We start from the raw sequence: 64,642 nt of genomic DNA, 5'->3' as shown, positions 1-64,642 counted from the left end.
CAGCTTGGGAAATTCATTGGGAAATGCTGTCTTAAGAAAATTGTAACCTTTTTGCCTAAAAAGGAGCCCTGTGGTGCACAGTGGTAAGCTGCAGTACTGCAGTCAAAGCTCTGCAGAGACGTTTCCCCATAGTCTCCCCCGCTGACTGCTTCGGGGCTTCCTTTTGATTATGCATGCCTTTTCTGAATGTTAGAGGTCGCCTTGCTCTCCCCGCACATTTTGCATGCATTTTCCAGATTCTGGCTAAAACAGCATCCAGAAAACATGGGCAAAACAAGTGGGGAGAGAGAGCCGACCTCTGACTTTCGGAAAAGGCATGCATAATCAAAAGGAAGCCCCGTGGGGAAACGTCCCTGCATAAAAGGCCATTGACTCAGCCTTCCATCCTTCCGAGGTCGGTATAATGGGGAAGGCACTGGCAAACCACCCCATAAACATAGTCTGCCTAGTAAACATCGAGATGTGATGTCGCCCCATGGGTCAGTAATGACCTGGTGCTTGTACAGGGGACTACCTTTACCTTTTTAACCCTTTTGCCTATTTTGAAGGTCAGATTGCAAGTACAACTATTACCCAGGAAAGCCAGTTTCAAATTTGTGGGGGCATTTGCCAGTTACTGCAATGGGAAACATTTCTTGCTCCTGCTGTGGTGGCCTCCTGCGTCCTGGATCTTATCTTTGGAGAACAGACCAAGTGTGAACCTTGTCGTTTTTCATACTGTCTTGGGATAGATAAAGGTTGATTTTTCCCCCCAACCAAATGTTGAAATATTTTCTTTCATGTTTTGAATATCATGTGATTCTGATCTCCTAACAATAAACTTTTTTTACTACATTCCTGAGAAAGTATCGAAACCTTTACTCCATGGATTGCACAAGAAAGCATAGAGCAGGGGTCCCCAACCTTTTTGAGCCTGCGGGCACAACTGGAATTCTGACACGGCGCGGGGGGCGCAACAACCAAATGGCTGCCACAAAATGGCGGAGCCAGCCACAAGATGATTGCCACAGCTTAACTTCGGTAACACCGATCCTTGTGCTACAGCGGCAGCTTGTGCTACAGCGGCAGCTGCTGTCAAATCAAAGATCTAAAATATCTGCAAAGCCAATAAAATCTCCAGTAGTCAAGCAGAAGCTTTGCAGAAGTTCCAACTGCCCTGCCCCCACTTTCTAAAAACACTTGGTGGACACCAGAAAAGGTGTTGGTGGGCACCATGGCACCCATAGGCACGACATTGGGGACCCCTGGCATAGTGGCATCCTACTCATGAAAGGTGCATTGTGGGGGTGGGAATCGTGTTTCATGTCACTGTTCTTTTTGTAGGTCCTCTTCCGGCTTTCTCATTAAAACAGCGACGGTCAGAAGACAGGTTGCTGGCCAGGTTCTGAAGGATCACCAAGCGATGGTTGGATTGGGCCAGAGAATGCTTAGGGTTGCCGGGTCCCTCTTCGCTACTGGCGGGAGGTTTTTGGGGCAGAGCCTGAGGAGGGCGAGGTTTGGGGAGGGGCTTCAATGCCATAGAGTCCAATTGTTAAAGCAGCCATTTTCTCCAGGGGAACTGATCTCTGTCGGCTGGAGATCAGTTGTAATAGCAGGAGCTCTCCAGCTTGTACCTGGAGGTTAGCAACCTTATCTCCAGGGGAAGTCACCACTTTAGTCTGAGGTTGTAATTCTGGGAGCTCTCCAGGCCCCACCTGGAGGTTGGAAAGATATGCAGCAACTAGAAGCCAACACTATATATGAAAATGCGTGTATTACACAAATGCAATGTGGTAGACAATCAAAAGATGGACTCATACATAAGGCAAAACATGAAGACATATAAAGCCCAATAATTCAAAATATTTCTACTCAAAGTATACCCTCTCAGTGTATGTATCAAAAAGGTCTCATTCCTTAAGACAAATAAGAAATTAAAGTCCAAGCACTCGGTCTTCGAAGGTAAAGTGCCCAATTGTGTAAAGTTACTATTCCTTATATCTTCAATGAGAAATCCCAGGTATCAAAACTAGAATTAGACTCCAATTGTCCTGTGAGCAAAGTAAGCCCTGGGACCAAGTCACGTGAGCCGAACTTTGGATACGAGCAGCCCTCCGACAGAGCGGCTACAGGGATCCGGATGTCTACCACATTGTATTTGTTTAATACACATATTTTCATATATAGTGTTGGCTTCTAGTCGCTGCACATCTTTCCAAACACACGTCGCAGGAACTTAATTGTTTTGACCCACCTGGAGGTTGGCAACCCTACCTGGTGTCATCATGCTGGCGCAGAGTTTTTAATTTCTTGACGTTAATTCGTTTCGGTGAAACGTAACCATCTTCCGTCATTCGAAACAAGTTTGTGGGGTTTTTTTGTTCGTTTTAATTTCGCCATGGTACGAATGAATCAATCTGGCGAGATCAGGCTAGCCTGGGCCATCGCCAAAAGTCGGCTGCGACTTGACGGCACTTTACACACACACACACGTGAATCAATACAGACAGCTGTGGGGGAGGGAGAGAAATGAACCAGTTGTGCAATTACAAGTTTTAAAAGGTGACTTAATGGAGGCGGGAGGGGAAATACTGCAGATGCTGCTTTGCGGGGCTGCAGGCCACCCGTCTCTCGCTGCGGCAGGAGTGGTAAAACACATGATTTCCTCTCAGAGGCTCCCAGTGCTCAATTCCTTTTAAGGCAACCGGCTTAAGTTTCACTTTCACATTTGGGCAGCACTCACGGTGCGGGCTGGTTGTCCCGTGGAGGGCTGCAGCCTGCCTAGCCATGGGTTAGCCGTCGGGAGGAACGGTGGGCTCTCGCCGCCCCCAGAGGGGTGTGGGGCTTCTTCCATCACCCTAGGCAGGTAAGGCAAGGAAAAGGAGAAAGAAGCGCCGTTGCCAAGCTGGCCACTAGAGGGCTCGCTTGTCTGCTTTCGCCTTGGAAGAGCTGAGCGCTGTCCGGGCGCAAACGCCTGGTCGCTTGAGCCTCCTGTATCCCCTGTTTCAGCCAGGATTCAGCCAGGATCGGACGCATGCGTTTCGCCGAACGTGAGTTCGATCCTGGCTGAATCCTGGCTGAAACAGTTTAAGCTGTAAAGGGAAAAAACAGGTGGAATATATTGCTGAATGGGTTATAATAAGCAAATATTAATTTTATTGTAAACATTTTTTTTTCTGATTCGTGTTTTATAGAAAGATATATTGCTATATTTTATCTTGTTAATCCTTTTGTCTATCTGCTTTGCTGGTCGATGACCATAATAAATTGACAGGGTTTAGGGGGCTAAATTTGAGTGAGCTCTGACGGAGCCCATCCTGCCTCGGAAACAGGTGTGTTAATCTGGTGGAATATTTCTCCATTGGAAAAATATTTTACATAGAAATTTAATTGGGGTGTGTGTCTGGGTAGCCTGCTTCCTGATATATTATGTGTCTTCATGCAAGGGTTTGTTTGTTTTTATTGGCGTGGAGAATTGGCGTGGAGAATTGGCCATGTAAGTGCTCCCCCATCTACAATCTTTCATTGAAAGCGGTGCAAACATTTGCCTGTGGCCCCAGTTGCATTTTTTTTCTGAACAGAAACCTCCTGAAGAGGTTTCTTTTCAGTCACTGCTACTATATGGAAATAAGTCCCCCCCCCAGTCCCGAATGTCAGCCACAGATATCTGAGTTCTACCTTTCCCCCTTACCACCCCTACCCCCATATTGAGCTGCAGGTTTCGTTGTGTAATTCAGCATATTCTGCATAAATGTTATGGATCGATTTAGCTGAAGAATTGTAATCAACATACAGTCTGCTGGCCAGTGCCTAGAAATCCTGCCTCCGTTTGTGTAATGTAAATGTTTGTTTAATGCTGGGGCATCACTCCCACTTGAAAGCCTTCATCCCCCAAATGCCAATGTGTGAGAGTTGTAGGGTTGCCTACTGGCTGGAGAACGACTCCTTAATGGAGGCTTGCCGGGCTGTTATTTCCCAGGTGATGGTATTTATCTCCGTGTCCTAACCCACAGGTTACAGTAGGAATGGCTAAGTTTTGTGCAGCGGCCTGTAGAATCCGCCAGACGCTGCTGAGAACACCGGTGTGTCAATCATTTTAGTGGGTAGTTTATATAGTTTGCAAAGAGTCCAAACAACTTTTTTTTTTTTACTATTTGTATTAACCTGTGGGTAGAGCGTAACACTAAGGGTTTTAACGGTAAACTGTGAAGAGCTGTTTTAAAGAAAGATTGATTGATTGATCTCCATGTCCTGAACAGCTTCCATTTTCCTTTCCCTTACATTAAGCCTCTGTGAAAAGGACAGGACATTTTTCTCTGGGCCTCTTAGCGACCCTAGTTGGGCAGTGATCATTTCTTGGTTCTTCACATGCTCAAAGGCTGGGCCTTTTGTTATTGCTCCATAGGTCTCTGAGCAGAGTGCTATTGTTGAAGTCAGGACTTAGGGCACTACCTATTTCCAACTAGACAAAGATCCATCCAACGACTGAAAATACTTTCATTTAGGAACAATGAGATAACTTATAAAGTCACCAAATATGCAAGGTTATGTATTAAGCATAGAGGTACTTGGTCTAATTCTGATAAGGGAAGTGGAATATATTGCTGAATGGGTTATAATAAGCAGATATTAATTTTATTGCAAACATTTTTTTCTGATTAGTGTTTTATAGATAGATGTGTGTGTGTGTAGTGCCATCAAGTCGCAGCCGACTTATGGCAACCCCTTTTGGGGTTTTCATGGCAAGAGACTAACAGAGGTGGTTTGCCAGTGCCTTCCTCTGCACAGCAACCCTGGTCTTCCTTGGTGGTCTCCCATCCAAATACTAACCAAGGCTGACCCTGCTTAGCTTCTGAGATCTGACGAGATCAGGCTAGCCTGGGCCATCCAGGTCAGGGCTATAGAAAGATATATTGCTATATTTTATCTTGTTAATCCTTTTGTCTATCTGCTTTGCTGGTCAATGACCATAATAAATTGACAGGGTTTAGGGGGCTAAATTGGAGTGAGCTCTGATGGAGCCCATCCTGCCTCGGAAACAGGTGTGTTAATTTGGTGGAATATTTCTCCATTGGAAAAATATTTTACATAGAAATTTAATCGGGGTGTGTGTCTGGGTAGCCTGCTTCCTGATATATTATGTGTCTTCATGCAAGGGTTTGTTTGTTTTTATTGGTATGGAGAAGCTTTCGGACATGTAAGTGCTCCCCCATCTACAATCTTTCATTGAAAGTGGTGCAAACATTTGCCTGTTGTCCCAGTTGCATTTTTTTCTGAACAGAAACCTCCTGAAGAGGTTTCTTTTCAGTCACTGCTACTATATGGAAATAAGTCCCCCCCACCAGTCCCGAATGTCGGCCACAGATATCTGAGTTCTACCTATCCCCCTTACCCCCCCCCCATATTGAGCTGCAGGTTTCGTTGTGTAATTCAGCATATTCTGCATAAATGTTATGGATCGATTTAGTTGAAGAATTGTAATCAACATACAGTCTGCTGGCCAGTTGATCAAGCATTGAAACTGAAGCAAATTTACAGATAGCAAGATCTCCAAGTTGGGGTGGGGGCACCAAAATGAAAGTGACAGTTTTATTTAATAATGAAGCCTCTTTAATGGACGAAACCGGCATGCTTCTAGGAGAGACCAGACTTAATATTGCATTTATTGAGGAATCCTGCTTGTTACGCTGACTTGGTGGTGTTGGAAAGTACAGTCAAGTGGTAGCCAATCTATGGCTACCTGGTAGAGTTTTCAAGGGAAGGGACTAACAGAGGTGGTTTGGCCATTGCCTTCCTCTGCATAACGACCCTGAACTTCCTTGGTGGTCTCTCATCCAAGCTCCAATTTTCTGGCACAAGACGTCTGGCACAACAGCCAGCCTGGTGTAGTGGTTAAGAGTGATGGTTTGGAGCAGTGGACTGTAATCTGGAGAACTGGGTTGGTTTCCACACTCCTACATATGAAGCCAGCTGGGTGACCTTGGGCTAGTCACAGCTTTCTTACAGCTCTTTCATCCCCACTTACCTCACAGGGTGTCTGTTGTCGGGAAGGGAAGGTTATTGTAAGCCGGTTTTAATTCTTCCTTAAGCGGTAGAGAAAGTCAGTAGATAAAAACCAACTCTTCTTCTATCACATCAGCCAAAGTAGCAAAAGGTGTGCATTTGGTAGAAAATGATTATCCCAAAACAGGGCAGCAGTACACTGTCCACAGTTCTACAAAAATCTCTACATGGACTGGAATCAGGATATTTGAAGGATTGTCAGCTCCCACATGAGTATGCCTCAATCCAGGGATCGTACTCTGAGAGGCCATTTCACCTTTTCTCACCTCCTGCTTTCAGAGATGAAGCAGGTGGCTATGAGGGAAAGGGCCTTTCCTTGCTTATGAACTTCCCCTCCTCTGGTACTCCATCTGGCACCTCCTTTTGTAATCTTCCAGTGCCCAAACTTTTAAATTCACCCATGCCTTTGGGACAAAGAGTTAATTCTGCCACTTCTTGGCCTTCTTAAATCTCTTTATGCTCTTGGGTGTTGTTGTTTTTTAGACTTGTGAAGTGGCTGCTTGTGGGTGAGTTGGATGGTTTTCATTGAAAAGGAGTCTGTGTTGTGGTTTTATTCATGTAGGGGGAAAACCCAACTTCCCAGGGCAGATAACCTGTGTGGAAATAGCCCACATCTCTGCTGGAAGGTTTTAAGGGAAGGGATGTCATTGTTTAGTATACTCATGGCTGTAGTCGTAGAGTAGATGATGCGACCCAACTAGATGATGCGACCCAACTGGAATGTATTTAAAATTTGCTAGATTTGGAAGGTGTGCAGTAAAATGGCCAATTTCCATGGGGCAAAGTTTTCTTCGGAGTCTGACGAGCATGTTCGACAGTTTTGCCCTTGTAGCTGGGGAATTCCGGCCACTTTTACTTTCGTTTTAAGAACTTTGCACCCAGACCAGTTGCACAAAGAGACAGAGAAGACTGAGCCAGGGTAAAGTGTTAGCAGTCACCAACATACACAGAAATCGAAGAGGCTTCGGTGTGAATCGACAAACAGATGTCCTTATTTAATTTGTTCTTTTTAAAGTATTATCTTTTGATGCCTACACATTTGTGGTCGGTAAGTGAAAAATCCTTCAAGGTGGGAGCTATTAAAACACCACCGGCTAGATTTTCTCTATGGTTGCCAACTTTTGAGTTGGGAAATTCCCGGAGATTTGGGAGTAGAGCCTGGGAGGGCACAGTTTGGGGAGGAGAGAGACCTCAGCAGGGTACAATGCCACGGAGTCCACCCTCCAAAGCAGCCATTTTTTCCAGGGGAACTGGTCTCGGTCATCTGGAATTGTAATTCCCAGAGACCTCCAGGCCCCACCTGGAGGTTGGCAACCCTAATTTTCACAGAGGGCTTTTGCTAATTTGCCTCCCAGAGCAGTGTGAATACTCTGATGTGGAAACTTCAATTTCTTATTCAGAAGCCATTCCGCAAAGACAGATTCGCAGTATTGTGTATGCCATGGTTCTGGGCAGTTCACTGCCCAGATATACTTCTGGGTAAAAATGGTTAGGACCAGGCTAATCCATGAAATATCTTACGTAGTGTTGATTGATTCCCCTTTTAACTACATGATAGGAGCAAAAAGATGCAGAATGGTGAAAAGAAAGGGAAGATTGGAAGCAAAAATACCTGCTTTTGTGGGTGAGCTGAGCTGACCTTTGTTTGAAAGGAAAGAGATCGTAGGGAATTTCCTAGCCATCTGTGGGAGTTAGCAGAGGCTTGTCAGCTGGCTGAATAATCTTGGGGTTTGCTTTTAGCAAGTGATGTTTTTAAGGGATGTTTATTGAGTAACTGACAATCTGCTCATTTCTTTCTGTTCAATAGTGCATGTTTCATATATACAGCTGTATCCTTATTTTCACCTGTGCAATATTGGAAGGTGTACGATGCCAATGTTGATAAGTGTTTAGTGGCACCATTAATAAAAGGGTTTCTTATTTTCTGGTCCCTGTGCTTGTAAAAATGTAAAACAAGATTCCAAGTCCCCCAACACATTGAGAATAAGAACTACACACACTGGGAATTCAGAGCATGATGTATATGATTCTCTTGCAACTGAGTACTCTTTGAAGGACTGGATTGAGAAGACTTCCTTGAGGGGGCAATGGAAGAGAAGCAAAGGATGTGTTAAAGGAAGCCTTTAAAATGCTTTTAGGCCCATAGAAAGGACGGCACATCTGGAATTTGGTAGATGTGCTCAGATGTAACCCCACAGGATTCCCTAATGATCAGTAAGGGAATTCCTTATCTCTCCCATTTCCCAAATTACCAGTAACCATGGTTAGTATCACTGGTGTACTAATTTTAACGTTAACCATGGTTAGCAGCAAACCGCAGTTTGCAAACCTGGTTCTATAACTGTGAGTTTCATTTTGCAGTTAACCATGTTTAGTGGTGGCGATGGGCTACGTTCAGGTTGGTTGATCATGAGAGGGAGAGGGAGAGAGGGGGGAAGGAGAGGTGATTGTGATTGTCTTTGGTGAGATAATCTGCTCCTCTTCAGCAGCTGCATAAAGCTGAGCCGTTAAAACTATGATAGCCTATAATTGCGCAGGAAACACTTAAGAGTTGTTGCAGACACACATTATGTTAATTACCATCTAGGCAACACACAGCAAGTGAAACGGACAAATAAATGTTAGGAAAGTGTTAAGTCCAACAACCTAGAGGCTTTCCACCTCCAAATGGGTTTTGGTAGGCCAAGTATGCATGTAAACAAAGCTAAGCACAATGGGTGACTTTGAGCAATACAATTCAAAATAATGCACTTCCAGCGATGGCCAAAATGCGATATAGTGGTTATAGAGTGTCAGATGAGGATCTGGGAGACCCAGGTTTGAATCCCCACTGCCAGGGCAGCTTACTGGATGAAATTGGGCCAGTCACACACACGCACACACACACGCACATGCACACCCTAACCTGTCTCTGGTTAAAATAGAGGATAAAATGGAGGACAGGAGAATGATGTAAGCCACTTGGGTCTCCACTGGGGAGAAAGGCAGGGTATAAAATAAGTAAATAAATGTGTGCCCCAAATTGTGCCTTCAGAGGTTGTAAAATGTACTTCTAAAGCCACTCTGAGATGTCTGCATTTGGACAAATATCCCAACTGTTCCTCTAAATGGCCGTGGATCCCAAATGAGCCCAAGCATTTTTTCCACCACATGATGCGACTGGCACCTCCCAGAATCCCTTGCAGTGTCATATGGGATGCTGGAGCACCTCTTTCATGCAGTATGCTGCTTCAGTGGTATATTATGTATTTGATCCAGTCTGCTTGGGAACTGTAGAGTGTATGTATGTATAGAGAGAAGGAGAAAGTATATTTTCTTGGTCACCATATGATGTTCCTGTTATGGTAGGAAGAGGAGGGATGATGAAGAAGAAGAACTGGTTTTTATATGCTGACTTTCTGTACCAAGACTCAAACCGGCTTACAATCACCTTCCCTGCCCCTCCCCACAACAGACACCCTGTGAGTTGGGTGGGGCTGAGAGAGTGTGACTAGCCCGAGGTCACCCAGCTGGCTTCATGTGGAGGAGTGGGGAAACTAACCTGGTTCACCTGATTAGAATCTGCCGCTCATGTGGAGAAGTGGGGAATCAAACCCGTTCTCCCGCTCAGAGTCAACCACTCCAAACCACTGCTCTTAACCACTACGCCACGCTGACTGGGATAGTGTCTTTCTTTGCTGGGAAACTCCCTTAGAGCAAGGGTTCTTCGAAAGACATCCTGGTAACCAGCTGACACCACTTAATACATGCTGAGAACATCTAGACTGATCTGCTGTGAAGGCAGTCTTCAAGTGCAGTACTAGAGTAATAACAAAGTGACAGGGTAGAAGCCCTAAAAATGCCTTATAACCAGGTATGTAGCTCCTGTGCAGGAGTGGGGGAGAGACTGAGAGAAATATTGCTGAGAAATAAATTGTACTAAGTGAATAAAAATGTCTTTATTAAAAGATTTATTATAAAAGAGAGAAAGAGAGAGAAAAGGGTGGTTGGATTCAAAAAAGTGGTGGGAAAAGGGCAAAAACAACATACCGGGAAAGGCTCAGAGCTCACGGCATAGAAATGTTCAAATGAAAGGCAATACAGTTGAACTAGCTAATCTAAATACACATTACCTAGGCTGTAGGAGGTTCCTCAGAGCACGTGCAGAGTTCCTTACAGTGACAAGGAGTTGGAGGAGTCCTTAACCCCTACCCAACTTCCTGCAGACTGCAGTTTCTGCTGAAAACGGAAGACAAGAGAAAGTCCCAAAGGCATATTTGTGGTCAAGAGAGCCTCCAAGAAAGACAAGCTTCTTTAGCAAATGACACACAAAGCCCCATCTCTGATGTCAGAGTAGGGTTGCCAGATCCCTCTTTGCCACCAGCGAGAGGTTTTTGGGGCAGAGCCTGAGGAGGGCGAGCTTTGGGGAGGGGAGGGACTTCAGTGCTATAGAGTCCAATTGCCAAAGTGGCCATTTTCTCCAGGGAAACTGATCTCTATTGGCTGGAGATCAGTTGAAATAGCAGAAGATTTCCAGCTAGTACCTGGAGGTTGGCAACCTTATGTTAGAGGCTACTATTACCAATAAAAGACTTACAAAATATATTCCATCAAGCACCTGGTAATGGCTCTGAACTTCCATGACAAATAGTCGGTCTGTTCCAAACCAGATTGTCTTTTGTCCAAAAGGGATTAACTCTGTCAGGATGGTCCATTGTGGAATGTAACTGAATGGGTCGTTCTAACGTAAACCCCCCCAGGGGTCCAAGGTCCCAGGCACTCTAGATGGCGCTTTTGCCCTAGTATGGTTTTAGGGTTTCTGTCACAGTTCCCATTTGAGCCTGCTTTGTTCTCTCTCAAAAGCTCACATTTTTATGATGCCTGCCCGGCCCTTAGGTACAAAACTGGCCCATCTTGATTGCCCCAGTTGTGTCTAACAGGAATCAGGCACTTGTTCTGTAAACAACATACCCATCTTGCAAGGTTCAGATCCATTTCTGCATGAAACGGACCCACATGGCAATTGCTTCTTTGAGTCTTAACATTCACTGTTTGGATTTTGAGTGGAAATTTTTGAATTTGTTTGAATTTTGAGTGGTTTTTGAGGAGCCAGAGAGCTCACCTTGAGCATTGCAAGCTGAGTAAAGTAGGGGAGAGGCTGTGGCTCAGTGGTGGAGCATCTGCTTGGCATGCAGAAGGTCCCAGGTTCAATCCCCGGCCTCTCCAGTTAAAGGGATTAGGCGGGTAGCTGATGTGAAAGACCCCTGCCTGAGACCCTGGAGAGCCACTGCCGTCTGAGTAGACAATACTGACTTTGATGGACCAAGGGTCTGATTCGGTATGAGGCAGCTTCATGTGTTCATATATGGAGCCTGTTATTTTCAAAGGTCAGTTGCATTTCTAGGGAGTACTGTGCACACCGATGAAGAGTTCCCGAGTGTTACGGTTACAGCTACTCTCCTTATGCCTGTTCTTAGATTTCTGTTTGGTTCATTGGTTTGATAAGGATGCATCATTCCTTTTTCCCTAGATGAGCGAATTCATCCCCTTCCCTCTGCCATGAAGATTATCACACTGTTAGTGTGATCCTTTGCATTGAAGAAGAAAGATGATCTTTGTGATCAGATGTATGCATGGATCAACCAGCTAATGCTGGAAATTATCGATGTGGGAGGGGTGGTAAACTCACACTTTCACTGACTAAAAGTGTGTGCTGCCCTGATGCATGTGTATTGGAGCCACATCCCCCGAAAAAATTCGGCCCCTGCGTCGGAAGGTAAGACTCAGTCAGATTCTCTGTTCATTTGCGAGTCAGCTAATGCCTTTGGTTTCTATTATGAGAACTTTGCAATCAGCTGACTTTTGTTGGATTGCATCTTTGTAGCCAAAGTTGACTGATTGAAAGGTTCTCATAGTAGAAACCAATGGGGATTTTTTTGCGAAGCTCCTGTGGGGGCATTTTTGGGGGTAGAGGTCCCAAATGTTCAGGGTAGCTTTCAGGGACTCTCCTTGCACAAACCCCAAAGTGAAGATTGGGTCAGGGAATCCAGAGTTATGGGCTCTGGAGAGGTCGCCCCTCCCCTCTCCATTGACAATCATTAGCCGACTTGTGAAGGAACAGAGAATCTGACTGACTCTTATCTTCCAATGCATGTCTGTGGAGGCGGGAGGGGGCGACCTCTTCCAGACCCCATAACTTCGGACCCCCAACCCAATCTTCACCAAACTTGGGGGTTCTTGCAAGGAGAGTCCCTGCAAGCTACCCTGCAAGTTTGGGGGCTCTACCTAAAAAAAGCCCCCCCCCCAGGAGCTTTGCAAAATCACCCAGTTTTTTAAGGGAATGGCAGTTTGGCTTTGGCTTTCCCCCCAGGTTTTGGAATCCGGTAAACCTGAAATTTACTGAAACGGCTTTTTTCCTGTCTTTTTCCGGTTTGGGTTTTACCAAATGCACAGCCCTATGCCTCTCTCTCTTTCGGTGGCTAATTTTTTCTAGGGGTTGGGCTTGGGAGGATAAGAAATAGGGACAATTAGCAGCTTAGGAAAGATCAGCAGAGGCAAGCAACAGGTGGAAAGAGACAGCTCTATCTTCCCTCTTTCCACCTATGCCTGTTTCAGGAGGTTTTTGGCTCCTGGCTTTCACACGGCTACGTTTCATGTCCTGAATGTAACATGAGCTAGATTCAAGTCCAGCAGCACCTTAGAGACCAACAAGATTTTTGGGAATAAGCTTTCATGAGTGAAAAACTCCTTCCATCAGATAGTAACATGCTCATTTTATATTCACAAAGTTCTTTTGGCCAGGCAGGGCCTTTTCAACCATTGTTTACATTTTTGTTCCTTTTCCTCTCTCTTTCTAGGGGCTGCGAACCCACACCTCTGGCTTACCCTTGGAAGTCTAAATGAATCAGCAGCTGAAGAGAGTTAGGGGGGAGGAGGGTTGTTGTCCCAGGATGACATTACGTAGATGAGCACAAATGCATGCCAAATTTCTAAATCTCAGATTAGAGAATCTGATAGAACAGTTGTTCTGAGACTGAGACCTTGTGTTTGCCTTAAGTGTGAACGGGGCAAGCGGACAAATATTCATCCCAGTACTGATCTGCAGAACTTGCAGCAATTGAGCCTCTTCTCTAGTCCCGCACATCCTTTCCAGCCCCCAACCGAAATGGATGACAAATCCCTCCGGAAGGCAGTCCACAATGCTTGGCCGCAGTTGGTGGATTTCCTCAGTCACACTCCTGAGTGGGTGCTGCAGAAAGCCAAGCAGCTTCTCCCACAGGCGGACTTGAGTCAGGTTGAGGGGGTTGCTGACTGCAGAAAGAAGTTCTCCTTAGTCCTGGACATGTTTCTGAGGAGTGAGGATGCCGATTCTTCCGTCTTCAAACACTTTATGCAGAGCGTTTGCATGGAATGCAACCTGCCCATGGAACTTGAGATCATCTGCATGAGTGCATCAGGAGAAGGTAAGGACAAGGAACACCGAGTGATATCCACATTTTCATGCAGCAGCTGTTGGCAGCTACCAACGACAAAATCAGGAGTTTTCAGAACTTTGCCAATCCCTGAAAGGCACAAATCTAGAAAGGGGAAAGCCCCTCCCAGGGACGGAGGCCAGGTACTGAGGAACAGGACCAGCCCACTCAAGGGTATGTGTCCAGAGACAGAGCTGAGGGGTCAAAGGGAAGAGTGAGGGAGTCAAGGGGCAGAAATGACAGAAAATAATAATTAATTTAACACTCTGACTCCTTTCTCTCTATGGCTGAAGAGACGTCAGTAAGGAAAGGGAAACCGAAAATGTAGCCACAGACAGCTGCAGTGTTTAGAGCAGGGGTCCCCAATAGGGTTGCCAACCTCCAGGTAGTGGAGGAGAAAATAGACACCACTGTACAATTATCCAAGGATTTAGAATCTAGTACAGGAGTGAAACACTACATAAACAAAGTGCAAATAGATTTATAAATAGCTACGTGCAATTACATACATTATGAGACATTATATACACAAAAAGACCTACAAGAAGTCATTCATAAATATTCATATTTTTAAATGTCCAAACAAGGTACATCTTCCACAAGCTAATCTCATGTAGTCCAATGGATGCCAATAGTAATGGAGGATATGGCCGTTTCAAATTCTTGGCAATTTAACAATTCTTCTTCAGTCCTTCAGAAGGCATCTTGCATCGGTTAGCTATTTAGCAACTAGTAAATGAAAGCTTGGTACAAAATTTTGCAAGATGCCTTCTGAAGGACTGAAGAAGAATGGTTAAATTGCCAAGAATTTGAAATGGCAGTATCCTCCATTACTATTGGCATCCATTGGACTACATGAGATTAGCTTGTGGAAGAAGAATGTGTACCTTGCTTGGACATTTAAAAATATGAATATTTATGAATGACTTCTTGTAGGTCTTTTTGTGTATATAATGTCTCATAATGTATGTAATTGCACGTAGCTATTTATAAATCTATTTGCACTTTGTTTATGTAATGTTTTGCTCCTGTACTAACCTCCAGGTAGTAGCTGGAGATCTCCTGCTGTTACAACTGATCTCCAGCCGATAGAGATCAGTTCACCTGGTGAAAATGGCCAATCTGGCAATTGGACTCTATGGCATTGAAGTCCCTCCCCTCCCCAAGCCCTGCCCTCCTCAGGCTCCACCCCAAAAATCTCCCGCCGGTGGCAAAGAGGGACCTGGCAACCTAGGTCCCCAACATGGTGCTTGTTGGGTATCTTTTCTGGCCTCCACCAAGTGTTTTTAGAAAGTGGGTGGAGCCAGGTAGGGCTTTTGCCCAGCAAGGCTTCTGATTGGCTGCTGGAGATTGTTTAAAATGCGGCTTTGGCAGTGTGTTACTGAAGTTAAGCTGTGGCGATCCTTTTGTCTGGCTCCACCTCCTGAGGCAGCCATTTTGGTGCTGTGCCCACTATACAGTGTCAGAATTCGAACTGTGCCCACAGGCTAAAAAGGGTGGGGACCCCTAATTTCAAGAACCTGCTTCTCACGTACAGAAAAGCTTTCACTGAAAATGAAAGTTAAAATTGACTGCAAACCTTTTGAAGGCACAGGCACAGCAAATTCTGCTGACGTAAAAAGCACCGAACAATTAAAAAGTGGCCTATTTTCTCAGTTACATAAAAACACCCCCAGTTACATGAAATTTCTCCACGGGCCATTTACCCAATTAAAATTCCTACCAGAAGTTTTTTCCCCTCTTTATATAGGGGGAAAGTTACAGATCCACCTTTTTCCCAAACAAGGAGAAAACAGCTGAGAGGGAAGGAAGTGATTTTCATCAGGAAAATGTTTTTCATGGAAACGTTTAAACCTCCAGACAAATTCAGAGTTGGTTTACAGGGAAAGGTTTAAGATATACCAATATCTGCCTTCTAGAGAATGACTGGAAACTTAGGGGGGGGGGGGGATCTTACTTAGAAGATAGAGTTATTTTAGTATGTTGTGATTTCATTTGTGATGTAACTTGCCTAGGCATGGTATGTAACTCAGATCCTTGTGCATACAAGTCCCCCTGCCCAGGTGTACAATGTACTGTGAATACATTTAAAGCGACAAAGACCGACATGCTTATTAATCCTTCTAGGTCAGGTAACTCCAGCACAAGAAAATCTTGAAGAAACAGCCACCCAGTTGCCATCAACATCCACAAGTGAGTGGTGTTATGTGAAATGAAACTGATGCTTTGGGGCAGGTAACTTTCCATATGCAGGGTTAAATCAGCCACAGCGTGGGATAACATCAAATCCACCCACCTCATTTCGCTGCTAATTTAGGATTCCCATCAAGGAAGCCATTGCTTTCATGCAAGCACGACCCTATAGTGTAGACTGAATTAGTTCCATAAGAACATAAGAAAGGCCCTGCTGGATCAGACCAAGGCCCATCAAGTCCAGCAGTCTGTTCACACAGTGGCCAACCAGGCGCCTCTAGGAAGCCCACAAACAAGACAACTGCAGCAGCATTATCCTGCCTGTGTTCCACCTCACCCAAAATAATAGGCTCCTCTGATACTAGAGAGAATAGGTATGCAGCATGACTAGTATCCATTCTAACTAATAGCCATGAATACCCCTCTCCTCCATGAATATGTCCACTCCCCTCTTAAAGCCCTCCAAGCTGGCAGCCATCACCATATCCTGGGGCAGGGAGTTCCACAATTTAACTATGCGTTGTGTGAAAAAATACTTCCTTTTATCTGTTTTGAATCTCTTGCCCTCCAGCTTTAGCAGGTCAAGCAATAATTACACAATGGACATCATGGCACATCAGTGTTGTTTGTGCAAATTTAATGTATTTTTATGTAAATGTATTCAATTTTAAATACAGTGAGTGGAAAACTTTGCCATCATGTGTTTAGATGTAACCATAAGAACAAAGTGTTATTGAGATTCTGCAAGCTTTTGAAGTCTGGAACTTTTATTATTCCTATCTCACATTTATATAGCATACTTTTAAGTATTTCACACACATGATCTTAGTAATTCTTACTAAACCTCTTAAGATATAGTCAAGTATTATTATCTCTATTTTGCAAATGGTGTTAATGACAGAGGGTCAAACCAGAGGAGAGACTGCAGCTCCCCAGAGCATTTCAGGTTGTGAAAAAGGCATCGGGGAAAAGGCTTAAGCTTCCATTCCTGGTATGCTATGGTCCCAATCCAAATTAGGGCCCTGCACACTTGGGAACTAAGTTCTGAACGTAGAATTCCCAGAAGATGGCTGTCAACAGGACCTGTGGGGGACATGAGGACTTTGTAACATGAGAATTGTCCCTCAGTTTCGGTTGAAAACAGTCAACTTGAACTGGCTCATCCTTCAGTCAATACGTACCTTTATAAGTACCATCAAGTTGCAACTGACTTATGACAACCCCAGCAAGGGGATTTCAAGGCAAGTGAGAAGCAGAGGTAGTTAGTCATGGCCTTCCTCTGCAGAGCCTTTCTTGGTGGCCTCCCATCCAAGTACTGACCCTGCTTAGCTTCTGAGATCTGACGAAATTGGGCTATACCATGCCACCTTCCCTCCCTCCTTCAGTCCTACACATGTGCAAAGGATCAATGGCCTGTTTTTTTTCCTCTGGAGTTCTTGGTAGCCTTCCTTGGAAGAGATGTCTGTGTATGTTTGGTACCTCCCTTCCCCAGAGACTTTATATTGCTACATAATTTCTCTGCAGCATTTCCTGTGCCTGTTACAGTTGTGGGCTATGGCCAGCACAGATGAAGAAATATATGGTTTGCTGGTCCTTTCCCAATAGTTCCCCTGTCATCCAGCCAGCCAACTAACAGGAGAGCCAGCATGGTGTAGTGGTTAAGAGAGGCATTCTTATCTGGAAAACCAGGTTTGATTCCCCACTCCTCCACATGAAGCCTGCTGGGTGACCTTGGGCGAGTCACAGTTCTCTCAGAACTATCTCAGCCTCACCTACCTCACAAGGTGCCTGTTTTGGGGGGTGGGTGGGAAGGCTATTGTAAGCTGATTTGAGACTCTTTATAGTAGAGAAAAGTGGGGTGTAAAAACCAACTCTTCTTCAAGCAGTAATATGGCCATGTTCTCAAAAACTAGGTTGAATTCTGGGCACAATGTTCATAAGAAGGATCTAGAAGGCACATATTCTGAAGACAGGTTGAAGGAACCAGTTATGTTTAGCCACACCCCCCCCAAGAGATTTAATAGGCAGGGTTGGGAAATACATGGGTTTTCACATGTTTAGAAGGCTCTCTGAAGCAGAGGGCAGCAATTCTTCACCCTTTTGACTTGTGACCAGGAGGAGAAATTCTGGCTTCCAGTGGCAGAAAGCAGACTTAGTCCAGCTTGGTCGGGCTCACAGCTGATTTAGGAAAACTAGATTAGCTATTTGGATGTCTGATCATTAATTCTTTCTCTCTCTCTTTTGTTGTTGTTGTTGTTGCCTGGATTAATTGTAAATTGGGAACATGAAAGGGGTCTAGAGACTCCTTTTGCCCCTTCCAGCATGGACAGGATATTCCCAAAGGCCCAGAGATTTTCCAAGACAACTGAGTGCCTGAGAAAAGCCAAATGCCTGTCTCTCCCCAGTGGTAAAAATATAATAAACCACTTAATTGACCGTTCACTGCCGTTTTATGATACTCCAAAATTTGCTTCCTGAAATAGGCTGCCTCACTCTGCCATGCCCCCAATTGTTTTGCTTACTAGAGGCATGGGGAAGGAGAAGAGAGGTGGGTAGCATTTTATGAAGTGAGGTAGTTAGGAAAGGAAGATATTAGTGTTAGGATCAGAAAAGATTAGGTTTGTTGTTGTGTATTTTGAATTGTTTTCCCCTTTGACTGCTCTGCATTTTTAATTATTGCGCTGGAGCGAGGTGATTGAATATTCTAATCTCCGTAAGTATCTTACATTTTTTTTTAATTCATTTTATTTCCCAACCATTGTGCCCCGCATGGTTCTTCTGTGTCCTTACAGGTTCTGCTTCCACCTAAGATTAATGGTTTCAGGACTAATGCTCACGTTAATCAGCATTAGCCACCAAATGAAGGTTTAAGTGATTGCACTTTAGTGAGGAAAGCGACACAGGCTGTGGGCAGAACGTCCTGGCAGCACATCTTCTGAATGAACATCCTGTATTAACTGCTGCGTTGCTTCTTCACTCTCCAGGACTTGAACGACGTCGTCCATGGAGGAGTCTTTCCACCACCAACAATGGCAAGCAGTCCAAACAGCAAAGGCTAGGCATGTCATTCCTTTAACTCCATCTCCCTGCCCCCAATACATTGGCCTGCAAGGTGCTCAGAGGTGGAAATGAAGTTTCTTTGAGTGGCTTCACAGAGGAATGCATTCAGGGCATAGATCTTGAACTTCTGCATCAGTTTACAAAGCAGGTCCAGAAATTCTGAATTGCCTGCTGTGTCCCATGCTGAATGAGGTGGGGTTATTGCTCAGTGGTTAGGGTTGCCAGGTCCCTCTTTGCCACTGGCAGGAAATTTTGGGGGTGGAGCCTGAGGAGGGTGGGGTTTTTGGAGGGGAGGGACTTCAATGACATAGAGTCCAATTGCCAAAGCGGCCATTTTCTCCAGGTGAACTGATCTCTATTGGCTGGAGATCAGTTGTAATAGAAGAAGATCTTCAGCTAGTACCTGGAGGTTGGCAACCCTATCAATGGTAGAGCATTGGCTTGGACTGCAGAAGGTCCTGGATACAATCCCCAGTGTCTCCAGTTAAAGGGATCAGATAGCAGATGATGGAAAAGACCTGTACCTGAGATCCTGGAGAGCCGCTACCAATCAGAGTAGACAATACTGACCTTGGCTGACAAATGTAAGGCAGTTTTATGGTTCATATAGGTATCTCCTTTTTGGTTTTGCCTCTCACTGCCACATTCAACACTCCTGGTTGTCAATATATATGTATATTTGATATCCACAAGTTAGGCAGTTATTTATCATGTGGTGATAAAGAAACGTATTGACTCTTCTACATAGACACAACACCTCTGTCCCTCTTTGCATCAAATTATTGTAGAAGGGAGGGCAAATTTATATTATAAAAATGTAAAAGTGGAACACTGAGGTTTAATATGGGGAACAGGACTGATAATGTTGAGACTGCCAATCTCAAGAATTGTCAGCATTATTCCTCAGAAAACTACAGTTCCCAAGATCCTTTGGGAGAAGACATAGTAGTCAAATGGGCTTCATCTTGATTGAACTATGTAGAGTACAGGGATTCTTATTCTCTCTCTCCCCCCCCACCTTTGTTCAGATTCTGCTGAAAGATACCAGCAACGTATCATCACAGCAATGCTGCAAAGATATGGGGCAAACAGATCAGTGGAGGCAGCAGAAAGTGAAATTCGGTTGTCATCTTTTAGCCAGGCTTTTGTCAACCTGGTGATTCGTCAGAGTAAAGCTTGGAAAATAAAGAGTAAAGCCAAAGAAGAGGAGCATGATGCAGAGGAGCACAGTGACGCCACCATGAGATTGTCTGATCTTTTCGAAAGCATGCCTTCTGGTGCCACCAAGGTCATTCTTCTGTTGGGCAAACCAGGCATGGGGAAAACGAGACTCGTGAACAAAATCTGCCAGCAATGGGCCGAGGGAACCCTGCAGCAGTACAAACTGATATTCCTCTTTGAGTTTAGGCAGCTGAATTTGATCAGCAGAAGGCTTTCTCTGCAAGAACTCTTATTCGACTTCTTCCTTCGTCCAGAAGATTGTCCCGATGCAGTATTTGAGCATCTCCTAGAAGATGCCCAGCACACCCTGATTATCTTTGATGGGCTGGATGAGTTTGTGGGGGACATCAAACTGCCATCCTCTCCTAACCCATTGGACCCTGATCCTCTCAAGCCTCTTTCTGTCTCGGAACTCTTTGTGAGTCTTTGCCATGGAAATCTCTTGCGTGGCTGCACCGTGCTGGTTACAACCCGGCCTAAGATGCTGCCTAACACTTTGCTGAAAACCATCACCCTCCTGGCAGAAATCTGGGGGTTTGACCATGAGAAGGTTGAGGAGTATGCCAGTTGTTTTTTCCAAAGAAACTCACTGAAGGATCGAGCCATCGCTTGCCTGAAAAGCAACGGCAAGCTTCTAAGCATGTGTTACATCCCTGCCTTGTGCAACATTGTCTGCATCTGCCTGGAACATTTGCTCCTGCAAGATCCCGGAAGTGTCCAGCTGCCCCAAACCATGACTCAGTTTTACATCAAAATGGTGCTCATCTTCATAGGCAAGTTGCAGAAGTTGAGTGGCGCGAGTGAGAAAGTTGATCTGAGTCAACATCAAGCGACACTTGCGAGCCTGTGTGAGCTAGCCTTCAAGGGCCTGGAAGAGAAAAAGATGCTGTTTTACGCTGGTGAAATCCCAGAGCACGTGAGGGATTTTGCTTCTTCATGTGGCTTGCTTTTGGCCTTTGAGGTAAAGGCAAGCAATGGCAGTTCACAAGCTGGATACACTTTTGTCCACTTCAGTTTTCAAGAGTTCTTTGCGGCGCTTTTCCTGTTGACAAGCAAAACTGTAGATGGCCACTGTCTGAGGGAGAAGTTCTTCTTGAGGTCAAAGTGGATTTTGAAGAAGGAAGCTAAGATGGCATTCTCTGAGAACTGCCACATCTTCCTGTCAGGCCTTTCATCCCAAGGATGTCGACCATTTCTTAGCTCCTTAGCCCGGCAAAATGAAAGTTGGATACAAGAGCGGCAAGCCGTAATCACACAAACGCTGAAGAAACTAGCGCGAGCCGGTTTGACTGGGCCTAAGGTTGTTGAGCTGGGCCACTGTGTGTATGAGACGCAAGACCCTGACTTAGCGCAGCATGTCGGGACACTGTTAAATTTCAAGTATCAGTTTAGAAATTTCAGGCTGATGCCGCTGGATATGACAAGTCTGGCTTTTGTCATCAGCTGCAGCCGTAATTTGGTGAGCTTAGGTTTTGTCGGCTGTCCAATGGAACTCGAATATTTGGACATCTTAGCCAATTGTGACAATATAAAGAACCTGAGGTAAGAAACAGAGGTCACATTATATTGTCGAAGGCTTTCACGGTCAGAGTTCATTGGTTCTTGTAGGTTATCCGGGCTGTGTAACCGTGGTCTTGGTATTTTCTTTCCTGACGTTTCGCCAGCAAGTGTAGGAAGAGTAATATATAGTCAGAAAGGGGTTGGGTTTGAGCTGAATCATTGTCCTGCTTTTTGCAGGACAATGACTCAGCTCAAACCCAACCCCTTTCTGACTATATATTACTCTTCCTACACACTTGACACTGAGAGACACTGTCCTTCAGTGTTACTCCTCTGAAGATGCCTGCCACAGCTGCTGGTGAAACGTCAGGACAGAAAATACCAAGACCACGGTTACACAGCCCGGATAACCTACAAGAACCAGAGGTCACATTATTTCTAAAGGTCAAACTAGACATGATGGCATCCTTGTGTCCTCCATGAAGATGCAGCCGCCATTTCAAAGTCGTTTCAAAAATGCCATGAGGATTGGGCCCACAGTGTGGGGCTCTTGTGTCCCCGTCCCCCCCAATGCCTTTTCAAAGGCCAAAACAGCCATAGGTGTTTAAGTGTGTGGCTGTTTCGGCACTTGATCAGTCATGGGAGGAGGGAATAAGAGGGCATCAGCCCGCCGTGACGGGCCCTTGAAGCATTCTTAAATGGCTTTAAGATGGCAGCCGTGTCCTCATTGCGGCCACAAGGATGCCATCATGTCTAGTTTTGCCCTTAAGCTTATCAGGGGACTATTTTTGTTTATTTATTTATTTATTTGATTTGTATTCCGCTCCTCCCGACCAATTTGCAAGATCTGAGCAAGGCTGTCAAAGATTGGACATTTTGGAGGACTTTCATTCATGGGGTCGCCATGGGTAGGAAGCGACTTGACGGCACTTAACACGCACACACACCTCCCGACCAAGTCTGAAAAAGTTTAAGCTAGTACAGAATTATCAGGACAAAAGATGTCAGAATCATAACCTTCATAAACCATCATACAGGGCTATTTTTGAGCTTGGGGTGAGCAAAAACCCTCTCTTAACAGTTAGGACCGCCGGATCCCACAGACAGGCACTTTTCATTTCCTCTTCCTATCCCTCAATAACTGTGGTAATTCCATTCCTCCGGAGAGTTGACAGAGCCTCAGACCCAGCATATATCCAGTATGGTGGTCGCTTTCCCATTGTTGTTCCCATATTGCTCCAAATAGGGTATATTGTGTTCCTCCTACATGATTAAGATATAGGGTGTGCTGAACACTCTCTTCCTGCAGTGATTTCAGGATGTGTACAATGGAAATGTTCTGGAAAACCTTTGATAGGGCTAATATTCAAATATTTCTGACTCTCCTCAATGTCTTTTTTTTCTTAATCTGGTACTGGCTTTTGTACTGTTTCTCCTCTTCTGGATACTGTTGCTTTTTCTTGGAGTAGTCATACAATTGATGCCAGCCAATCAGGGTCGCTGCAGTGTTCTGGAACTATTCAGATTTGGTTACGTGATGACATTGATGGAATGTGAAAGCAGTGCATTCTGGGATCAATTCCATTAGTGGTCCCAGCCTATCAGGGATCACGCCATGCCTGAGATGTCACTACACTAGTTAGCGAATTACATTTGACTATTTGATGACATCCTTCAGAGTAAATGGAGCCAATTGAGGTTGAGAGAGTTAGCACCAGAGAAGCTGATGTAAATGAAGACGTGTGCCATTCTTGGAGGTGCTGATTGGTAAGATTGTTGATTGAGGGAAGTACTTTTCAAAGTATTTGAGGAAAGCTCTGAGTAATTTTGGCTGTGCCTTATGTACCCTTAATGGGAAAGACCCACATAATTTGCATTTGCCCACATAGGTGCGTTGCTGAAATGATCCCCCAGCCGTCTTAGGAATTGCTGTTAGAGAAGCAGCTCCCATGTGGCCAGCAAAAGCTCTTTAGGAAAGGTTACATTACAATGTGCCCCCTAAAGGCACCGCCAGCATGGAACTCAATGATGCGATCCAGCCTAAATAGGTGCTTAGGAGAGTGAGCCAGATCCTGATGAGTGTTCCAGTGACTGCGCATGACTGAGGCATCAGGGAGGGAAGGAGAAAGTTCTAGAACTGCCCAGGATCCTTTCTTTCAGTTGCTCAGCTCTTTGAACATTAAAAGTCACAGTTTACAACATTGGGTATTAAAATCTGGTGCAAAGAGACTTCAGTGGACTTAGGAAGGTGCAACTCTGGATATAATTATATTGTTAGACTAAGTAGCTTTGAGGATCGGGCTCGTGTTTAAAAACCAATCTGGCTTAACTGTTTTTCTTTTATTCACAGCTTTCAGGGCAGGAGGTATGGAAACGAATTTGCTGCAGCCATTTCCAAAAGTCTGCCGAAGATAAAATCCCTGACAACTTTCCAGTAAGGATTGTTCTAGTGCCATGTGTGATATTTTGGGACGGGTGCCATTTTGAATTCTAAGCATGGCACCTCCTTACTGTAACACAGATTTTATCAAAAGATGTAGGGACTCTCCAAGGGCCACTCATATGTAACCTCCCACATCCACACCCCAAAACTGCCCATGTGCAGACAGATTTCCAGTGTGAGGTTGGTTGTTTCCTAAAGGTAAAGGTCCCCTGTGCAAGCACCAAGTCATTCCTGACCCATGGGGTGATGTCACATCCCGACATTTACTAGGCAGACTTTGTTTACGGGGTGGTTTGCTACTGCCTTCTCCAGCCATCTTCCCTTTACCCCCAGCAAGCTGGGTACTCATTTTACCAACCTCGGAAGGATGGAAGGCTGAGTCAACCTTGAGCCGGCTACCTGAAACCAACTTCCGTCGGGATTGAACTCAGGTCGTGAGCAGAGCTTGGACTGCAGTACTGCAGCTTACCACTCTGCACCATGGGGCTCTGTGGTTGTTTCCTAGAGCTTTAAAAAAACAATTAAAAGCTGTGTAAGCCATGGGAAAGTGTGAGAATACAGAGAATGTGTTGCAGTACAATGGAATTTGCATTGCTACTTAGGAAACAAAGTTCACACAGAGCCTTTTTATCTTCGTATACTAATATGACTCCTTTATTATTACAAGAAAATCCTTTCTTGACGTGATAGAGTATTTCAATTAAGCATGCTCAGTTCTTACAAGATATTCCTTTCTTGATGGGATAGAGAGAGTATTTCAATTATGCATGCTCAGTTCCAAGTCTACCCTTTGACTTCATAATGCCATTTTGGATTTTCAGGTTGGCAGGTGGAACTGTCACAGTCTCTGGACTTGAAGATCTTCTACGAGCCTTTGCAAACTGCCATCAACTTGAAGATATAAAGTAATTCAGGAAAATGATGGGGTGGGAATGTTGCCTGTGCATGTGGGTGGGAAGCCTACTTAATTATTTTGATGGGGAAGTTAATCGGTCACTCAATTCTAGCTTGCAGGACAACAGGATGAAGGAACAGGAAATGGTCAAGGTTATAGAAATGTTTTCCACGGTGGAAAAGCTAAAGAAAATAGAGTGAGTAGTAAGTGTTTATTAATGTTACAAAGCACAAAGAACTGTGGTGGCCAACAGCTCAAGACCCTGGTTGGAACCTAGCTGAGAGCCAAACTAGATGTTATGGCAGCCACATGTCTGACCCGTGGCCACAATGCCATTTTAGAGAACAATTTGATCATTTTAAAATTCCATAAAGCGCAGCAGGATCGGGTGATCTTGTTTCTCCTGTGTGCAGCAGTTCAAGTGCCAAAACAGCCCCCATGTCTGTTTGGGCACTTGAAAAGGCATGGGGTAGGGGGTGGGAAACAAGATTGCACGGTCCTGCCACGGCACCTCATGGCTTTTTTAAATGGCCAAATTCTTCTCTAAAATGGTGTTGGCCTATGGCCACCATAACTTCTAGTTTGGCCCTGAGAATAGGAGCCAAGCGAAATGTATGGAAATCATAACTTTGCGGTGCCTCGGGCTGTCTTATTGTGCCAAATGGCCTAGTTGTTCATAGGGGACAATTAACCCAAATCAAAAATGACGTCTAACACTTTGTGAGCTCCAGGCTGAGAGCGCAGCTGGGTCAAGGTCGAGTAGCTCAGAGGTTTGTTATGACGGCCTGCGCCCCGGCACGATAAGTGTAATCTATCATGGGAACCAGGCTCAGCCTGGTATCCAACGGTGCCTTTCTGATGTATATGTTTCAACCTGCCCGCTTTCCCCCCACTTGAGTCCTCGTACCTTTTCCTGTAAGTTGCTGCTACACACCTTATGCTTCCCAAATAAACTGCTTCTTAGACGACTCTGTCTGGATGGTCTGTTGTTTGGGATTTGACAGGTGGACTCAGACCTTACACACTTTTTAAAAGCACTTTATTGCATGCATATGACGTATAGCGAGAGACATGCCGCTCTGTTCGTGAAAATACAGTGGAATAGCCACATAATTTAAAAAAGAAGGATGGAGTAGTATGTTTTCCTTAGAAATGTAATGGAGTGAGTTAGAGTTTAGTGTTCAGAGGTGTAGGCAGTTCAAGCTCCTCTTTCAAACAGGAGAAGCGGCAGCAATTAGGAACATGGACAACAGAACTTCTGCCACCTTCCTCATTGCATGAGACCCCCCCTTCCTTTTACAGGTTTACACATTTTTCAGGTTGCATATGTGGTATCTGCATAGTTGCTATGAGTTGGAAGTCACTCTCATTACTCTGCAGAAAAATAACAAGTTGTGTGGAGTCTTTGTTTCTGGGGGAAGCTTGATTAAATTAATGGTGGGAAGGCAGGAAAATCTTTTTGATTTTTGTCTGTGTAGCCATAAGATGTAAGCATAGGTATGTGCATGTATTTTCATGGGTATGTAAAAGATAGGAAACTGTATTTTTACATGACTTGCTACAGGATTGTAACTGCTTGCTTGTTGTATCTCAACCAGTTTAAGCAACAATAAGATTTCGTCGAACACTGTTCTAGTTTTCTGCAAAGCTGCTGCGGGTTCTCCCAATGTTACTGCCCTGCATATCAGGTACTTGGGAATCAAGAATCACATAAGAATGGATTGAGCCCATTTTCTTCTAAGAGATGTCTTTTTGTGTGGTTTATTTTTTCTGTGATAATATTGTGGTGTGTTAGTTCACTGTTTCCTCTTATCAATTGTAGTTAGTTTATTTATTTACACAAACGTTTATACCCTCACGGTTCCTCATAGTTCGAGGCAACTTACAATAATAGTTAAAAAAACACCTCCAGTTCAAATCAGAATAAAATAACAAACCCCAAATTTCTCCCGCCCTCCTCCCTTAAAAGACACCTGCCTTTCAACCACCCTCAAAAGCCCTGGCAAACCAGCAGGCCTTGAAGCGCCTCCTGAAGATCTCCAGAGAGGGGACCCCCCCCTCACTTCTTCAGGGAGCCCATTCCACAGAGCAGGAGCCATGATGGAAAAGGCCCAGGCTCTGGTTGATGCCAGATGGACCACCCTAAGTAGTGGGATAGCTAACAGATAGGGTTGCCAACCTCCAGGTACTGGTATGAACTACTCACTCAAAGTGTACAGTTAAGCTGCAAAAATAAACTGTAATCGGCTCTGCAAACTGTGATACATTGTAATAAAACATCAAACAATCATTTAAACGATAGAACACAGTGAAACAGTGAAAAAGTGACTGACAATGACAATGTTGTATACAAAAACGGGCCAAAACAAGCAACAAGTACAAGACAAGTGAAAATGGCGCAAGCAAACAAACGCAACAGCGAAGAGTCACAATAATTTCAAAATGCTCATGGTAAGGAACAATGTCCAGTAAAGTCAGCTTGGCTCTTGGCTGGGTGCTTGCGCAGTCAGGCAACTCGGAGGAAACGCCTTTCCGGATATACAGCAGTGCTTTCGTCACCAAAAGTGACTTCTTCAGCCTTTGAATATGCAATGTACCTTACAGCTTCAAATTTCTCTGCTCCCAAACAGGGCTGCTAACTCATTCTGGTTTGATCTTGTAATGAGTTGCCTGACGGCGCAAGCACCCAGCCAAGAGCCAAGCGTTTGTTTGCTTGCGCCATCTTCACTTGTCTTGTACTTGTTGCTTGTTTTAGCCCATTTTTGTATACAACATTGTCATCGCCAGTCACTTTTTCACTGTTTCACTGTGTTCTGTTACATCGTTTAAATGATTGTTTGATGTTTTATTACAATATATCACAGTTTGCAGAGCCAACTACTGTTTATTTTTGCAACCTCCAGGTACTAGCTGGAGATCTCCTGCTATTACAACTGATCTCCAGCCGATAGAGATTAATTCACCTGGAGAAAATGGCCGTTTTGGCATTTGGACTCTACGGCACTGAAGTCCCTCCCCATCCCAAACCCCGCCCTCCTCAGACTCCACCCCAAAAACCTCCCGTCTGTTGCCAAGAGGGACGTGGCAACCCTACTAACAGATGACTGCCTGAAAGCCGTAGTTGGCACGCAGCGACACATGGAAGCAGAAGGTATTTCAGATATGTGGGTCCCAGGTCGTGAAGGGCTTTGGCTGAAAACTGCCTTTTTTGTAATTAAAAGGGGGATGAGATGGAAAGGAGAATTTTAGTTCAGGAGGGAATTTTAGCAGATGTAGCTTTTCTTATCTCTGCCTGACAAACTGTCTAAATTATGTGTTTTGCATAACTATTAAAGGGTTGGGGTCCCTGCCCTCCTTTGCCACTAGTCACCATAATATCTAACATTTGGTTACCTGTGTGGCTATTTGGAATTTTATAATCAGAGAAGTTGGCAAGGTTGAATGCTTGGTCCCAATATCAGTCTTATATCCACTATAGCTGGTCTTGTCTTTACTCTGCATTTTGGAAAATAACCATAATTCACAACCTGTGTATATTTGTTTGTAGATGTTTGTAGACTCAAGCGTTAGTTTTCTCACTTTTTGCCGCTTGGTTGCAGGAAGAACACTTTAACAATTAATTTTACGGGACAATCCATAAAAAGTGTCAGGTGAGTGATTTGTGTATTTACAGTAATTCAAGGCCAGGTTCACGCATGTTGGGGAGTGAGGTGTCATGTTGTGTGTGTATGGGGTGCGGGGAGAATGCCATTTTTTGTATGCTCCTATGTGAGAAAGGTTTCCTGCAAGTAGAACAACGCATTGGGGGGAAGAGGTTGGGCGCCTAATTCCTTCAGCATTACTGAACGGAGTCTTTTACATAGGGGAACACTTTTTTAAAAAAGAGCTCTTATTTGTAATCTGTAGTGGTTCAGTCCATCTACTACATCATTCCCACACCATTCTGAAGAATTGTGCATTAGGCTGGGATTAAAATTTGAGACAAGCTGTAAGGATGGGAGCTGCTGGGCAGGAGGCAGGACATCCTGAAGAGGTTAGGAAGGAATAATGAGACAAAGAACCTTAGGAGGATTATTAGAGTAGGAGAGAAGAGGGGGCTGTGGGAAGAGCTCACAGAGGGGCTGAAGATACGATGCTGTTGGCAGTGGGGAGGGAAGTAGGAATGGGGTATGTGTGGGGAGGGGGTTGGCAGAGCAGGGGTGAGGAGAAGTGAAGGGTCCTGAGGATGCAATATGGGTGGAAGGCTGGAATTGAAGAAAGGGGGGGGGCTAGAAGAAAGAGGGGTTGGCACAAATCTTCAAAAATCTTTTAGAGACAAGAAGGACATTGTGGCTCAAAGGAGTCCTTTTCTTTGTCATATGTGGAAAATGCAAAATAGTTGCCACACGTGGCATTATTGTCATCATTAAATTATCTAGTGGAATATCAAGACCATAAAATAAACACACTGTTGATTTCAGGTCACGACACTTGGGGGAAAATGAAGAAGAAACTGTTCCTCAAGCCCAGACTTTAAAATTACGGTAAACATTAATTGAGATTTGTGTTAACTAACGGCTATATTCTGAAGTAACCTAAAATGATACATTTTTGTTTGCTTATTCAGATCATTGTTCTGTTCAAAGGTTCAGATGGTTGTTAAAGAGCCCTATTATTTAAATCACTTTAGATAAATGGTTCAGACATGGTTCAACCACGTTAACTCATTCTGAAGTGGAACCAACCTTCTGAGGGAGCCATCCTAAACAGGTCTACTCAGAATTTTCCTTTTGTTGGCCAAATCCTCTCTCCCTCACTTGTCATAATATTAATCTTTATCTCCTTCTTGCTTGATGTGTATTGCCTACAGACTTCAGGACTGTCAGCTGTATCCCCAACATGCAACACCGATTGCCAACATTCTCAGGAGCTGTTCCCACCTGTCTGAAATTGAGTGAGCATCCCCCCACCCTTGATTGTTTAAATAACTAACTGGTAGTAGAGGGACTCAATAAAGGAAGCCACAGCCCTCAATTTGCAAGATCTGAGCAAGGCTGTCAAAGATAGGGCATTTTGGAGGACTTTCATTCATGGGATCGCCATGACTCAGAAGCGACTTGACGGCACTTAACACACACAGTGTGTGTGTGTAAAGTGCTGTCAAGTCGCAGCCGACTTATGGCGACCCCTTTTGGGGTTTTCATGGCAAGAGACTAACAGAGGTGGTTTGTCAGTGCCTTCCTCTGCATAGCAACCCTGTTATTCCTTGGTGGTCTCCCATCCAACACTAACCAGGGCTGATCCTGCTTAGCTTCTGAGATCTGATGAGATCAGGCTAGCCTGGGCCATCCAGGTCAGGGCAACACACACAGCAGAGGGTAGAAATTTGGATCAACCATGTTACTAAGCTGGAAAACATGTCAGTTTGTCAGGTAACAATCTTGGAGATGACGGATGCAGAAAGCTGGTGAAGATGCTGTCCAAAATGTCGATTTCTGGCCCCCTGAAGTAAGACTTTCCCTAGTTTTTTATATTTTGAGACTTATGCATCACCATTCCCTGTATTATTTTGTCTTACTAGGACTCTTTACAAACTCACATTTGCAATTGCAAATTCTTTGCAGATTCAAATGTTATCATTTTGCAATAAGCATAAGGGAGCTTGTATCTTAACTGTGAAATTTTTAAATTTGATGCTGGATGTATTTAGACTGTTCTGATTATTCCTTTTTATGCCAATAAAGGTGATGATTGATTGATTGATTGATGTTATCATTTCTTGTAATTTGCTCGCTGATTGTGTGATGTTATCTTAATTTGCAATCCATTTACTGATGGTTGATTGGATGTTTTTTTTAATCATACTTGTAAACCACCTTGGGTCCCAGTGAGAAAGGCTGATACTGAATAAAAGTAGTGATAATAATAATTCTCAATTCTTCCATCTGTGCTCAAAATGAATTCTGCAAAACAGCAACATTTACTCAAAGCTGTTTTCTCTTATTTAAACTTTTCTCTTCTTTAAAATCTAAATTCAGTATTTTGGTTTGTACACTGGACTTTTTTGGGAGCATGTCTTTTATTTATTTGGGTGTTGTTGTTTTGCAAGGATAAATGCAACTGCAGAATGAGAAAGCTGTCCTTTGGGGGTAAAAGAACAAATCCAAATTCGGATCACCCACTCTGGCAATAAACTTAGTAGGTGACCTTCGGACGGTCATTTTCTCAAAGCATAGAAGCCTCACAAGTTGAGGGGCAGAGTAAATAGAGGCGCAGACTCAGAGAGCCAGGTCTGCCCCCTAGAGATGCTTGGAGGAAAGGCAGGATAAAAACCTAATAAAATAAATAAGGATGCTGCCTTACACTCATGCACATGATCGGTCTTCCTACTCCAGAAATGCCTACAAGGTCTGAGATGGAGAACCAGCGTGGTGTAGTGGTTAAGAGCGGTGGTTTGGAGCAGTGGAGACTGATTTGAAGAACTGGGTTTGATTCCCCACTCCTCCACATGAGCAGTGGAGGCTAATCTGGTGAACTGGATTTGTTTACCCACTCCGACACATGAAGCCAGCTGGGTGACCTTGGGCTAGTCACACTTTCTCAGCCCCAGCTACCTCGAAGGGAAGGGAAGGGAAGGTGATTGTAAGCCGTTTTTATTCTTCCTTAAGTGGTAGAGAAAGTCGGCATATAAAAACCAACTTCTTCTTCCCATTCCCTGCAACTCGAGATTCAAGGGGCTGAAACTGGGACCTTCTACATGCAAAGCCAGAGCTTTACCATTGAGCTATGCCCCCTTTCTTCATGCTACTAAGACTTCCACTAATTTAGTGTTCCCTGTTACAGTGATCCAAGCACTTGTGTTTTTAGGAAGGTAACTTCTTTATGTCTGGATTGGTTCCCCTGCAGATTAAATAACAACCAATTGTCTCTGAAGAGCATTTTCTGTCTCCTGGATTCAATGAGAATTTGTCCAAATATCGAGAAGCTTGAAGCCAGGTAAGCCTAGATTTGACCAAGAAACGATCCTTCTCTCTTACGCACCCTTGTATTTTCCCCACCTTGTCGCAGTTTTCCCTGGAATATAAAAGCAGTGGTTAAATTAAAGGAGGCAGTGTAGTATATTGGGTAGAGGGCAACAGCTTTCCTCCTTTTTTCCTTCACAGAGCTCTCCTCCTAGCTCATCTGTTGCATATCAGCAGATGATGTAGTTTTGGCATGCCTAAAAACATATTGATTTTACACCAGATTAATTTGCTGGGTTTCTTCCAAAAAAAAAAAAAAAAAAGATCCTGGGAAACATCATGTATTGAGGGTACTGAAAGATTTTCTGCCAGAGATCCTTCTTCGAATGCCTACAGTGCCCAGGATTCTTCGGGTGGAGGGACGTTTTATCAAATCAGTTGAAACCCAGGGTGTAGATGTGCCATTAGGGTTCCTTGACAATATCTAAGTTTGACAGCAGTAATTCTTAGCTAGCCATGCTGCGTGAACAACCCCTATGCTGGTGTTACAAAGATGTGAATATTATTTGTGCAATGCATGTTACTTTGTCAGATGACTGATTGATTGTTGAGATGGACAGTGCTATGGGGAAACAGGATAATTTCTTTGGTTCTTGTGGGTTATCAGGGCTGTGTAACCATGGTCTTGGTATTTTCTTTCGAGGATAATTTCTATTACATTGGACTATGCAGGAGATCTGTCAGGATGTTCAATCAAGGCTGTGGTTCTGTGTGCAGAGGAGGCAAAGTTAAGATCATGTTCACTGGCCCTGCTCCCTCACTGAACCCAGCCTCTGCAGATTCTAGGTGATGCCTGTGTCCTGTGTTTATAAACTGCTATGGAGAGTTTTTGGCTGCCCCAAGCTTCCTTTCAAAGCTTAAATGTACAGAGGCATACATGCATGGGCCTCTGTGCAAATGACACCTTCAATTAGGGTTGCCAACTGCCAGTTAGTAGCAGGAGATCTCCTGCTAATTCAACTGATCTCCAGCCGGTAGAGATCAGATCACCTGGAGAAAAATGGTCGCTTTGGCAATTGAACTCTATGGCATTGAAGTCCCTCCTCTCCTCGCCATCTTCAGGCCCCACCCCCAAAATCTCCCAACGGTTGAGAAGAGGGACCTGGCAACCCTACCTTCAATGCATGGAGGTTGGAAACAGTGAATGGGCTGGAAACTGGGCACCGTCCTCCCTCACATGCATCTCATCCCTCATTAGGCTTGCCAACCTCCAGGTGATGACTGGAAATCTCCCAGGATTACAACTGATCTCCAGGCGACGGAGATCAGTTCACCTGGAGAAAATGGCTGCTTTGGAAGGTGGACTCCATGGCATTATACTCTGTTGAAGTCTCAGCCCCCGCCAAACCCCTCCCTCCTCAGGCTCCACCTCCAAAATCTCAAAGTATTTCCCAACCTGGAACTGGCGATTCTCTCCCCCACAGAACTTCTGCATGGAACTAGGAACGGAAACGATCCTTCTGTAGCAGCCATTGGTTAGAAATATGTACGTTGTGTTTATGCCAGTTTTGCAATTACACCAAGTGTGATGTTACACAAATCCTTGTCTCTTTTCTCTAGCCTTCATCAGAAAACTGCAGTCTTGACACTGGCTAACAGAGTGGTTTCTGTTGCCTCTTGTTCCAGGTACAGCAAGTTGATTAAAACACATTTTTCTTACCCTCATTCTGTGGCAACATGCCTCTGCCGCGTCAAATCACTGAGGAGATGTGAAAGAGATTTTTTTAAAAACTCTTTTGCAACCCCCCTGCTTGGTAAATAAAATATATTTACCTTAAAAAGAAGAGCCCCGTGGCGTGGAGCGGTAAGCGGCTACTGCAGTCCAAGCTCTGCTTACGACCTGAGTTCGATCCCGACGGAAGTTGGTTTCAGGTAGCCGGCTCAAGGTGGACTCAGCCTTCCATCCTTCCGAGGTCGGTTAAATGAGTACCCAGCTTGCTGGGGGTAAAGGGAAAATGACTGGGGAAGGCACTGGCAAACCACCCCGTGAACAAAGTCTGCCTAGGAAATGTGGGGATGTGACTTCACCCCATGGGTCAGGAATGACCCGGTGCTTGCACAGGGGACCTTTACCTTTACCTTAAAAAGAAACATTCGTGATTCATAGCATCTGCGAAATATGACAAATACTCTTCATTTGGGGAAAAATTGTCCTTGCATTTTTATTTCACTCTGTAAGAAATATGAGCCTTTTAATAACAGTTGTGAAACTGTCTCAGATGGGGGGTGGAAATAGATGGGTGTTGATACTGATGTAGTGAGAGAATGCCTCCTGCACCCTATTAGAGAGTCTGCACTAACAAATTTCAAGGCTGTGCCAGTGCAAAAAACGATTAGCCACAGGATTCTCTTGGGTTTATCATACTAACTGAGATTTACAACCTCTAATTCTGATCACAAAATTAAAGAGTGAGTTCTGTTCTTTTGAACTGTTAGTCAGGAAACCAGACAGGATACCTGCATAACCCCTTGTCTTTTATTGAAAAAAGAAAAGATTCTTTTTATGGAGCAAGATCGGAAAAAAAGGCATAAAAGAATTAACCCCACAATCACTGTGGAAACACATGCTAAAATTATCAGCGTTCCTAACAATATTAAAAAACAAAAACAAATTAGGTTTCAGTTTTTGTCTCACTGCTTTTAGGGATTATCAGAAAGCCCAAAATCTCACCCAGAGATCTCACTTATTCTTCTTCTGAGACATCCAGCCAGAGAAATCTGATTTGTTTGTCACAAGAGTACTTATTTATAGAAAACTATCCGTCTTATCTTTCTCTAAATTTGATTTATCACAGTCATGTGGTATCTGATTGGTTACCACTAAATAAAAGATAAGCAGCATAAGTGCAAATAAGCCAAATAGCAGGTGCAGATGAGATACAGTTGATACAGCAAGATAAGAAGGCCAATCACAACTCTCAGAGCAATTGCTATGTGAGGCTTAAATTACAGCATATCTATTTAATATAACCTATTATGGCACTGGCCCTGACCTGGATGGCCCAGGCTAGCCTGATCTCGTCAGATCTCAGAAGATAAGCAGGGTCAGCCCTGGTTAGTATTTGGATGGGAGACCACCAAGGAATGCCAGGGTTGCTGTGCAGAGGAAGGCACTGGCAAACCACCTCTGTTAGTCTCTTGCCATGAAAACCCCAAAAGGAGTCGCCATAAGTCAGTTGCGACTTGGCACTTTACACACACACACACACACACACACACACACACACACACACACATTATGGCACTGAGGGTTTGTTTTTGCCAGTGCTGTTCAGTTATGCCCCATTGTACATTTGTTTCTTTTTTTTTCTCCACCAGTGAGTAACATTTTTTATTTGTCATGGCTACAGGAGTTATTCTTTGAATGATGATTGGTTAAGCACTGATGAAGGACGGGTGTTGGCAACATCAAGAAAAATATGGTACATTGACATCAATCATGTTTGCTAAGAGACCAGTGAGGCTTTTTAGAAAATAGCTTGTGTCTTAAAGGCATGTGAGGCACCAAAGATCTTAAACTGAGGATTGTGGCAGCAGGAACTGGGTATCTTGATCTCCATGCCAAAAGTTAGGTTGGTTTGTTATTTAGTAAGGTTTGGGATCAGTTTGTATAATTCCTGTTTAATTTAATGCCTGATCTTGTCAGATCTTGAAAGCTAAGCAGGGTTAGCCCTGGTTAATACTTGGATAGCAGACCACCAAGGAATTCCAGGGTTGCTATACGGAGGCAGGCAATGGTAATCCACCGCTGTTCATAACTTGGATGACACTTGACGGCACTTTCCATCACCACCAGTACATTTGCACAGTTTTGTTAGTGGCCCTGAGCATGCTAATGGAAAGACAGGATATTAATCTAACAAATACATAAATTCTAAACCTGTGGGTGAAATTGGGAAACATAACTATCAGGGGTGTTTGTTCCAAGAGTGAAGAAAAAATAATTTTGCGTGTTATGTTTTATTGAGAATTTTGCAATCATGAAGAAACTTGGGGATGGGGAAAGATTTGGCAGGTGGCTAAGTTTAGGGGTGTGAAATAGACTTAAAATGGATTTGGATTTGAAATGCCCACCAGAACCGCAAAATCGCTTATTTTGTATTACATCTCAGGGATTAAATGGATTTTCTTTTGGTCTTAGCTTGACGGGCAACAGTTTTCAAGATGAAGAACTGAAGAACCTGTGCTTGGCTCTGAGAAGTTGCTGCAGTGTAACTGAGCTAGAGTAAGTATCCCTTGTTTCTTTCCTTTTCTTGAAATTAAATCTAACATGTTCTCTCTTTCTGTATGTGCCTTTGCGTGCGCGTGTCTATGTCTACTAATCTGCAGAGCATAATTTCAGCCCGCACAGAAAGCTGCAATTGGAGGGAAGAGAAGAGTCGGAGAAGTTGCTTTCCTCAAATGCAACTCTGCTCGCACTCCTTAGGATCCAAGCCTGTGCACAACAGGAGAGTGAGCTCAAGCCCATGCCCTGAGGGTCCTGCTTGTGTCAATGCTTTGGATGTCAAACATCAATAGCATTTGTGCAATACTGTGGCTTCAGCTCTCTGTGTGTACACCAGTGGTACTTAACTGTGCAGCTTGTGGAGAGCCGCATTTGCAATGATCATGAATGCAAAGAGCCACATAACTACTGCATATTCTGCGTGCCGGCCCACCAAACACACACAGCAGCTCAGCCAAGAGAGGGAGAGCCAGCATGGCGTAGTGGTTAAGAGCAGTGGTTTGGGACGGCGGACTATTATCTGGAGAACCGGGTTTGATACCCCACTGCTCCACATGAGCGGCGGAGGCTAATCTGGTGAACTGGGTTTGTTTCCCCACTCCTACACACGAAGCCTGCTGGGTGACCTTGGGCGAGTCACAGCTCCCTTAGAGCTCTCTCAGCCCCACCTACCTCACAGGGTGTCTGTTGTGGGGAGGGGAAGGCGATTGTAAGCTGGTTTGATTCTTCCTTAAGTGGTAGAGAAAGTCGGCGTATAAAAACCAACTCTTCTTCTTTGCCGTGGCTTCCAGAGGAGAGCAAATTGGTTGTGGTTGAATAGAAGTAGAACAACCACCACCCACAGTGGCCAGCTTGCTCTTTTCCTGGGGTGAGAGTGCAGAGGCAGCAGAGGGGTTGTTGGACAGGATGTGGGTCCTTCCTGGCATGGGGCTCACAGCTCACCCGTCTTCCATTCCCTGTGGTGGCATCTCTTTCAAGGTGGGCACTGTTTGCCAAACACAAACCCTACAGGGCAATAGCCTTGTTCACTTTCCTGGAACATGGGGTGGGTGCCATATTGGGGAGCAGTGCTCAGAAGAGCCACAGGCGGCATGTCAAAAGAGCTACATGTGGTTCCTGAGCTGCAGAGTGAGTATCACTGGTGTACTCCCTGCTTACCTGCTACCTGAAACGTATGGGTATGAGGTGGATCTGGAATTGGCGAGGATGTGAAGGTTCAGTCCACCACATACAGATTTCTGCAGTTTCATGTGAATTGGGTTTGTTTGTTGTGAGGCATGGGGTAGCAATGGGTAAAGCTGACACTTTCCAGTATGTTTTCATGATTACCATCTAATCTATCTGGTAATCTGCTGTCTGGTAATGATAAGGCTGTTACTCTGTCCGTGGATTTCTACTTAACAGCTGCTTTGAAGATACATCGAAAGTTATAATCAAGTTACATCTAAATGCTCATTTGCATACAGGCCCTCTTTTTGAACTGGAACCGGGCAAACCTGAAATGATTTAATAGGAAAATGTTACCCCTTGGTGGGATTCCTATGATATCCCTGACAGTGCTGGGCTAGATGTTGTTTATGATCTAGTTCAGGAGCTCCACATACTATCCATCCCTTCACCAGATTTAGCTGTAAATGGCTTATGGAGGATGGAAGATGAAAACAACACATGATTTGTTTCATTCGTTAATTCATTTTCATGTAGGGAGCCTGTGCTCGAACACCAGAATTTAAATAACAACAATAATAATCTCTTCATTTTTAAATCTTAGTTTGTCAAATAATTCTCTGGGAGACTCGGGAGTTCTGAAGGTGGCAGAGCTTCTTCCAGATATGAAAGCACTATGTTCCTTAACGTAAGTGAAGCTCCTACTTGGGTGTTTAATAATGTATTTAGACTGGAATTGGAGGGAAGGCAGTATGGTATAGCCTGACCTCATCAGATCTCGGAAGCTAAGCAGGATCAGTACTTGGATGGGAGACCTCCAAGGAGGACTCTGCAGAGGGAGGCAATGGCAAACCACCTCTGCTCCTCTCTTGCCTTGGAAGCCCCTTAATGGGGTCGCCATACGTCAGAAGCAAATTGACAGCACTTACTTATTTAGTACTTGGATGGGAAACCACCATGGAAGTCCAGGGTTGTTATGCAGAGGAAGGCCAATGGCAAACCCAATGGGGTGGCCACTTGACAGCAAAAAGAAAAAAAATTAGTGAGGCCCTAAAAGTCCATGATGACTGCCTTTCTCAGTCATCTACACTTTACCCCCCAGCAAGCTGAGTACTCATTTTACCAACCTCAGAAGGATGGGAGGTTGAGTCGACCTTGAGCTGGCTACCTGAAACCGACTTCTGTCGGGATCAAACTCAGGTTGGGAGGAGAGCTTTTGACTGCAGTACTGCAGCTTACCCCTCTGCTCCACGGGGCTCCTTGTGGCTTTTGTACCCATGTCTAAAGGCCAGACCGTCTGTAGCTGGGTCAGCACAGGGAGGGGGGGAGAATCTCTGCCAGTTTCCTGGGACCCAATCACTTATGCTCTTATGCAGTAAGGAACTGTATTTCTTGAAATGAGGATTTCGCTTCTTTTTCTCTGCTTGCAGACTGAATCAGAATCACATTTCCCTGAGTGGTGCTTTTTGCCTGGTGCGATCCTTTTCCACCTTGGAACAGATGACCTCAGTTTACTTGAAGTACGTTCAAGAGACAGTTCACAAAATGAGGACTTTTAATAGCAGTTGATGCAGTCTGAAAAACTTGCAATTTTTTTTCAGAATAATAATAATTGAACGCTATTGTGCTCACAATCTTTTTTTCCTCATTACAGTTTGGGAAATACCCAGTTCATTCACTTATCCTTTGGGGATAGATTAAGGTAAATATCCAATCCCGTCAATGCATCTTGAAAAATAACGTCATATACTGTTTTCCCCCTATTGGTAACGTTGATGGTCTGTCTTTGTTTCTCTTCTTCCTTCCTTCCCCAGTTCTTCCAGAACTCTTATAATGTCCACTGAAATTTTCCTCTCCTTGAAGCACTGCAGGATCTACTCAGCCACTCTTCTCTGAACAGCTGGGATTCATGTCAATGAGGACGAGAATTTCTCAGTTGATAGTGCCTTTTGTTTTCTTATTTCTTTTTCAAAATACAGCACCTTCCTTTTCTTACACAAAAATCAAGGCAATTTCAGCAGGCTTGCCCATGCACTTCCAGTCCTAGGGGCTAGAAACTTTAAAAAACCCAAAAACCAAAAACTGAGATCAGGAAGTTGGATTCTACCCTTGGTACCACATTTGTGCTTTCCCCGCACTCCTGCAAGATCACAGAATTGCAAGGCCCTATTTTCTGGTCCACTAACCTGACTGATCTTTTTCCATCCTCCGAAGGTCCAGACTGACTGGTGAACATCAAGGGGAGCTACTGGTTTGTCCACAGAGCTCGGTAAATGCCCGCCGTTTTAGGTAAGGAGCCATTTATGCCTCTGCTAAAGAATCTCAAAAGAATTGGCAGATGAAAATGTTGTTTAGATTGTGACACTTTTGCCCTACGCTGCTTTCTCCTGAAATGATCTCCTTCTATCCTGTTTAAAGCAGGGAGGGGAACAAATTCAGAAAGAATGACCCATCAGAAGGATATCTTTAAGGACTAGGCACAATCCAGCGGGAAATTATCTTGCACAAGCCCTGGAAATGAATATCAACATAGTGGGAGCTCATGAGCAGCACTCTTGCACCACTCCCTTTCATTTCAGAGAGCAGACCTTCTTGATGGATGGTGCCCTTTATTAGGTTATTTATTTTTAAGAAATACACCTTTTTAAAAAGCTTCTCTGCCAAAAGCTCAACTGACTCATCAGGGAATTCACCAAGTAGGGGGGAAATAAGCTTTGATCTAACTTCGTGGGAGAATGGGCAACACATCAGTGCATGTTCGATGGTTTCAATGTCCCCTGTTTCACACGGACATAACCTCTCTAATCTAGGGATCTTCTAATATTTCCCTTCTAAAACAAATGATGGTAGGGCCACAATTGCAGTTAGAATCAGGCCCACGGTGTCTGGAAAGCATAGACATCTCAGTGCACATCTAAATCAAAGTCCTTGTGGGACTTTGCGTCATTTGAATTTGCCCTGTATATTCTCAAGGTAGAGCTAAAGTCGAATTTGCAAACCTATCTGCCTCCACAAAAGGGAAGGAGGTTTTGATTAACTGTCCACACTTTGGGAGTCTTGTACGGTGTCTATGCTTCAGTCTCAGGGATTGTATGCTGGACCCCAACGACATTGCTGGACTCTTTGGAATTCTAAACACATGCTCCGGGCTGTCAGAGATCAAGTAAGTGCTGTGCATTTTGTATATGTGAACGAATGAACTCCATTCATTGATACCTTGTGGGGAGCAGAGTTTCAGACCTAATTTGCATGCCCAAATTTGCACAGTAAGAGTGCAAGCGACCTTTCCCCACAACTCCTGTGTGAACATTGAGTGTTTTAGCACAGAGCTCCTAACAACCCATTGTCATGCATGTCGAGCATAAATTCAGGTTAAAAATACAATGCCACTGTGGTGCATGCCCTGGTACTGTCTAGATTAGATTACTACAATGTGTGGGGCTGCCCTTGAACACTCTTATGTGGAAGCTACACTTGGTACAGATGGTGTAGCCAGTGTTGACTGGAGTGGATTGTAGGAACCATATCATTTCGGTCTTATTCCACTTATACTGGTTTCGGGGCTCAATTCAAGGTGCTGGTATTGACCTTTAAAGCCCTGTATCGGATGGGACCAACATACCTTAAGGACTGCCTTCTCCCATATGAACCTACCCATTCACTCCAGTCATCCTCAGAGGCCCTGTTTCAGTTGCCCCTGCCATCTGAGGCTTAGATGTCTGGCGAACTGAGAAAGGGCCTTCTCCATCATGGTGCCAGAACTGTGGAACTCCCTCCCCAGGGAGATTCATCTGTCTCCCTCTATCTGTGTCACTAGCAGATAACAACCTTTTTGTTTCATGTGGAATAACCCCAATAATAGTGTTGGCCCTCCTTCTAGCGCTGTGTGTTTATGTGTCTTTAATTGAATTTTATCATTTTTACTGCATTTTTAATTAAAATTTTATTTTCCAAACAACATAAAGCAACACATACAACACACACGCCATATACATAATCAATACTCCATGCCTGGAACAAGATCTTCATCAAATACCCTATGAGCGGAGATACATCATTCTATACTATCTAGCATTAATCTTTAAATCTTAAGAGTAACTAGATCTTTAACAAAACGGGATATATTTTTACTGCATTTTTAATTGTTTAAATGTTTTTAAACGTTTAAATGTTTAAACATTTTTAAATGTTTAAATGTTTTTGTGTTTGCCACCTTGTGGACCCTGGTAGGGTGGAAAGGTGGCATGAAAATGTTTTAAATAAATAAATAAAGCCAACGATGAAGCTTTTAATGTCTCCTCTCTGGAAACCCTGAATGTGGGTCTAGTGGATCTGTGCCCACAAGTGATGGAAGTGACTGTTTGATGCCCCCAATGCCAATCACAACTACGTATACTGTGTCACTTGCCACTGTTTTGGCAAATTTCCTGAATTTTTCCTTTCCTAAGTAAGTGACTACAGGCTTTGACCTGGATGACCCAGGCTAGCCTGATCTTGTCAGATCTTGGAAGCTAAGCAGGGTCGGCCTCAGTTAGTACTTGGATGGGAGACCACCAAGGAAGTCCAAGTTTGCAATGCAGAGGAAGTTGCTGGCAAACCACCTCTATTTCTCTCTTGTCTTAAAAACCCCATGAGGGGGCTGGCCGCGACTTGATGGCCCTTTCCACCACACAATGACTATAGTAAACTCCCTTCTGACATGTTTCAACCTTGGCTATGCAGCTTTTCTAGGAATGCACTGAGTGATCAAGACGTTGAACAACTACTGAAGTTTCTGCCCCATCTCCACAGTCTGAAGTTCTTGAGGTAAGTTTGGGTGTCAACCTCTTTGGCCTTGAATGCTGCAAGGATAACCCGAGTGAAGAACCATTAATCTCTTTCTCAGGTTTGCTGGTTGAAGAACAAGCCTGAATTTGGGGCACTCCAACACAGTGAATTTCCCATGACCCATTTAACTAAGCGGCTTTAAGATGCTGGTCTGTTTGCAATTAGATACAGCTAGGGCCAGATTTAGGTTTGATGAAGCCCTAAGCTATTGAAGGTAATGGGGCCCTTTATATGTCCAGCTGGTCTTTGTCAACAACAATTTGTCACTGTTTTTTGTGTTGAATATATGCTATATGGTAATTTATGGACCTAATAGGTATCTAAAACCATTTGCACATAACAAAATATGTATTTTATCAAAGTAATTGATATTTTAGGGAGCAAACCAGTGATATTTTAGGGAGCAGGCTAGAAGGCGGGGCTCATTACTTACATCATAGGAGCCTACACAACAAAAAACAGTTGCTGTATGTAGGTGTTATTTTATTTGTTGTTTATCTTACATTTTGGAAATGTCATCCAGTTGTTGTTGTTGTTTTTTAATTTTTGGGGCCCCCCCAAGAGAGTGGGGCCCTAAGCTATAGCTTGTTTCGCTTATACGTAAATCCAGCACTGCAGTGTGTGGAAAGCCTGCTAAATCTGAGCAGTGCTGTATCATACAGCCCTGCTCAGATTTAGCAGGTTTCCCACACATTGCTAGTACCCATGTTATTGGGGAGAACGGGAGCAGAATACCAAAATAAATAAATGGCTCAGCTTTCTCGAGGCAAAACTGAGGCCACCAGTGGCTCCCTCTAGGCAGGTGTGGTGGTAAGTCATTTCCTGGGAAGCTGAAGGTGGAAGTTTGGGATCTGGGAAAGCCCTGGCTCATTCTGAGGTCTCCTGACGGTCTTCGGAGAAGATACCTATTCCAGGGACCTCTTGCTCCCCATTAGATGAGGAGCCAGTTCTAGGGGGCCAATCCTCGAAGCACGTTGGCAATTACTGTATTTTCAATCATTCTGATTTCTTAACTGGCATTATACAAATCCACCTGATTTTCAACTCAACAGTTTGAAGAGGGCCTCCGGCGAGGTCTGTGGCTCAATGGCAGACCATCTGCTTTGCATACAGAACGTTTCATGATCCATCCGTTTAAAGAATCTGATAGCAGGTGTTGGGGAAGATATTTTGCTGCCTGACATCCTAGAGATCTGCTGCCAGTCAGAGTAGACCATCCTGGGCTAGATGGACCAGCGGTCTGACTTGTTATTGTATATGATTTTTGTTCCCCTTCTGCAGCATCAGGAATAACATATTTTCACGAAATAGCGTTCTCCAGCTGGTCAATTCCTTTAACCTGTGTGAGCGAATCTGTGAAGTTGAAGTCAGGTAAGAGGCTGAAGGACAGTCTAGAAATAGATGTTATTTATTTATATAGTTGTATCCCATTTTTCTGACCAATGGTAGTAACCAAAGCACTTTACAACCTCATCTTTTCAATAACACCACTGTGTGAGGTAGCTTAGACTGAGAGAGACTGGCTGGTCCAGGGTTACCCAGTAAGCTTCCATGGCAGAACGGAGATTCAAACCTTAGTCTCCCCGATTCTAGTCTGACACTCTAACCCAGGTGTCCCCAATGTGGTGCCTGTGGGTGCCCACCGACACCGTTTTCTGGTGCCTACCAAGTATTTTTAGGAAGTGGATGGGGCTAGGTAGGGCTTTTGCCCAGCAAGGCTTCTGATTGACTATTGGAGGTTTGAGTGGCTGTGCAGATTTTTTAAAATGTTGCTTTGGCAGCAGCTGCCACCACAACACAAGGATCTACATTGTGATACTGATGTTAAGACATTTTGTTGCTGTGCCCACAATGCCGTGTCAGAATTCCAAATGTGCCCACAGGCTCAAAAATGTTGGGGACCCCTGCTCAAACCACTTTACCATGCCGACTCTCAGTCCAATAGAAATCACAGCATAGGGATTTCATACCCTCAGCCTACCTTCTTTCCATGCTCTAAAAGCTTAACCTGAGAAGTATTAAAATTAAGATCTTTCTTTGCATGCTTATAGATCAAGTGAAAATGCTTTCTTGCATTTTGTGGATGGTCAAGAAAGTCAAGAAATATACTGCAGGTATGTGCAAATCAAGTAGTCCTTGTTTTGTTATTTGGATCCTTCAAAGGAGCAAAATTTAAAGAAACAGGCTGAAAAATTGGCTGAAGAATCACACAGAGGATGAAATGTATCTCAGCCTGAGCAGAGATGTAAAATTTCCAGAAATTCTGAAGCTGTGGGAAAAAAGGAGTCGTCCTCCCCTGCTTTTACCCAGAAAATAAACCTAGGGGGAAAATTGAAATACATGCAATACTTGCAATAGAATAACAATACTTGACATATTTATGGAATTTAAAAGTTATAAATGCCTTAGTTTTGAACAAGCAAAATTGCAGATATACCCAAAACTTGAGAAAACCTTCTAGGTACAGAAATGCATCTTGCATTGAAGAACTGTATATGTCTACAACATGCCCACCTTGTCTTTAAAAGCATCTGACTCATTTTAAAAAAGAAAATATTTAATAGGATGGGTTTTTTTCCAGTACTCCCCAAAGTTTCCAATTTTCCTGTTAAGAAAATTGTAAAAATAAATAAATAAATAAAAATAACAGGTAACAGGGACTGTTTCTTTCTGGCCTCTTAATTTACCTAATAGTTAGGGCTGCCAACCTCCAGGTAGGGCCTGGAGTTCTCCCAGACTACAGAAATCAGTTCCCCCTGAGAAAATGGCCACTTTGAGGGTAGATTCTATGGTATTATACTCTGTTGATGTCTTTTTCCAAATTCCACCCTTCCAATGTTCCACCCATAAATCTCCAGGCATTTCCCAGCCCGGAGTCGACAACCATTCCATGCATGGGATGTGGAGTTTTCCTGCTTTTCTCTCTGTTACTGCAGGGCATTCTGACACCTCTCCCCGCCAATCATTCCTGGGGTTGCAGGAGCTGTGCAGATGCAGCATAGGTTGGAAGTGTCTAGGCAGGAATGAGAAAGGACCAGGGAGTGAAATCACTCCTCCTCTCTCTTCCGCCACAAGCTCTGCTGAGCAAAGGAGTTGATTTCGTCCCCTGGTCCCCTATCGTTCACGTCCACCAACTCACATACCTGTTCCTTCACATGGATCCTGCAACCCCAGGAATGATCTTTCCAGGCTTGAGCTGCGGGAACAGAGAGGAATGTGGGAAAACTCCCTTATGCCTTCCATGCATTTATACAGGCTGCTATTGCTGTGAATATAAAATGGCAAAATCCCATATAAATTGTCCAGCATTCCTTGGTGGGAAGGATAGAAAGTCTGAGGACATAAGGTGGGATACAACTGTTTTAAATAATATTAAATAAATGACAAAACATTATTTTTCTTCTTTTTAAAGACTTGCTCTTGTCCTCTGTTTTTACATTAATCTGTCCTCCAACAGGCTAATAGACTGTGGCATTGGCCAGGATGATATTGAAGAACTGTGCATAATCCTTGAGAAGAGTGACTGCCTTGCAGAACTTGAGTAAGTAGAAACTCTATTGTTACATTCTCAAAAAACATAAACCGTTTCAAGCATTGTTTAAGTCTACAGTGTCACAGGGTTGTTCTTTCTTTGTTACAAGTAACAGATTTTATTCGCCGTTTATCGTAAAATAAAACAATTCCAGTATAATTACATAAATATAGACCCAAAGGGAAAATTTGGGTAGCAGCTGCAATAGGCCCCACTAGTCTAATCTCATCAGAGCTTGGAAGATAAGTAGAGCTGGTAAGAACATAAGAAAAGCCCTGCTGGATCAGACCAAGGCCCATCAAGTCCAGCAGTCTGTTCACTTAGTGGCCAACCAGGTGCCTCTAGGAAGCCACAAACAAGATGACTGCAGCAGCACCATCCTGCCTGTGTTCCACAGCACCTAAGATAATAGGCATGCTCCTCTGATGCTGGAGAGAATAGGTATGCATCATGACTTGTATCCATTTTAACTAGTAGCCATGAATACCCCTTTCCTCCATGATCATGTCCACTCCCCTCTTAAAGCCTTCCAAGTTGGCAGCCATCACCACATCCTGGGGCAGGGAGTTCCACAATTTAACTATGAATTGTGTGAAAAAAAATACTTCCTTTTATCTCTCACCCTCCAGCTTCAGCAGATGACCCCGCGTTCTAGTATTATGGGAGAAGGAGAAAAACCTCTCCCTGTCCACTCTCTCCAAACCATGCATAATTTTATAGACCTCTATCATGTCTCCTCTCAGCCGTCTTCTTTCCAAGCTAAACAGCCCTAAGCGTTTTAACCGCTCCCCATAGGGCAGTTCCTGCAGTCCCCTGATCATTTTGGTTGCTCTTTTCTGCACCTTCTCAAGCTCTGTAATATCCTTTTTTAGGTGTGGGGACCAGAACTGTACACAGTATTCCAAGTGTGGTCTCACCACAGATTTGTACAAGGGCAGTATGAGATCAGCAGTTTGGATGAGAAACCACCTAGGAAGACTGGGGCTGCTATGTAGAGGAAGACATTGGCAAACAAACTCTGCTCACCTCTTGCCTTGAAAACCCCATGAGGTGGAACTTCATGGATCATCATGGGTTGGTTGCAACTTGATGGCACAATTAACTTAAAGGAGCAAATTAACAATGTATTTCCTGCAGAAGCCCCTGTGTAATACATTAATTTCCTCCAAAAATGTCACCATATCACATACCTTTAACAGAAATAATACAAATAGCTGTTTTTCCCATTTAAAGTTATATTTAATTTTGTTGCTGTTGATAAATGTAATATTCATTTCTCAACTGATTTTTGAGTAACTTCTGGTAAATGGTTTTTTGATTGTAAGGAATATCCGAGCCAAGTATATCTTTAATTAGATCTAAAATAGCTTTTCACCAAAAGATATGATAAAATCTGGAAAATTAATGATTCATTTCCAGCAATTATAATCTGGCATGTTTAGATGCCTTTTAGCTTGTAAGCACTTATGATATCTCTGATAATGTATTTTATTTTAAATTAGAATGGATCGTAATTTTAAAAATATTATTCCAGATCTATTGACATTCTTGATAACATTAGCCAGGTCATTTCTCGATTTTTCATATCCATCATCAATTAGTATCTATCTAGATACAGTGAAAAATAATATAAATTGGGGAAAATATATAATAAAGTTCATAAATGAATTAGAATTTGTATTCACATCTGCGGCAAAGTAATCACCATGTTGCTGTTGTTCATTGTGGGTTATTTCCATTTGTGATTTTTAAAATTTTATTTACTTCATTTAAACCCAGCTTTCTCCCCAACAGGTATGCAAAGGAGTTTACATTATTCTTCTCTCCTCCATTGTATCCTCATAGCAACCTGAGACAGGTTAGGCTGAAAGTGTCTGACTGGCCGAGGTCACCTAGCAAGGTTCCATGGCATTTGAACCTGGGTCTCCAGATCCTAGTCCAATACTATAACCTTTATGTGCATATAAAGAGCCATCAAGTCACTTATTGCTACCCCATTGGGCTGAGAGAGTTCTGAGAAAACTGTGACTGGCCCAAGGTCACCCAGCAGGCTTAATGTTGAGGAGTGCTGAATCAAGTGCTGTTTAGTTTGGAAAGAAGGTGGCTAAGGGGAGACATGATAGAGATCTATAAAATTATGCATGGTTTGGAGAGAGTGGACAGGGAGAAGTTTTTCTCCCTCTCCCATAATACTAGAACGCGGGGTCATCTGCTGAAGCTGGAGGGTGAGAGATTCAAAACCGATAAAAGGAAGTATTTTTTTCACACAACGCATAGTTAAATTGTGGAACTCCCTGCCCCAGGATGTGGTGATGGCTGCCAGCTTGGAGGGCTTTAAGAGGGGAGTGGACATATTCATGGAGGAAAGGGGTATCCATGGCTATTAGTTAGAATGAATACTAGTCATGCTGCATACCTATTCTCTCTAGTATCAGAGGAGCACGCCTATTATCTTGGGTGCTGTGGAACACAGGCAGGATGGTGCTGCTGCAGTCGTCTTGTTTGGGGGCTTCCTAGAGGCACCTGGTTGGCCACTGTGTGAACAGACTGCTGGACCTGATGGGCCTTGGTCTGATCCAGCATGGCTTTTCTTATGTTCTTATGAGCCCAGTTCTCCAGATTAGAGTCCTGCCGCTTTTAACCACTACATTGGCTCTCTTTATATAATACAACAGCAGATCCTCGGCTGGGCTTTGCCTTAGAGAACCCTGATTTTAGCTGCAGAGACTGTAAATATATTTCTAGTATCTACAACCGGTCGAATCATGCTGGGTTGAATGGTTCCTATCCATCTATCCATGCTCCACTCCAGAGACCTGTTTGAGGTGACTTACATGTACAGCAGTATGATAAAATCATAAAACCACAACTTGAAAGCAAGCTATAAAAACCACAACATTAAAATATGCCATTAAAAACACAGCATAAAAATAGGGCATATTTCAGGTAACAACTTTGATTTTGACTTGCCTTTGAAATGCATTAGTAAAATATTTTGCTTCTTTCTGTATATATCCAGTCATTCTTTGTATGTTATATTTCTTTTCAGTCTGTCCAGGAACTGTCTTGGCAATGACGGATTGAGGTGTCTCTTAGAACATTTGCCCAGGATTCACACTTCCTGTCTCATGAAGTAAGTGGATGCAGCAGCAGTAGGGCCAGTTCATGGGATTTGCAGTGCACATGTCACAAAACCACTTCTGTGACATACTTGTAGCTATGCTTTGACCGGTGTCCTTTACTGGCTCTCATTTCTACAACTACTGATTGGCAAAGATAGCTCTCAAATAATCCTTCAGTTTTGCCAGTGCTTTCAATCAACAGAAAACACTTTTTAAAAAACTTTGAAAACAACTTGGGGGAAATCTCTAGACTTTCAGCCAATCTAAATTCCTCGTTGAGGAACTGTGTTCATATCCCCTGGTTTTGTTTTTACCTTAAAAAGCAGCTGTGGGGGACTTAATTTTGATGCAGGCCACGGCTGTGGGCAAGGAAGGCTGAACTTTTTCTCTTTCCCCCCCATGTCCCCTCAGTGTTATTTGTCCCATCAAAATTGCCCCCCTGTCACATCGCAATTAGCCCCAGTAGGGAATAAAAACTCCAAGAAAGATCACAGTGGGTAGCCGTGTTAGTCTGTAAATAGCAATAGAAAAAAGCAAGAGTGCCGTAGCATCTTAAAGACTGAAGAAGTGAGCTGTGGCTCACGAAAGCTGATACCCTGCCAGAAATTTTGTTAGTCTTTAAGGTGCTACTGGACTCTTGCTTTTTTCTACTGTCCAAGAAAGGGCATCGATCAGGAAAATGGCACAGGGGGAAGAGTTGAGGTTTTTCTTTCCCCCATTCTGAATCCCCTCTCATACTCCTGTTTTTTTGAAGGTCAAAAACCACATTGGGATATCCAATCACAGCTCTTGAATGTAACGTGTAGTTTGGCCCTTTGTCTGCATTGTGCGTTTTCCATGTTACATATTCAGTGAACATCCAACTTGTGAGGATTGTCATGTAAGATTCGGTCTGTCCATATCCAGCACAGGTATAACTCTGTTGTATGCTTTTGTGTAGAATCAGCCACAATGGAATCTCGCAAGATGGCGTCCTCTATCTCATTAATGCCTTGGTCACCTGTCCAAATGTTGCTGAAGTTCACGTAAGGTATTATCACGTGTGAATTATTTCCTCCACTCCCCTTGATAGATCATGCTTAGAGCTGACTTGGATGTGGAAAAGAAGTGAGTGAGTGAGCTTTTAATGAGGGATTTACAGTCTCTCACAGTCAAAAGGAACAGACTCTCAATTTGGGGGGGAAAGTGAAAATTGCTTGAGAGGAGAGCAGGCTCAACAGCAGAAGGCACAATGGAGAGAACAGGGAAAGAAGAGAAGAGATCATGATATGTTGGGGGAATGAGAAGAGGTACAGGGATGGCCTGCATGGGGTGTTGGAGCCAATCACAAAATGTTGCACGTTCCAATCCAAACATCTTCCTAGGATACAGGCAGTTGTTTTGGATTGGTGCTCCCTGCAGGCACAAAGGTGATGCCTCCTGGTTCTTCTGAAGCATCTTTAGTGAGGAAAGCCCACCCTCGCTTGTTGCTTTGGAGGGATGGAGCAAATGAGGCAAATGGATGCCAGGAAGCCCATTGGTGGATGGCCATGGCACCCGAGGGTACCATCACTGGATGAGGTTGAATATATTTTGGGATATATTTTTTTAAGAATTGCAAATTAGAGCTCTTTTCATTTTAAAAAAATAATTACTGTAATTTTCTTCGGAGGCCCTGGATAAGATGAAAGGCCGTATACGGGGCTGATTAAAGGTTTTTTATTGCTCCAGATAAACAAAGTACAACCTAGTTCTGCCTGTTACATCCAGTGCTACTAGTATTTGGGAGCACTCTTAAGTCCCTGTGGTTGTTGGCAGTTGGCAGCCTTTTCCTTGTGCTGCCCTGAAGGAGGAGGAGGAGGAATGGTTTTTATACCCTTCTTTTCTCTACCTTTGGTAAGAGCCCCGTGGCGCAGAGTGTTAAGCTGCAAGTACTGCAGTCAGAAGCTCTGCTCACGACCTGAGTTTGATCCCGACGGAAGTTGGTTTCAGGTAGCCGGCTCAAGGTTGACTCAGCCTTTCATCCTTCCGAGGTCGGTGAAATGAGTACCCAGCTTGCTGGGGGTAAAGGGAAGATGACTGGGGAAGGCACTGGCAAACCACTCTGCATACAAAGTCTGCCTTGGAAACGTCGGGATGTGACGTCACCCCATGGGTCAGAAATGACCCGGTGCTTGCACAGGGGACCTTTACCTTTTTTCTCTCTCTACCTTTAAGAAGTCTCAAAGTGGATTTACAATCACCTTCCCTCTCCCTCCCCACAACAGACCCCTTATGAGGTAGGTGGGGCTGAGAGAGTTCTGAAAGAACAGTGACTAGCCCAAGGTCACCCAGCTGGCTTCGTATGGAGGAGTGGGGGGGAAAACCCGGTTCCCCAGATTACATTCTGCCGCTCATGTGGAGGAATGGGGAATTTAACCTGGTTCTCCAGATTAGAGCCCACTGTGCCATGCTGGCTTTCAAGCAGAAACCAAATGGTGTCACGCTCATTGCATTCAAGACTCATGACATACCCAAGGCCTAGGGTTGCCAGCTCTGGTTGGCAAATAACTAGAAATTTTGGGGTGAGCCTGAGGAGGGTGGGTTTTGGTGAGGGGAGGGACTTCAATGCCATAGAGTCCAATTGCCAAAGCTGCCATTTTCTTCAGGGGAACTGATCTCTGTGATAGGACTTCAAAGAAGCCTTGTTATAATTGTAGACGGTAAGAATTCTCCTCACTTCCAACTCAATTGGTGGTGGAAAATGCTGTCAGGATGCAGCCGATTTATGGCCATTGTCTGTGTAGTGATCCTGGACTTTCTTGGTGGTCTCCGATCCAAATACTAACCAAGGCTGACCCTGCTAAGGTTCTGAGATCGGGCACACTCGGGCTAGCCTGGCCATCCAGGCCAAGGCTCCAACTCAATTACAATACAATATCAGCTACCACATCTGCTAAACATGAGGAAAATTTTAAATATATGAGATATTTGTGGATACACTTGTATATAGCGATTATCTGATGGCTCTTGTGTTCATCAGAAGCTTTTAATCTGACTATACTTATTGCTCCACTGAGGAAGGCAGTGGCCAAAATGCGTTTGGTTTTTTTTTTCTTTTATATTCTTAGACCAACTGAATGTGTGTCACTTGGTGATTGCTCTGTATGAGTTAGTTCATCTGCCATATTGGTAAAGGTTTTTATGTATACCAGAGCAATTTTTTTATGGTGTATGTGGTCTACTGATCATTATTTTATTGTAATTAACGGATGATTAAAATTTATTTTCAGTTTTTTAATTTGTATATATTTTGAGTTTTGCTTATTACTTAACCCTTTTGGCTATCAGATTAAATTAGAAATAGTGAGGAACCTTGAGTGCATTTTTGTCCGGCTTCTGAATCTTGTAACGTGAATTTAAAAACCTGCACTGGCCGGAATACACATTTACATTTCAAATCTCTACCCTCTTCTGCATGAACACTGATCAGATGTTATCATAAATAGCTTGAGAGAAGTTCAAAGGCAATTTAAGCCCGGCCGTGTATGAAAACCCCCTGTGTATAAGAAATGATCCTACAGTTGTGGAAAGCAGTGGGGGAGCCACAAATGAGATGTAAGCATTAGAGCAATAACTTGATCCTAGCAACAGGAGAGAGAGAGATTTGTTGAAGAAGATGCTGAAATACCCAAATTGCACATTTGGAGGGAGCAAAATGTTCCCATTTCCATATTTCAGAATCACCAAAGTATTGGTATTTTTGAAACCAGAGCTCTTTGAAAATTGAAACTTCCAAGCGGAGTGATAAAGGTTCAACGAGAGACTTTGAATTACGGAATGGGAACAGACATCTTAGAATGGTTCACTGTTGTATAGTCTGTGGCCTTGTCTGGATTATTCGGAATACCTAAGCTTATTTCAGACGTTACGTTTTGGGGATATCCAGCTGTGTGTACTGGGGCACAAGCTTCCTGCATACAACATCTCCCAACATACAACATCTCCATTTTGTCTGAGCAAGGGATGATTCAAATGTTCAGCTCCAGTGCATAACTACATGAAAGCATCTACTGAAGGTGAAAATGTACACGGTGCCCTATGCAGATGAAATGATGATCGTGGATGTTGGACACGCAGTTGGATACCCCCCAAAATAACATCAGGAGAAAACTAGCATTAGGGTCCATCAACGTATTACAAAGTCCTCATGTTTGTTTGGAAACATGACAAGGACTTTGCATCAGACAGGGGATGGGAGTTTTTTGCCTCACACACACACCCTACATACTGCCTCTTTTTTGCTTGTGACCAAAGCAGGCAGGAAGAAGCAGCTTCAGCCTCTCCCCATTGCTAGTTTTGCATTTACAGACTGCCTGGTGGAGTGGCTAATGGCTCCCTTGTGATATTTACGATAACCACGTAAGTAACTTGATTTTAACAAGGAAGGGCGGTTTGCACATGCAAAAACAGCAGCAGGGGAGAGGTTAAAGCTGCTTCTTCCTGCCTGCTTTGGTCACAAACAGAAAAGACACAGTGGGGGTGGGGTGGGACAAAAGACTCCCACCCCTCATTTGTTGCAAAGTTCTTGTCTTGTTCCCCAATTAACACAAGGACTTTGTAATGCGTAGAGAAGCCCTCAGTGGCTAGAGAAATGGGTTGGGAGCCTGTACGGTGCAGTGGTTAATGTGTTGGAGCCAGCGTGGTGTGGCGGTTAGGAGCAGTGGACTCTAATCGGGAGAACCTGGTTTGATTCCCCACTCCTCCACATGAGCAGCAGATGCTAATCTGGTGAACCGGGTTGGTTTCCCCACTCCTACACATGAAGCCAGCTGGGTGACCTTGGGCTAGTCACAGTTCTCTCTGACGTCTCTCAGTCCTACCTACCTCACAAGGTGTCTGTTGTGTGGAGAGGAAGGGAAGGAGAGTTTAAGATGGTTTGATTCTCCTTAAAAGGTAGAGAAAGTCGGCATATAAAAAACAACTTTTATTCATCTTGGACTAGAACTGAGGGTTCTTGGTTGGGGACCCTTGATCAAATTCCCAGTCAGCCATGAGACTCACTTGAAGCCTCACTCTCTCAGCCTAACCCCTGCTGCTCAGGGATAAAATCTGAGGCGGGGAAAATTAGGTACACAAATCTAAGATTGTTGAAGAAAGGACTGGAGAAGAATGTGACATATTCATTCCAGAAACTTACCTGTGGTTAAATTGTCTTTCACAGACAAGGTTATTTCCTCTAAAGCTGCCTGTTCTTTTATTCCAGTATGTGCTCTGAGGAAACGCTGATGATCACCTTAGAGAGAGAAAATAATGCTCAAAAGATCCTGAGGTAAGGTATTACTCGATGGTGCAAGCGTATGCCATCACTGAATTGCTAGTTTGCAATGAGAGATACTTAAATTATAATAATTTAAGGCTTCTGTTTGTACAAAGCACCCATCCATAGGAGAAGGGTGCCTGCTACGTCTGCATGAACCACTACTCTGGCTTCACCTTCTTCCAAATGGGATGTAAAGTTATGGTCCATAATGAGGAGAAATGCCGTCCACATTGAGCTACAAAGTGGAGTTTGAGGGTGGCAAAATCTCCACATTTACTCCAGGAAGTTTCTCTACTAGTAAAAAGGACAGGAAACAAGAGAGAGGTTAATTTCTCTCAAGCCTTACCCATCCCATCGATGGCTCACACAGATACCCAGCAAGTGAGGTTTGGTTATGCAAATGTTGCTAGCCAGTAGAGAACAATCAAGAGGCGATCTCACACCCTGGCAAGAATGTGAGACCTAAGAGGGGACAGAGAAGTGGGAAGGCTAAATGCTAGATTGTATCTCTTCCTGGGGATAATGAGAAGGGAAGGACTGACCTAAGGTGGGGATGGTCAAAGAGAGGAGAGGAATTCCTGGGACATAAGGGCAACCAGAAACATTCTGGGGAGGACACTTGTAGGCGAGCCACTTTGGCAGATTCCACGTTGATAGCTCCCATTACCACAGTGGAGCTAACAAAAGGGCAGGCAGCACGGATGACTGATAGAATACTGTAACTTTAAGTGTAAATAGCTTACCCTAGAATAACAAGTGAGCCTATGTATAGTGGAGGGAGAGAGAATCGCTGGTATGCACCTTTACTTTGTCTCCTTGCTCAATCCATTGCTGTGCAGAGTGTGTTTGTGATTGTTTTCTTTTCAATAAAATTCTTATTCCTTTTGATGTTGAATTCTGTTCTCTGTAACCATGATAATCCCACTCAAACACGTCACTGAAAGGGGTGCCAGGGGAAGGGAGATAGTCACTCAATAGATTGCTAGACCCCAGGAAAGGTACGAATGCAGTAAACCATCCCTGTGGTAGCTAATCAGAGTTAGTGGGAGACGTGGACACTAAGGCAGAGCCTGTAAATGGTGACGTGGACAGAGTGCTAGGAGTGCTGGCCCTTACAATTACCTGATCCTTTTAGCTGGAGATGCCGAGGATTGAACCAAAGACCTTGTGCACACAAAGCAGATGCTCTACCGTTGAGCCATGGCCAAGGGAGAGAGATTGAGGCTCAAGCTATTCCAGGAAGCCCATGATTTGAACTCCAAACATGGATTGATGTCATGGTGCTGTGTGTGAACCTTTCTGTGCACTATTTTCCCAGTAGATATCCCTGCCCTGGCTGCTGTTGGCCCTGATGGGGGGAAATTCAGGTATCCAAGATTGCTTTTTAACATTTAAACAAATGTCAGTATGTCCAGCCACAGAGCTCCTGTATGACATGCGGTTCATTAGATGCTGGATAAATCTTAGTCAGCGCTTCATAGCTGCTATTTCCATGGACAGGACGTGCAAAGAGAACGTTGCAAAGATGGATGATTGCCAGCTATTCTTTACAGTTGATTGGCCTATCTAGAAAGATCCACCCTCCAGATAATTTCCTCCTTTCTTTCAGGCTAAAACAATGCAGTTTCCAAGCAGAACATCTGGAACGTCTGGCAGCCATGCTAGGGAAGTGCCTGGCCCTGACTGATTTCACGTGAGTTGGATAGTTGCTGGCTTTGACTGACATAAAGCTCTGCTCTGACCACCTAGGGAGAGGCTAATAAAATCCTTTCTCCTCTTTCTTCCTAGGTCAGTTAATAATGGCCTGACACTCAGCGATGCAGAGACTCTGTTTAGGACCCCAAGGAAACCCACAGGCATGCTAAGGATGGGGTAAGAATCCTGTCTGTTCTCTTATCCAGTTCACTTTCCATCCTCAAAGGGTGATGGAGATGCTACTGAGATGTTAGGGCAGGTGTATTGCGGCTGGGCTGGCCTCCTTTATATCTCTCTCCAGTAAATGTATTTATTATGCACATATATTTGATTTGCATAATTTATGTATTGCAGAATCCTGTTTTTCCTTTTGCAGAATTTTTAAATCTCAGGATGATAGCCAGGGTAGCTAAAATGTGTTTAGGAGGAATGAAATACATTTCCTAAAACATTTCCAGTTGTTTGAATAATGAATGCCTTTTGCACTGATGTAGCCTCGTGAAATTCAGCTGTTGAACTTTACACACGTACCTTCATTCTGCCTGAAAACGAGACATCGCTTCCATTCCAAAGGCATGTGTGGTTAGCTAGTTGGGTACAGAATGCTATATGCATTGAAAAAGAAAGCAGTGTTAACGTTAATGAGTCTCTCGTTGCTCTTGGTTGCTAAAGCAGGGCCGGACTTGAAAGGGAAGCTGAATGTATATTGCAGCTGATGCTGGTTTTACATTAGCATCAGAGACTAGTTTTTTTCACTATTTTTCACTATTTAAGCTTTCTGTGTGGAAAAAAATGTTTTAAAGTCAACCAAAGGCTGTTTATGCTTTTGTTGCAGCATAAAAGAGCCGTGGGTGAAGAATGAGAGTCTCGTCGGCCTTCTGAAGTTGGCTGCCGAAGTCCAGGGAAGCATTACAGAAATCATGTAATTAGAGCTTCAGTGTCTGATGTATTTTTGTGTTGCTTTCCTGTGCAGTACTATAGAGTTAGGGAGGGAAGGTAGCATGGTATAGCCCAATCCCGTCAATTCTCAGAAGCTAAGCAGGGTCAGCCCTGGTTAGTATTTGGATGGGAGACCACGAAGGAATACTAGGGTAGCTATGCAGGGGGAAGCACTGGCAAACCACCTGTTAGTCTCTTGTGTTGAAAACCCTGCAACTCGACAGCACTTTACACACACACACACACACGCTATAGAGTTGAGACTAAGGGACCAGAAGTAATGCTATCCAGATCTTTTTTTTCTTTTTGGCTCAAGAAAATATTCCATATGGGCTCTCATATCACTCTCTAGATGCAGCCATAGTTACAGATTTTCCCCTTAAAATTGTTAGACAGAATGGAAGGGTAGTCGTGGAGGAATTAATATTGAAGCCACAGTCCAGTCGAAAAGATGTGTACACAGGCTTTTCACAGCATACATGTCTACAATTACATTTTTTAAAAGTGCACTTTACACACACATGACCAACCTCTATGGTTGACATATTGCATCTTGGAGATATTGGAAATGAAGGACTTTGTGCTGTCTCTTAACCCCAGACTTCACAGGGGGTCTATAAGCGAGTCAACAGCATACCTTAAATTCTAGAATGAAGAAAGGGAACTCACTGGCTTGGCATTCCTGTTTTCCTGTTCTCTTTCTCCTCCCTTGCCTTCTGCGTAATACACTAGGGGCGAAAACGCCTGGTCACTTTATCCTCCTTTAATCCCTGTTTCAGCCAGGATTCAGCCAGGATCTTACCATGCGTTTCGCCTAATGTGTGTTCGATCCTGGCTAAAACAGGGATTAAAGGAGGATAAAGCAACCATGCATTTTCGCCCCTAGGAGTCTTGCTGTTACTGTGATGGAAAGTGCCTTCAATTTGCACTCAATGTACAGCAACCCTGCAGGGTTTTCGAGGCAAGAAACACAGATGGTTTGCCATTGCTTGCTTCTGCATAGTAACCACGGATTTCCTTGGTGGCTTCCTGTCCAAGTACTAACCTGGCCAGGGTTGACCCTGCTTAGCTTCCAAAATCTGACGAGATTAGGCTAGCCTGGGCCATCCAGGTTAGGTCTGCTGTTACTATAACATGAAACAAAAGGATATGGGGACAAGAGGAGGAGAAGGAGAATCTGTAACTGTTGATTGTTCCACATCCTCAAAAACTTAATGGTTTAGTGTCAGCCTCCAGGTTGCCATTTGGCAACCCCCAGTGAATCTTCCTATCTAGAAACAATTTGGATGATGTTCCAAAGTAAGCTGATGTGTATGTTTACGCAAGTTTTAAGAACTTCATCCTGCCTTTTATGTACAAATAAAAAAGCGCAAGAGTCCAGTAGCACCTTAAAGACTAACAAAATTTCTGGCAGAGTATGAACTTTCAAGAGTCGCAGCTCACTTCTTCATGTATGTACAAAGGCAGAGATCCCAAGCAGGTCTACTCAGAATCCTACTCAGTTGTATTCAGTGAGGCTTACTCCTGGGAAAGTGTTTTTAGGATCGCACTGTAAGGGTAGCAGCTTGTCTCAGACTAGTTGGGGAACTCTCATGAGGAACACACGAATATTTGTCGGGAAATTTTGAGAACTGAAGCTTGATGTATAACCTGCAGTTCATACTTAGCTCAGATACATTATATATTTAGCTTCCATGGAGCACTATATACAGGGCAGATGAAAATAATTTGTCTATATCGTTTCCCTTGCTTTTTTTGCCTAGGATAAGGAAAGACACATCTCTCTTTGCAGTGGAACAGGAATTTTCTCACCCAGTGGAGAAAGTGGAGTCTGTGGTGAGCAGGTAAGACTAGAGGGCCATTGCTATGTTCCCTGGGGCTGTTGCTTATTTTAGGATTTTATAGACTGTTCGACCCGCTAACTCTCATTTTTGACCCCACACTGAGCTGAGAAGGCACTTAGACCACATACCCCTCCAGTTTCAAGAGGATAACACCGGCTTGGCTCTGTCATGTTGTGGTTTGGAGGGGCTAGGAGTGCCCCCGAAATGTAGCATCACTGTGGGGATGTTCCCCTGCCCTCCTTTTCCAGATCCCAGCTAAGGAGAAGGACTAGAGGATCACCCTGCTTAGCAGATAGGGAGCGACGCTCACCCAAAGAGTAAATTTGTGTAGGCCCAGTCATCTGGAGGTGTTTGCTCTGCTCTGGCACACATATTTATGAACAGCAAGGGTCAATGTGGGGGAGCTGAGGTCTCTGTGGGGTTGGGGATCAGACAACGAACTTGTGTTCTCAGCTAGGACTCTCTATTTGCTAAAGTGTGTCAGGACTTTCAAAAACAGCCTTGTCTGCTCCTCTGCTGTGAGCAGCAGCTTGGTGTGCTGTGTAGAAACCAGCATGGGAAGCATTCACATAGGGATTAGCCATATTGCTTGCGCATGATGCTTACCATGCTCCTCATCATGAGCAGACAGAGAGGCCAGCTGAGATGTTGCCAGCCTTCCCCTGAAGAGAGAGAATAGATATGAATTATCCGCTGGAGGAGTTCTTAGCTCAGCTGCAGGCAACATCTGTTGTAAGCAGCTGTTCTTTGTGTGTATTTGGTTTTCTGGGACCTGCAGGCTGCATCAGTGCGAACTAGAAGCCAAAGGAGCGCCCTTCCTGCCAAAAGTTGTTGAGAAATGCCATCAGCTCTGCACATTAAAGTGAGATTTATTTTTTCCCCCTCTGAAATATATATATTAAAAGATATTGAAGGAAAAAGAGAGAACGCATCTCCCTGCAAGGGGTGGATGGGGGGAGGGAAGAAGAAGAGTTGGTTTTTATACCCTGCTTTTCTCTACCTTTAAGGAGTCTCAGTGGCTTACAATCACCTTCCTTTCCCCTCCCCACAACAGGCACTTTGTGAGGTAGGTGGGGCTGAGAGAGTTCTGAGAGAACTGTGACTAGCCCAAGGTCACCCAGCGTTCATCATGTGGAGGAGTGGGGAATCAAACCCAGTTCTCCAGATTAGAATCTGCCACTCTTAACCACTATATCACTCTGGCTCCCTGTAACATTTCAAGCTCACTTTCTTTTCTAGAAGAGCTCTTATGTTGTTAGGCAGGGAAGAAAGTTCAGCTGGCAAACACACCAATGCACAAGAAGCTGCTTCCTGCTGAGTCAGACCTTTGATCTATCAAGGGCAATATTGTCTACTCTGACTGGTAGCAGCTCTCCAGGGTCTCAGGCTAAGGACTTCCACCTCACCACCTACCTGATCTTTTTAACTGGAGATCACGGGTACCTGCATGCATGCAAAGCAGATGCTTTACCACAACTCTCCCCACCCCCCCAAAAAATGCACTGGCTTATGTATGTCAGGAAAACTGTATGGGATGAAAACTGTATGGGATGAAACTCTTAAAGGCATAGAACCCCTGCTGGCAGGGAGGGAAGCAACAATTCTAGTTTGAGGATTAAACTACATGTAATGTTGGAGATTACTAAACTGAGGCTATCGTATTTTGGTCACATCATGAGACGACAAGAGTCACTGGAAAAGACAGTCATGCTTGGAAAAGTTGAGGGCAGCAGGAAAAGAGGAAGACCCAACAAGAGATGGACTGACTCAATAAAGGAAGCCGCAGCCCTCAGTTTGCAAGATCTGAGCAAGGCTGTCAAAGATAGGACATTTTGGAGGACTTTCATTCATAGGGTCTCCATGAGTCGGAAGCGACTTGACGGCACTTAACACACACAGTGTTGGAGATCCTTGACTGGATTTCCCTGTGTGCGTGTGTGTGTGTTTTATGACACTAACAAGAAGGTATATATAGGCCCAATTCAGACCAGCAAGGGTGGGTGGTGGTGGTGGCAGATCTTTCCTTTGTGCTGTTTTTTCCCCCTGGTTGAAATTGGGCAGTTGAGCTTTGCTTTTCTTCTTTCCATACCTCCGACTCTCCTTTACCTAGAGTTCCCCTGGATTTTCAAAGCAGCCACATAATGCTTTGAAATTCTCCTCTGTATTGCACGTCCTGCTTCTGAGTTTCTTGTAATGTCTGTTTTGGATCTTAGGGATTCTCTGATCCAATCTTAGATTAAACTGAACTTCCCGGTTAGTTCCTTTCCACTGCTTCGGGCCTTTCCAGATGAGCACCTGTGAACAAGTTCTTTCTCTTGTCATTGCAGCTGGTCTGAGGTGCAGCTCACAGATACCGAAGCGGCAACCGTCTCCAGTGCCCTATTGCATTTTCCAGGGCTGAAGAGGCTTGAGTATGCAGGAGTGTTTTTACTTGTGTGGTTGTTTCTGGCAGCTGCAAGGATTTTGATTCCTAAGAGCCAGGCTAGATGTTATGGGCAGGCATGGGACAACCCATGGCTTCAGATGCCATTTTAGAGGAGAATTTCACCTTTGGGCATCATTTTATGCTCTTATATTGTGCTTTTAGTCATTGGAGTGTTGTGTGAGCAGTCCTGTGTTTATAAATGTAACACAAAATCTGTGTGGATGGTATCATGCTCAAGGCTAAAAAACATTCTGTGTACTGCAAATGTTCCTAAGTAGACAGATGAATAAGAATAAGAGTTAAAACATACTAAGATCCCTTTTGATCATTCACCTGCCTTGAGCAGCCTGATTAGCCTTGCCTGGAAACTGGGTTTTCTCATGGTTCTTGCTTCATCATTGCGGAGCAGCCTCTCTAATATCTTATTTATTATTATGTATTTACATGATTTATCCCAGAAAACAATACTAAGTTGAACTGTAGATTGTAATGTTGATTGTGTTGCTTACCATGAGGCTACTTTGGGTTTTTCTTGGTTAAAAAAAGTGGTGTACAAATAAGTAACTAAAAATACAACTACCTTGTGCACTTTTTAAAAGCTACTGTACATCCAGTTTTCCATCATGGGGATACTAAAGATTGTACCCACTCACTTTTTGGAGGACTCATTGAAGTGTATTCTCATCCTGCTGTGGTTCTGAATTTGCAGGTTGACATGTTGCAGGATATCTCCCTTGGGAATTGAGCGCTTGGCTGAAGCACTGAGTCAGTGCCATGCCATTGAAGACATCAAGTAAGTTGAATATCATCATCATCATTAACCTTTAATAGGCATAGTTCAAAAGACAATTCATACAGATTCTCATGATCAAAATCAAATCACATCAACCCAAGATGAACAAACCAGGGCCCCTATCAGGCTCAGAAATATACAGAATATATAAAATACAAATAAATATGAAATATATAAAATATACCACATTACTGAAATTAAGCAAAAGGTTAAAATAATCTGCCCGTCCAGCCGGACAGTGATACAATACAATAAACAATAATAGTCATAATCATTGACCATTCATTAGATAAAACCACAATCACAACAGCAACTTAAAATATTAGACGGGCTTAAGTTGAATATCCATTGTGTGATTGATATGGATGACTAACCTCTGACATGGAACGACTCAAGCGCCAGTTTATTTAACACTGAGAGTGGGGGTATGATTCCTGGTTAAGAATATTGCCAGTCCTCTTTGGGGTGTTCGCAATGTATTGGACACCTGGGTCATTCAAGCTGGACCCACAATTGTTCTTAATCACTGACTATATGATAGATCCATCAACCTTTGTTGCAAGTGTGCATGTTTTTGGAGATGATAGTGGGGGGGGGGAATAAACGAGTACATCAACAATGATTAGGTATCACTATTAATAGATGTCCTGGATTGCCCTCCCGCCTGGGCTCCCGGGACGTCCCAGCCTCCCCAGATCCCAGCAGCAGCCCCCGAGGGAGGGGAGAAGGGCCCTGGGACCCCCACTCACCGGGGAAGAAGGTGGGAGAGACGGCGAGCGGCAGGAGAGGGAGGCCCCAGAGCGGCAGCCGCCCCAGCGCGGCTCCAGCCCCGGCTGCTGAGGGGAGACTGGTGGCGGGACGAGGGAAGGAGCAGGCGCAAGAAGAGACGCCTGAAGGGAAGACCTGCCCAGGGCACGACCGACCCAGGGTGGGCGAAAGAGCCAGGGTAGGGCAAAGGCGAGACCCCCGCCCTCTGAGAAAACTCTCCTGGCAGGGAGAGGAAGAGGTGCGGAGGAGGGGCCATTTGTAGCCTCGGGGCGGAAGGGGGTGGCGCCCAGAGGGAGGGAGTATAAAGCTGTGTGGGTGAAGGCCAATGAGAATGGCTGGTAGGGAACGCTCAACGCTACCAGAGAGCTATCAAGCTGGCCAGCTCGGGGGAGGAAGATTCGTCCTCCTCCTCTGAGTGGTCTGAGGCCAAGGAAACCCTACCTGCAAGAGGGTTGGCCCGGACAGGCGGTGCCCCAACAGGGGAGGTCTCCCTCGAAGGTGCAGCGGCACCAGGGGGGTCACGACAATAGATTTCATAAATGTTTTCCTGAAATTCAATTTCTCAAGCACACCAAGCATGAATGGGAGGGGCTGTGGCTCAGTGGTCAGAGCCTCTGCTTGGCATGCTAGAAGGTCCCAGGTTCAATCCCCGGCGTCTCCTAGGGACTAGGAGAGTAGGTAATGTGAAAGACCTCTGCCTGAGACCCTGGAGAGCCGCTGCTGGTCTGAGTAGGCAATACTGACTTTGATGGACCATGGGTCTGATTCAGCAGAAGGCAGCTTCATGTGTTCATGTGAATGGCCATCCTACTTTGTTAAAAGCCTTTTCTGCAACCAGCAGCATCAAGATCAATTCACCATTATGAAGGTTACAAAAGTTAATTATCATGTATTATCAGGCATATACCTCAGGGATTAAAAAAAAAAACCTTACAGACTTATGTGGTGTACTTTGAGACAGACCTTCCTAGGTACCTAGCTATGGTTATGACTATGTTATCATTTTGAATAAAAGAGAAAATAAAAGGGCCGCACCAGTTAAGAGATAAAAAATAAGGTCGAGGCCAATGGTGCAAGAAAGATAAAATTATATTTTATTACTCAGCTAAAAATTCTCTATACGTTTCGCCAACAGGCCTCTTCAGGGGAATCTGTTAGCCATTCAGCGCCCGTTCAAAAGAGTACAAGATCAGTAGTCATATTGGACCTCTGTCATGTATTACTTATTATGTTGCCTAGACTGGTAATAAAGTGACATTATTATTTAATGTTAAATTTGTTCGTGGCAACCAAAGTATTAGTAGCAAAAGGCTGGTGTAGTTCAGAATGACCTTTTTCTAACTGGCTTGTAAAAACTTGTGGAAATGTTGAACTGGTAAGCATTACTGACAAACTTCATAAACAACCTTCAAATTGTATGGCCGACTATTGTTGAATTTATGGTTAAGTTTAACCTTTTTGGAGACGTGGCTTATTTTGGATGTGTATGCATTAAATATGTCCACTAATACTTGATTGTTTTATGAATATTTTTTCTCTTCCGTTTTTGGCTTAAGTTTTTTTTTCCTTTGAGGAAAACTAGAATGTGTATTAGGGATTTTGTGATTGGGGGTGGTGGCAAAAAATTGAAATTAAAAACAGTTACCAAAAAAACTGGAATAAAAAACTGGAATAAAAACAACATAAGTCTGTACTGCAGATTAGTGTTCATCCTTCCTTACTGGAAAGCAACTGAGAGTAATCAATGTTCATTCAGTGACAGATGCTCAGTAATCCAATTCCCACATGGGTCCAGTACAGGAACAATCCCCCGCTCACTCAGCTCACCCTAATTCCTCTTTCCTTCTAGAAAAGATGGGGTGGTTGTGTTAAATCATGAATCCCTAGTAGGTGGACAGCTAGCATGGTGTAGTGGTTAAGAGCGGTGGTTTGGAGCGGTGGAGTCTGATCCGGAGAGCCGGGTTTGATTCCCCGCTCCTCCACATGAGCAGCGGAGGCTAATCTGGTGAACTGGATTTGTTTCCCCACTCCTACACACGAAGCCAGCTGGGTGACCTTGGGCCAGTCATGCTCTGTCAGCCCCACCTACCTCACAGGGTGTCTGTTGTGGGGAGGGGAAGGGAAGGTGATTGTAAGCCAGTTTGAGTCTCCCTTAAGTGGTAGAGAAAGTCGGCATATAAAAACCAACTCTTCGTTTTAGCAAAAATAGTGAGTAATT

The 64,642-nt window shown here is 44.0% G+C and overlaps 1 protein-coding gene across 1 annotated transcript; it reads left to right on the top strand.

The window, feature by feature from the left end:
- The first annotated feature begins 13,186 nt into the window (after positions 1-13,186).
- On the top strand, positions 13,187-49,485 carry NLRC5 (NLR family CARD domain containing 5). Its single transcript, XM_056862346.1, is given in 20 exon segments — positions 13,187-13,484; positions 13,713-13,715; positions 13,789-13,851; positions 18,671-18,745; positions 19,775-21,509; positions 23,818-23,901; positions 24,732-24,815; positions 24,918-25,001; positions 26,404-26,493; positions 28,405-28,455; positions 29,655-29,738; positions 30,209-30,292; positions 31,691-31,780; positions 35,948-36,031; positions 37,803-37,886; positions 41,921-42,004; positions 43,307-43,396; positions 44,077-44,139; positions 45,483-45,566; positions 49,434-49,485. Coding segments are annotated over 20 exon segments (3,366 nt in total).
- Positions 49,486-64,642: the final 15,157 nt, after the last annotated feature.

The sequence above is a fragment of the Euleptes europaea genome, chromosome 17 (genome assembly GCF_029931775.1).
Source record: "Euleptes europaea isolate rEulEur1 chromosome 17, rEulEur1.hap1, whole genome shotgun sequence".
Taxonomy (NCBI): domain Eukaryota; kingdom Metazoa; phylum Chordata; class Lepidosauria; order Squamata; family Sphaerodactylidae; genus Euleptes; species Euleptes europaea.
This window is presented reverse-complemented; position numbering and strand designations above follow the sequence as displayed.